Source organism: Siphateles boraxobius, unplaced genomic scaffold (assembly GCF_051911475.1).
Source record: "Siphateles boraxobius isolate OS27281-9 unplaced genomic scaffold, OSU_SipBor_1 53, whole genome shotgun sequence".
NCBI lineage: Eukaryota > Metazoa > Chordata > Actinopteri > Cypriniformes > Leuciscidae > Siphateles > Siphateles boraxobius.
This window is the reverse complement of record NW_027509175.1, coordinates 8,906,022-8,964,769: the sequence shown is the minus strand read 5'-3', so window position 1 is coordinate 8,964,769 and position 58,748 is coordinate 8,906,022. Positions and strand designations below refer to the sequence as shown.

General features: G+C 41.6%; 1 protein-coding gene across 1 annotated transcript; it reads right to left on the bottom strand.

The window, feature by feature from the left end:
* Nucleotides 1–8,391: 8,391 nt before the first annotated feature.
* Nucleotides 8,392–35,993, bottom strand: LOC143714242 (interferon-induced protein 44-like). The gene is made up of 7 exons (XM_077205328.1): nucleotides 35,862–35,993; nucleotides 35,728–35,761; nucleotides 9,809–10,013; nucleotides 9,517–9,663; nucleotides 9,257–9,428; nucleotides 8,825–8,925; nucleotides 8,392–8,701 (listed from the first exon to the last, which is right to left on the bottom strand). Exons 1-7 carry the CDS (start codon nucleotides 35,926–35,928, stop codon nucleotides 8,534–8,536), a joined length of 894 nt encoding a protein of 297 aa, XP_077061443.1. The 5' UTR covers nucleotides 35,929–35,993; the 3' UTR covers nucleotides 8,392–8,533.
* Nucleotides 35,994–58,748: the final 22,755 nt, after the last annotated feature.

The following is a 58,748-nucleotide window of genomic DNA, read 5'->3' as shown; positions in this document are numbered from 1 at the left end:
TAACATTATAAACATATCAATTTTAAATATTGTTAATGGAGCGTCTGTTGTCCTGGCTAAGCAGTGTGTTCGCACATGTCTCTCAGTTGCTTAGCTTGTGTGTTTAAGAGAATGTGTGTATTTCTAATAATAATCTCAATTTATATAGTGCTTTTCTTAACATAGTTGTCTTTACAGTCCTGGCTGAGAGTTGTGTTGGCACATATGATGTAAGTGAACGTTATATTTGTTTCTTGAAGGAGGCTTAAAGAAAAACACCATGACCAGCCAAATCACCCGTAAAGATGCCGAGAAGGCGGTCTCCAAGTGGCTCATTGGTGCTAGGGACCGGGGGGGTAATAGACAGGCCCGACAGGCAACCCCTCAACAAGGACTTCAGGCTTCAAGCTCATTTGAGGTGGAAAGAAACTAATTCTGTCTGTGAAACTGAGGGAACATTGCAAAAGCATGTTGTCATAAATTTTACTTAAATAAAAACGTAATTAATTGGATTACTGGTCTCTTTGTTATTGTAGCTTGTTGTGTTCTGGTCTGTGGGACCTGTTTTCAATGTTTGCTAAAAGAAAAAGTTATGCTATTTATTATTTCTTCTAACTCAAACTCATTGGCCATGGCTCATTTTCTGTGAAGAACATAAAAAATAACTTATTTTCAATGACTGCACATGCTACACCCTCCTACACATACAGTAACTATTACATATGAGGTGTTCGGCTCTACTGAACCCGAGAGTAATAATTGTAGGTGCTATGAAACTTAACTGTGTCCTCCTCCTAACTGGGCCTGCTGTGTGTGTGTGTGTGTATGTGTATTGTCTGTGTGCGCGAATGTTTTTTTTCTTCTGCAACTGCTATTCCCACACAAAGTTACAAAATTGTTACATTTCAAGCACTTTCACCTGTTCTGATTAAGTTCTAAGAAATGAGCACCAATAATGATCAAATTTTGTTGCTATTTTTTTAAAAACATTTTTTATAATTGAATTTCCTTGTTTTCTCACAAAAAAAAACTATCATATGATCATAATTGTGATCTCACAGGGGTAAATGGCGAATAAGTAAATACCATTGGTAATATTGAGCTAAAGTAAACATCTGTTACGTATTTTTATATAAATTGTTATGGCTGTATTGATTTAAAAGCCTAATAGTGTGGTGGGTCCACCAGACCCGTGAATATTGGCTGTGTAACAAAGATATTAACATCTTACAATTGTTAAAGAACTGTATGGGCTGACTGTAAAATAAGCCCCAAAAATGAATTTTTTAGCCCATAATAATAATGGTTATTACCCATATGGGTAGAATAGCAGGGACCCATAATCAGCCCACATGGGGCCCAGCTAGTGTGGGCCCCAGATGGGAGAAACCTGGGTTGCCCATGTGGGTTTTAGCTAGGGCCCATGTAAAGCCCACCTTCAGCCCATCTGGGCTTGCCCACATGGGGCCACCATGGAACCCCCGGACAAAATTAACTGGGCCCCATCTGGGCAGCCCACATGGGGCCCACTCACCAGCCCATATCCATCCCTTATGGGCCCCACATGGGTGTGTTGACAGGGATGTGCTCAGGATTAAAAAAAACGGGTAGAGTATTTGTAAGTCAGGCGAAAAGCGTTTGGTTAATGGTAAATATTGACCTATTGTGCGTACCGTTCTGGCTCCGCTGGCTTCAGGGGATATGCGCTGCATTTGGTTTAAAAACATATATTACATATTGTGTGAGTTCGAGTGGCAGGCGCATATATCCGTCACTGGTCGAGTGGCAGGCACATATAACGCAGTGGCAGGCGCATATATCCGTGACTGGTCGAGTGGCAGGCGCATATATCCGTGACTGGTCGAGTGGAAGGCGCATATAATGTAGTGGCAGGCGCATATATCCGTGGCTGGTCGAGTGGCAGCTCCCTCTGCCACGCAAAGATTTTACCCCCTCTGGGGCAGCTCAGTCTCTCCAGGGCCACCGCACCGCAGCAGACTCGCTGTGTGTGTGTGTATGAGAGAGCCAGACTGAGCGTACGCCGCTCTGCACGTTTGAATCAGGAACGTACTAAGTATTTGAGGGATAGGGGGAGGGGCTTTAATAAAAATTAAATTGTTCAATTTTGGTAAATGTATCGTTTAGTTCACTGTTTTGAGAAGCTTGCGAGTTGTTTTTACAAGTACATTTTTTGGATCATCAAAGTTAGGGGGGCAGCTGGGGGGGCACCTGCCCCCCCTTGCCCCCCTGTAGATCCGCCCCTGTCCAATAATGTTTTTGTTGGAGTCGTAAAGACAATGAGAAGAGAGGGTCGTGTTAAAACGGAGCATCACACACCGATTTCTACTAAAGATTTCGGCACCATAAAACTGTCCGATGCGCTTAATCCTAACACACCTGAAAGACTCAAAGTCTGGTTTGACGTGCAGTTACACTTCGGACGTAACGTTAGAGCGAAAGAGGGGAACCGAGAACCCATTCCAGACTCATTCCGCATTTTAACAAACGGAAATGGTCTAAAGTATGGCACAATGAGCTTCAATGAAGACACAAAAAACCATAAGGACCCACATGACAGAAATAAGGAGAGCAGGCGTGGCTTCATGTTCCAACAAACTGGGAACCCGCTTTGTCCCGTTGCCTCTCTAGAGAAGTACGTTTCTCTTCTGCCATCTAACCCCCCTCTTTTTTACCTTCACCCCAAAAAGCAAAACCTCTCTAAATGTGTTTGGTACGTAGATCACGCAGCGGCACATAAATCATATTAGCTATTTATAATTTGTGTTAAATCTTGTCGTGTTAAATTTTTTTCTCGTTTTTGACTGTTGCAGGTACACAAGAGAGCCTATGGGTGTGAACTACCTCGCAACAATGTTGCAGAGAATTTGTAAAGCAGCAGGCACCTCCGAGGTTTACACAAATCACTGCCTTCGCAGCACCATGGTGCAGAGATTGTCCGATGCTGGTCTCGAATAGAGGGAAATTATGTCTGTGAGTGGACATAAGTGTGAAAGTTCACTACAGAGCTACTGGAGGCCAAACTTAAAACAAAGAAAGCACTGGAGCGACATTCTTGCTGCAACAGAAAACACTGCTGACAGTGCTGAGCCCCAACTAAAGAGAACCGCGTTAAATATTACCACAGTGGAGCCGATTGAAATGAGACAAATATTTAATGCGTGCACAATAAACGGAGATGTTCAAATAAATTTAATTAAACAACCATAAAAAAGTATCTTTAGCAACTAAATTAATAACATTAATAAAATAGATTAAAGACCTAACTGTTATCTATCAAAATGTGCCCTTGTGTTTTTATTTATATGCTATGTAAATATTTAGTTTAGTGCAGAGAGAAAATAACGGAATAAACAAAAAAATAAACGTTTTCTCATGCTGAGAGATAAGCTGTGCCTATATTTGTGTGAGGAAATTTCACAAATATTTTGTTGTAAAAATTAAAAGAATGAGACAAAGTTTGAGAACGGTTTGTTGTTTTTAATTGAGCTTTCATGCATATACATATTGGAACGTTGTTGTTCACGGTCAGGGACTATTTTTTTCTAGCGGAAGGAATGCTTTTATTGATTTAACTTCAAGAAATTAACACTAATACATTTTTTTTTCTTTAATATTGTGTGGTAACCGTTTTATAAAAGCAATAAGGTACTCGAGGCAAGTGCTGTAACGTGAATAAGTAAAGGCTGAAGGGGTTGCAACAACGCCCTTATTCACGATACAGCACAGCCTCTCGTACCTTATTGCTTACATATATAATGTTGTATTTATGTAAATTAATTTCGCTAAAACTATGTTTAAATTGTTTGAATACATTTCAGTAACATATTTGTTATTATTCATTAAATTATATATTTTATTTATAATCATTTTATTTAAAAATAGAGATTAGTTAATTTTATGGAACCAACTCTGTGTTTGTAAGTGTGTGTGCAAAAGAGCATAGAAATTGTATTAAATTATTTATTTTTATTTATTTATTTTTGAAAATGTAAAAATGCCGTTTTCTGTGATGGTCGTGTTTAGGTACCTTATAAGCATCCCGTCAACGGGGGGCGGCCTGAGGCATCACAGGTTCTAAATGTTTTCATTGTTGCTCTCTCTCTCTCTCTCTCTCTCTCTCTCTCTCTTTGAAAATAGGCCTATATTTAAATGCACCCTTATTAATAAAAAATATACTTCAAGTTTAAGTCAAGTTTTTTTAAGTCAAGTCCAAAACAAGCTCGAAATCTTCAAAAATGAATCAAAGGGCATACTCTCCCCTGGAGGTCATATAGGCAGCATTGGCATTCCAATTTTCCAATGGTCATAGGTCATTTTCATCCCCGGAGGATAATCAGGGTCAAAGGTAACACTGGCCTGGGTGGTCAAGGTCACCGGTAAGGCACAACTTGGGTGATCCGGTGGGGGAGGGGAGTTGGGCGTGGCAAGGTCAAGAGGTCACATTTTTGCATTCTGTGGACCTTGATAACTATGCTTATTCTGTGCAATATATAGTTTGTGTCAACTCAATCTTTTGTCAAATCGTCAGCAAAAAATAGACTAGATGCCAAAACAGACAACACTGAAACGCTTTAATAATATTTGTTTTATGCACAACCGACAAACTTCACATAGGCTGAAAGTAGCAAGCTAACGTCAACTGTGGGGTTGCTGCTCTGTATAATAGTTTTCAAGAACATTATGTAAATTGGTAAACTATTTAGCCTAGGCTACTAAAACGAACACCAAAACTTAACATGAACTGTTATAAACTTATAGCAATTTATGCAAAAATATATGGAAAGCTTGTAGCCTGCACATTTTTTACCTTGACCGCCTTCTTCTATATGGATCAATTTTCTGTTCTGATCTTAACAAGTCTGGGGAAACTAGTGTAACAGACACCAGCCCGTTACTTAGTTTAAACTGCAAGTACACTCCTCACCACTAGGGGTAGTAGGTAACCTCTGTGCTTAGATAAAGAAGCAGGTGAGTAGTAGAAGAAATTAGAAAATTAAAAATGATCGGAATAGCAGGTAGGACATATAATTGGATTAAGGAATTCTTGTTTAAGAGAATTATACATTGGGACAGCTGTATCAGGAAGATATGGTAGAGAATGGTACTCCTCAGGGCAGTGTCATTAGTGCCCTACTCTTTTCCATTATGATTAATGATGTTTTTTCTCAAGTTCAGAGGGATATCAGACAGTCACTGTTTGCTGATGACGGAGCCTTGTGGAAAAGGGGAAAGAACATTAATCATATTAAAGGTAAAATACAAGAGGCAATTAATGTGGTGGAAAGATGGTCAGTTGCTTGGGGATTCAAGTTTGCAATTGAAAAAACTAAGACAGTAGTCTTCACTAAAAAGAGAGGGGTCAATGCTCAGGTAAAGATGTATGGACAAAAGATAGAGCAAGTAAAAGTCTTTAGGTTTTTGGGTATGTGGTTTGATGAAAAGTTAACATGGAACGAACATATCAGTAAGATAAATACCAAGTGTAAAAAGATACTGAATGTGATGAGATGCTTAACAGGGAAAGAATGGGGGGCAAGTAGGGCTGCTATTAAAAATTTGTATACAGCACTGATTAGATCAGTATTAGATTATGGGTGTATTGCTTATGGATCGGCAGCAAAAACTTCATTAAAGAAGTTGGAGGTGGTGCAAGCTCAAGCTCTTGAGACTCTGCTGTGGGGCTGCAAAAACAACTCCTGTGTCTGCTCTTCAGGTTGAGGTGGGGGAAATGCACCAACAGTTAATGATGCACTACTGGGTAAATCTACAAGGGCATTCTGAGGATCGACATCACAACAAAGATACTTCTGCAATGTTGGGAGAGTGAAAGGGCCAAACGGGGGTGCTTTGCATGGAAATGTGAGGAAATAGCTGGAGACATGACATTAAGGCAAGGAAGATATATCCCTGCAGTGGCATTATCAGTAACACCACCCTGGATGTTTCCTTCAGTGTCAGTTGACTTATATTTCCTGGGAAAAATGCAGGGTCAAAAAGGTTGTGGAAATATTGCAATATTGGTTGAAGATAGGTTACAAACACTATATCAAACATTAGTTCATTAGTAAGTATGTACAGATGGATCCAAGGATCCTAATACAGGGAGAACAGGTTTTGCTTTCAGTATTCCTGCCTTACATGTTTCTGTTAAAAGAAGGACTTCAGATCATTTATCCGTATATACAGTTGCGATGTTGGCAATTGTAACAGCATTACAGCGGATAGAAGAATTACAAATTAAAAAAGTTATTCTTTGTACAGACTCATGCTCTGCATTGATGTCACTGCAGTCATTTACATCTCACAGCAGGCAACATTTTGTTAATGAGCTTTATGAAATGTTGTACAGAATTAAAAATATGAACATGCTGATAACATTTATGTGGACCCCAGCTCGCACAGGGATTAAGGGAAATGAAGGTGTGGATGCATTAGCAAAACAGGCTCTGAAACATGAGGAGATCTTGTGCGTGCCACTTAGTAAATCTGAAGCCAAAGGAATAATCAAAAGAAACATCAAGGAGTGGCAGAACAGTTGGGGTACAGGAAATACAGGGCGACATCTCTTATTAAGGAGGGAAATAAGAAAGCTTGGACAGGAAGAATTAAGTCTAAAAAATGTATTTGACATTGAGGTAGGGAAACTATTCCATTATTTGAAAGAAACTGGATTGATCAATAGAGTTCAGGGAAATAGTTAGTTATTTAGTAGTAAGTTATTATATAGGGAGTTATTTATCAAGGGATAGAAAACTCTGGTCCACACTCCAACATAGTAGGTGGCAGTAATGCACCATAACACTGGTTGCCACCCGCCATAAAACATAACGAAGAAGAAGAAGAAGAAGAAGAAGAAGAAGAAGAAGAAGAAGAAGAAGAAGAAGAAGAAATTAGCATGACTACTGATATGGAAGCATGGCTGACCTCCTTGGTTAAACAAAGTCCTGGTTGGGAAACATTCTGTTTCCTGCTGAACTGTTTTCCATTTCAAATAAATGCTGTTCTTTTGAATTTTCTATTCATCAAAGAATCCTGAAAAAATGCATCAGTTTCCACAAAAAATATTAAGCAGCACAACTGTTTTTAACATTGATAATAATAAGAAATGTTTCTTGAGCATCAAATCATCATATTAGAATGATTTCTGAAGGATCATGTGACACTGAAGACTGGAGTAATGATGCTGAAATTCAGCTTTGCCATCACAGAAATAAATCACATTTTACAATATATTCAAATAGAAACAAGTTCTTTTAAGTTGTTATATTTCGCCATATTCCTATTTTACTGTTTGCCATGAAGAGCATGCCATACATATATAAAAAATATTTCAAAATATAACCAACCGCAGTAGTATACTTAATAATTTCTGCATGAATATGCTGCTTTTTTTATACTATTTTGAAAATCTTCCCTAATACATAAATCAGTAATTGAATTACATTGAATAAACTTCAAGTTAGGCTAAGTTTTTCACTGAAGAATGACTTAAAAGCTATCTTACAGCTTTAGTGGACTTGGAATATATAGCACACAAGTTGTCATTCTACTCTAATTAGAAGAGCAGCCAAATATTTCTCGTCATGTATCTTAAAAAAAACATAATTTGGAACAAAATGAAGTAAATATTTATTCCCTAAGAAAAGAAAAAAAAACGATGGAGGAAGTCCATTGGCTCAGAGTCTCTCCAACACTAGAGAGCAGAAAAAAAGAATTTGCTCCAATTCATCAGTGTCTCCATTCTGATATCTTGTATCATTCTTTGTATATCCCTTTTTTCTTCTGCCTGCAATTGCTGACACACTACCTGTGTCCTGTTGTTGCCATAGCAGCACTGGCTGCTTAATGAAAATATATCAAAGGGTGTGTGTGTGTGTGTGTGTGTCTCACCCTTATCGATGAGTTGATTGAAGAGTGAGACATTGGTGAAAAAGAAAAGGTATGCAAACATTTGACTCTGAATCTCTGCATGAACCTGGTACTGATGTCTATGTTCATGTTGATGTTTATTTATTTGTAAAAGATTATCTTTGTGCTTCTTGAATATATTAGATTTATTGCAGATAAATAAGATAAATGGCGCCGGGCCTGCCTGGAAACATTTCTGTTGTGGTCTGTACTGTTTGCAGCGAGTTTCTGCATTTGGTTGTGTTGTGAGTATTTGGAGCGCACATGTGTTGTAAAACTGATGAAGATGTTTTCTTAATTTGCGGGTGTTTTTTTTCTATTCGCATGTTTTCTTCAGTTGCAGTGCGTTGAGCTCTCTCGGCCACCGTAAAAATGAACAATTCAAGATTATAGGATTTATTTAATAGATCTCAAGGCAAAAGTTATTTTGTTCATAAATGTTTTAAAGAATCTAAAATACAAGTGTCACTGCATTATTCCCACATTACTTATTTAATGTTAAATGTAGAAAGATTTTACATAACTTTTCTTTTTTTAAAAAAAAAAACAATTTCTGAATATTTCTATTCATTTTCAAAGAATCAAAGAATGACCCACATTTCAAATGCAATATATGTGATTTTTATCAGCTTTTAATGTCCACCAATACATCATCAGCAATCTGAACAATCTGTTCAAGTGCCTTTAGTATCAGAGCATCAATGTCATCCTCTGTGTCAATCTCATCATGGTAGTTCTTCACTGGGAAGATGTTTGACAATGGCACACCAATTTTGTCACTGCACATCTGAATCTGGACAGGAACAGAATGTTAGGTCAGAAAATTAGATTTGGCTATTAGACAGAATCAGATCAACATGGGCAAGTTGCAATATATAAAATTGAAATGTGTATGTCTTTGGATGATATCACATACCTTCTCTTTGATCTTCTTGCTAGTGTAGATCTTCCTTAGATCCTTGTTGACCAGCGGACATGCTTCATCCACTTTGGTCATGACAATCACTTGAGGAATCCCTACAGCAAATGCAGAGGCAATACAGGTTCTAAAACAAGATTTTGTCCTAAAAAAATTGAGTACATGGCAATTTGTTGTACATATCTACATAAATGACCCACATACATTGTCTGGGTCATAAAAATAATTAAGCAGCAAAGTTGAGCCTTGTAACATGTCGTGTTTGCACTTGGCATTAAAATGCAGCCTGTATCTGGATTTTGTCCACCTACGCATTGAAAAAAACACACACACCCCAACCCACTTTATGCCCACTTCTCTCTCATGTAATGTAATGTATGTGAACTCATGAATGAAAATCAAAATCGAACATTCAGGGGGCAGATTTACCCTTATCACTGATTGTCTGGCGGATGATCTTCAACTTGTCAATAAGTTTATCATCTGTGAAGTGGACTGTATCTGCGGCTACGATGTACACCAGGCAGAAAGCCTGATCGGAGAGGGTAGGGTCACTGGTGTAATGTTGATCCTTATGAGTGAGAGCCTGCTCCACATTGAACTAAGATTGGAAATTCAGCAAAATATGTTAAACGTCAAACCTACTGCACACACAAATTTAGTTAAAATGTTAATGTAGTGTTTATTACTTTATAGCCATCCTTCACGTGGCCAAATACAGCATTGATGATGTCATCTGTTTGTGACCCAGCCAATGCATCAGCTTCTAAGCCCATTATGTCCTTGAAGACGAACGGCAAAGATTTTTTCCCATTTCTGATGGTGAATCCTTTGAGCTAGTGAAGACCAAAAATATAGAGACATAAATATTTGTAAACAATTTCCAAGAAATCCTAATTGATTAAAATGTTCAATGCTCAAGAGTAGGTCAAATTACATTTTTAGATCTTTTAGAAAACTGTATAGGTGACAAATACCTACATTTCTTGTGAAACTACGACTGCCACCACCAGCTGCATCAACTAGTGCTCTAGCGGAGATCCGTCCTTGAAAGGCACTATTGATGGAGTTAATAAAGCTGGACTTTCCTGCTCCAATTTGTCCAGCTACCAGGATCTTGATGTCCTTTACATCTTGAAAACTCAGTGAGAAGTTTTCCAGCTTTTCTTTTAGGGCTTCTTTTTGTCTGTCAAATCAAAACAAAAATTTACAGAACTTCACATAAAGCTTCTGTCACCCCATGTTATTTTGCCATAGTTATGGACACCATTCCCAGTGGAGCTATTGCACTTCTAAATATCTCAGTTAAGTTTTCCCTAGTAAAAAAAAGTATACTTTATTGTATTTGAAATATATTTCCTTTTTCAATAGTACATTGCACTATACTACCAATTTGTTTTTTACTATCTTTAAATATATTAAAAGTATATTGGCATCATGCTTTTACCTATTTTCACAATACAACTTTTAACACACTTTAAAATAATTGTACTTCAGTATATTTTCTAAAAATATACTTGAAGTGAAAATAGTTTATTTATTAGAAAAAGTTTATTTTCACTTTATTAAAAATATATTTTAGGTATATTTTAACTGTGTTCTGGACATGATCATTGTAACAATGCGTTGAAAGTATACTTTCAAAATACATTATAGTATACAATAGTGTTTTGTACAAAGTATAGCTAAGTATTATTTGTTTATTAATGTGCAAAAATAAGATCTGTGTTCAACAAAGAGTTGTGACCCTTACACGTTTTGTCTATCAAGATAATCTTTACAAGTTAATCCAAAATGTATACATTTTGAAGCCTATATAAAGTTTAAAAAACCACAAGCAGACACAATAAAGTTTAAAAAACCACAAGCAGGTTATAACTGGTGTGTTTTATGTCATAGATCAAAACGTGAAAATATTTAGAGGCTTTGTTAACCACAGAACTTATTTCAGGCGATTTAGCAAAAACCCATTAAAAAAACCCATAGACTTTAGGGCGAGGGAACCGGAGGGAACTCACTTCCGCGTTTTGGCCTACAAAGTGACGTCATAACTTCGGCACTCTATATTCTAATAAAAGGCAAAACGCCAAAAATAAATCTTTTAAAAATAAAAATATACATAAATACACTTATGGTATTTAGTATTAAATTTAAATTCACTTACACGTGCTAATTTTTAACACAGTTACCTGAAAAGGGCCAAAGCCAAGAGAAGAAAATGGCTACACCACCCATGCGCTGCTAGCCACAGAGGAATGTGCGTTATGCACTGGTGTAGGACAGAGACGTGAATTATACATTGATTGTCTTTTTATATATTGTTTGTTATATTGCTTGTTAGGGATGTTAACGATTAATCGTCGATCAAATAATTTTCGATAATACATTTAATCGATAAAATGTATCGATCATCGATTAAGCAGGTTCATGGACGTGCGTGCTGCTCAACCGCGAAACATGGAAAGCGAGCGTGCCGGAGTTATGTTTGGGACCATTTTACACCATCATGACTATAAGTTTGCGTGTGCATTCGCAGCCTTTTGTTTTGTTCAAATGTAAGTTGTAATATTGTGTTTATTTTGTGTAGGCCTATCTATATCTGATTAATCTCATATAGGATGCATTTGGTTAAAAATGTATGTAGTAAAGTGTACAGTGATCCTCTTCAGCTTCAACGCGCGCAGCTCAAATGGCAATGCACGACTAATAATGACTATTGGGACTGTCATATTACATAACATTATAAATAGAACAATATTGTAATAAAACACTGAATTATTTTGGTTTAGTTGCTGTGTCGCGTTGCTCCAGGAAGAGCGCATCCACAACATGAGTCTTTCCGGCACGTAACTTAGTTCAAATTCACTTATGCATTATCGTAATTTTGTGCAGATATAATTTGTAATATTATGTTTACTTTGTTTTTTATTTATTAATCTCACATAGGATGGGTTTCTTTGAGTTCAATAACGTGCTACTAGTGCTCCAGTTTACCGGTATTCATTCAGCATATGCAGCTCAAACAGCAATGCACGGCTAATAATAACAATGATTGGGACTGTCATATTATTACAAAACATGAGAACACCATTTTATTAAATCGTTGTGAATTCATTGGGTTTAGTTGCTGTTTTCAGCGCGTTGCTCCAGCGCGTTGATGTTAAAGGACATCAAGAGCGTGTCCATGACAGTCACACATTCTGACAAGCACGCATCTGAGACGCCGTGGGTGACGCATTGTATTAGTCGTTATTTGATAATTAACATATAGTTTTGAGCAGCATTTGCAGACCCTGTCATGCAGTATTAAGGCTAATGATTAATCGATTAATTGATCGTTAATTTAAACGACAATCGATCATGGGAATTTGTTAAAATTGACATCCCTATTGCTTGTTAAATTGTATTTTTTTTTTGTTTTTTTGATTGAATGAATGAAGGTTGTGTATGCTCTTGGTCTGGGGTTGTTTGATTTTGTTGAATAGGAACAGGACAACGGCGACACTCCATGGCTAGCACCGCTTGGGTGGTGTAGCCATTTTCTTCTCTTGGCTTTGGCCCTTTTCAGGTAACTGTGTTAAACATCAGCAAGGGCGTTTGTAGCCCAGCTGTGGACTGACAATGAGCGGTTGCGTAGGGAGTCGCCAGCTGTGCTGCAGGCTTGTAGTGCAGACCCATTTATTGCCAAGACTCATCCAGCCGCTGGTCCCTCATTTTCTGGTGCCGGTCCTCCTGATCGACTTGTGTTTATTCCGAGGGATCGTAAGTGCCCAAAATTTAATGGCAGGACTGGCATTGATAATAATGAATGGGTAGAGGAGGCACGTGCTTGTATGCAAGTACACCATATGTCTACCGCGGACCAAGCCTTTTTTTAATCCATCATTTAGAGGGTGAGGCCTGTGAAGAGCTTCGTTATCGTTCGGGGGTAGAGCGGGGGGACCAAGACCAAATAATTGCAGCACTACACGAATTATACGGTTGTACACGATCGTATGTAGCCTTACAAGAACTGTTCTCAAGGTGGCAGCAGGAAGGGGAGACCCTTGTGGAATTCTCACTATCCCTGATGAGCCTATGGGAGAAAGTTAAAGATGAGGCGCCACATGAAATGCCCAATGCTGGTGCCCTTTTACAAGATCAGTTCATTGAAAATGAGCGACAATACACTTCGGCGCGAATTAAAACAGTTAGTGCGGCGTAGGCCTGATAGTACAGTGCTAGAAATACGCTGTGAGGCAATTCATTGAGAGCAGGAGGGGACCCCTGGGCGTGCCAGGGGACATAGCCATTCCGTTCCAACTGCACACTGTATACAATATGGGGTGCATGGACTTTCGCAGCCTGGTGGTAACACTCCAGGAGGGTCATCTGAGTTGCCCGAAGTAAAAGAGATGCAACAACAACAACTAAATCAACTTACTCAGTTTAGTCCATATTCAGAGAACCCAAATGGGGGGCAGAGTACAGCGATTTAGTCAAGTGATTTGTAGGCGGTGTAAACAAACGGGACATTTCGCAAGGGAGTGTGAGTGGGGAGCATAGAGCTACTCTGTTCCAGTCTACAATGTTGGCAGGTCCTCCACAAGGAGAGAGGTCGGCTCCATCATGCCAGCCGCCAGAAAACTGATCCCCACCAGTTGGGGAAGGGATTAGCACAATTAACTTGATTAGCCCAGACTCACTTGCTCGCCTTGTGTTGACGTGTCTGCATCTTGTTGTTCACATGGGGCGTGTTCCTGTGTCTTGTTTAGTGGACACCGGCTCTATGGTGACACCTGTCACAGAAAGCTGTTTTTCAACTTATTTTAAGCCCTGGGGATTAGATCGTCGTCTTTCTTTCCAGTGGTTGCAACTGCAAGTGGCGAACGGTTTGTCAATCCCGTATATTGGGTACCTAGAGTTAGATATCGAACTCTGCGGTCGGTTGCTCTCTTGGTGCGGGGTGTTGGTGATCCGGGATCCACCTGGTGGTTTGGCGGGTCGGGTCCCTGGGGATGAATGTTTTGGGCCGCTGCTACCAGGAGCTCTTTGGCCAGCATGACCCAACTCTCTTTAAGCTACCGGCTGTGTCACAGGCTCCCTCATTCGTTACGCAGCTACTGCAACACTGTCATCAGGCAGGCACTAAGCCTGTCTTAACTGTCGGTGGTCAAGTTAGGGTTTGGGGTCGTCAGGTGAACCTCCGGGGGTACCTTAAATTAGAGGTCTACACGGTTCCAAAAATTCATACCCGAACCCGAAGAGACCCGTAATGTGCTACACGGAACCGACACGGACCCGTATATTATTTCAAAACCTGGACCCGGACCTGTGCAGATCCGAGAAATGCCATAAATGTACTACCCCGACCCGACCTAGACCAGTCTATTATTTGAAAGCTGGACCCAAGCCCAGCGGGAAGACACAGACCCGACTGGACCCGATTGTCACATATTCCACACTAAATTGCTATTAACAAGTCAATAAACATGTTGCGAAAAATAAAACTTTTTGTCTTACCTAATTTTAGTAACTTTAGTCGTCGTCTCCCTTCCTTGTACCCGACTAACTGTGATGCATTACAATCCTCCGACAAGAAAGTTCTATCTGTTATTCCTCTCATTATTCCAAGCTTAATCCAGGCATTATTTCAGCTTCAAAGGTCCACCTGATGTCACGATGACGGATGACAAATGCGACTTTGCAGATCTGCATTTCGACTCGAGTTAGTTCGCATAATAACTTTGACTGTTTGCCCTTTTGAACTATAAAAACGATTGCTCGTTCGCTCGTAAATGTCAGGACAACTGATATCCTTCTTTATTCACGAGTGATTATTGGCACTTTAAGACACGTGGATGTGGTAAGTTTGCCTTCCAGGGTTAGTGAGATTCAGCCGGTGGCAGTGTCAGCGAGTGTTCAGGTCGCTTATTTTCCTCCAGTGCGGGACCAGATTGACTCTCTGGATCTGTCTGTACTGCCAATGGCTGACCAAGTTAAAATTCGGGCCTTGCTGTTGACGTACAAGTCTGTATTTTCCATTTATGAGGGTGACCTTGGGTGCACAGGCCTTATCGCTCACGACATACCCCTTGTAGACGACACTCCCATTAGGCATCAGCATCGGCGGATACCTCCGTCCGAATACGAGGTTGTGTAAGAGCACATAAACCAGCTACTCAAGGTGCAAATAATTAGGGAGAGCAGTTGTCTTTTTGCATCACCAATTGTGCTCGTGAGGAAGAAGGATGGGAGTCTGCTCTTATGCGTAGAGTACCGCTGTCTGAATGCAAGCACAAGGAAGGATACCTTTCCGTTGCCTCACATCGAGGAGACCCTAGACTCACTGACGGGTGCCCAATGGTTTTCGACCTTGGATCTTGCCAGTGGGTACGACCTTTTACAGAGGCTACATAGCTACATAACAGCTTTCTGTACTCCCTTTGGCTTATTTGAGTGGAACAGGATGCCCTTTGGGCTGTGTAACACTCCTAGCACCTTCCAGCGGTTGATGCAAAGGCTGTTTGGTGACCAACAGGGACAGTCTCTCCTTTTGTACCTTGACAATATCGTTGTGTTTTCGACCTCAGTAGATCAACATCTGGCTCGGTGGTCCTGAGGTGGTCCTGAGTCGGCTGCAAAGTGAGGGGTTAAAAGCTAAGTTGGGGAAATGTACATTTTTCCAAAGTGAGGTAAGATATTTGGGTCACGTGGTCTCATCTGAAGGGGTTGCTATTGACTCAAGTAATATTGAGGCAGTGACTCAATGGCGTTGTCCCACTACTGTGGGTGAGATGCATTCCTTCCTTGGATTTGCCAGCTACTACCGTTGGTTCGTTGAGGGGTTTGCTAAATTAGCTGCTCCTCTGCACGTGCTGGTGGTGGGGCGGACAAACCCAAAGCGTTGGTGGTGTTCGGAGCATGACTTTGCTGAGGCCTGGTCTATGCAATGCCAACAAAGCTGTGAGGAGTTGAAGCTGCAACTTTCTGTGGCCCCTGTGCTAGCATATGCAGATTTCTCCTTACCTTTCATCCTGGAGGTGGACACCAGCTATGGGGGATTGGGAGCGGTCCTGTCCCAGGAGCATGGAGGTAAGGTGTGACCTATAGCCTATGTTGGTCACGGTCTTCGGCCCACTGAGCCCCATATGGACAATTATATCTCTATGAAACTAGATGTTTGTGACGCTCAAGTGGGTCATGACGGAAACATTTAGGGAGTACCTGTTGGGCCATAAATGTGTAGTATTCACCGACAACAACCCTCTCAGCCATATCTTTTCAGCCAAGCTGGGCGCCACCGAACTACATTGGGCTGCCCAGTTGGCTGCTTTTGATTTTGAGATCAGGTATAGGTCAGGTCACAGCAATAAGAACGCGAATGCCTTGTCTAGACAGAATCCACCTACAAGGGAGGACATTCATATCCTGGTTCCGGGACTGGCTGTCCAAGAAAGGATAGCTCAAGTAGCCCGGAGGGGACAGGTGGCCCAGGTGAGTCAGGTGTGTTCCCAGGTCTGTCCTTGGGAGTTTAGGTCAGGAGACTGATCCACATATTGGAGAACTCTTAAAGGGTTAGTTCACCCAAAAATGAAAATTCTGTCAGTAATTACTCACCCTCATGTTGTTCCAACCCCGTAAGACTTTCATTCATCTTTGGAACACAAATTAAGATGTTTTTGATGAAATCTGAAATCTGTCTCACTCATTCATAGGCTGCTAGGTAATTTCATCTGCCGGCCCAGAAAAGTTAGTAAAGACATCGTTAAAATAGTCCAAGTGACTACAGTGGCTCAACCTTAAGTTTATCAAGTGTCAAGAATACATTTTGAGCGCAAAAACAAACAAAAATAATGACTTTATTCAACTATCCATTTTCTTCGGTGTGGGCCTCTGACGTGAGTTCACGAGAGCGTCACAACGCATGCGCGAGAACTGAGAAGATGGAAGGTGGAGGTTTGTGCCATTAGTCGAGCTCTCATTAGGGTCCTCGGAAGGGGAACGGGCCCATGTGGATGGAGTTCCAGTAGAAGGAGAGGATGTGGGAGTTGTAGAGCCCACCACAGGTAATGTGATGTTGGAAGTGGGGTCACCAGAACTTACTGAGGATGTTAGATTGGTACAAGGAGGGTGAGGGCGGGAGACCATTCAAATACACATCACCTCCCCAAACTGTAGGAAGGGTAAGGTACGAAGCGGGCACAGGCAATAGCCCGGTATCTAGTGCTGTGGTTGCCTGGTTCCGACCTTGGCGGTAAAATCCTAGAGGGATATTAAAGTACTCATCGTCGGGTTGACGATGAAAAATGTCGGGGGTAGATTGTGACCGGATGCTCCACTCCCATGTTTTGATTCAATAGAATTTGGTTAATTGAAAGGGCATACTGCCTATAAATAACCTCTTTTCGTTCCTGTTGAGGCGCGTCACTTCCGATCAACCCAGGGGTTCCCCTTTCTGCTACTAACTTGCAAGTGATTTGAGTGATGCTCTACTCCTGTTTTGTGCGTTCCCTTAAATGGCGATTCCCTTCGGTAAGTTTTTATTCAAAAAGCTCAATATTTATAACTTACTAGTCGTTAATCACAAAGGTGGATATGATTTTAGCATGTTTCAGGCATATGCAATCCAGTTAACGTGGGGCTTCACGATCAAAACGAAACCAAACAATAGACGTGTTACTGTTCAGAGCGTTTGACTTCATCGTCGAGTAAGTCGTTTCTTGCTGGGGGGGGGGGGGGGGGGGGCATAACATTTGGCATTCGTGCGGTCGTTTAATCAGTTTGTCTCTTTAAAGTGTTTGGGATTTGTCCCCTCTGCCCTGTTCAGTATCGAGTGTGTTTAAGGAATCATTGTTGTCCGGCGACTCACACGGCGACTCACACGTGTGTTTGGGATTTCTCCCCTCTGCCCTGTTTCAGTATCAAGTGTTTGATCGGTGTCGAGGAATCACCGTAGTCCTGTGACTTATGTTGTTTGTTTACGTTTACTTTGTTTCATCACCAAGTTTTATTTTGTGTTGTAATCGATCCCTGCTGATAATTGCTCAGAGCACAGTTGGGCCTTGTTTTCGTTCTTTTATTTGTAAGGATTTTTCTTATGATTGGTAATATGTGGTTTTGATTAGATTGTAATTTGTTTTCCGTGTATTGATACTATCCGTTAGTGGGATATGTAACCTCTTATTCCTAATTTTGCCAATGAAACAGGGGGTATTGGTTGTTTGTATAATAATGATTTTTTATTTTTTTATTATTTTTTATTTTTTATTTAATTTGATAATTTTTGTACAAGTTAATGTTACTGTGTCTTTATGTGCTTGTGCAGAGTTGTGCATTTTTTTTGAGTAATTTTTGTTAATCGTGATCCCTGATCTTGAGTGTTCAGTGTGTGTGCGTATTTGTGAAGTTTTTCTTTTGTTAGGTGCCGAGGGCTTCATGCCGGGATTCTCCCTTGTTTCCTCTGTGTGCTGGTGGTGGGTTGCGCACTGTGTGTTTTGTGTGCAGTGAGGAGCACTGATTTTGTGTGAGTGATCAGAGCTTTCTTTTGTGGTTTCGAGCTTTCTTTTGTATTTCGAGTGTTTATTTCATTGTATTGTTGTTGGTTTTTGTTGATTTATTCTTGTTGATTAATTGTGATTTTCTTTTTTTTTTATGTGAAACAACATTTCAGACTTTGGGGGCGCGGCTTTCCTGGTACGCTCACTGTCTATTTTAATGGGATTGGAATTAATAAAGAACCTTTTTTGTATGGTATTCATCTCTGTTCCTTACTAGTGCAACGAACCTGTGTGCCTTAAATTAGGATTTACTTTTCATTTATTCTCTGTGTAATCTCAGAGTGGCGTAGACGGTTCTCTTAAAGCTGAATTGTACTTCTAGTAGTTTGGCTGTAGTGGCCTTTTATGTCTGAAAACGTTCAGTATTGTGTCCTATTGGACTCTGTTATGTTATGCACTGCGAGTGACAGGTTACTGTGCCTTTAAGGCTTACAGCAGTGATTTACGGCAAAAGGTGAAAATGTAAGGTTTGCAGCAGTTGAGTAAATGCAACAGAACGAAGCTACATGGTGTGGTTATTGAGTCCTACACAAACACCATAGATATATACACTAGATGTCGCATTGGCTACGGCAGTTCATTGGAACGAATGCGTCAATGGAGCCGCCATCATGGAACAGGGGAGCCCCTCCTCTTTAATGCATCAGCGTCAATGTAAGAAAAGGTCTAACGGAAATAATATCACCATAAATCGTCATGAATGCGATTTTCTAGTTGTTTTGGTTCGTTCCAACGGTCAGACATGTATTTATCATGTCCAGAGCAATTTAAAAAAATGTCACATTCTTGTGAAATGTAATCCCTTGCTGTCTGGTTTTTAGATTCCGTTCGTGTGAACATCCATACGCAGCACAAAAGTCCGGCATCATCCATGAATTCAGCGTTACCTAACTACTTTCTATGACAAGACCCCTGTTCCAAGATGGCGGCGGTTTTAATGCATGCTTAGAACCCCAATGCGACATCTAGTGTTTATATCTATACACAAACACAACATGGCCTCTCTGCATTGGCTCATGCTACAAAACACCGTGTCCTAACTACACGCGACGTGAGGTGCGCTTAAAGGTATCTTTTCCATGTTAATCAGAGTTTTTTTTCCTAACCAGCCGCGTCGGCGACACGACACTATTCTATTTTAGAAACGGTTTCTATTTTTCTGAGATGCCGCGGCTGTAACAACTAACAAAAAGTGTGACAATGATAATCTCATGTACTGTTTATGTGCTTTATTTAATGTTAAAATCATGTAATGTGACTTTGAATATCATTTAGTGCTCCTTTGTAGCTGTAAAAGCAACAATGGATAATTCACCTCAGATCTTGAAATAAAAAAAAATGGAAACAAGAACGTTCAAACTGTGAACAAACAAGTGTATTCTTTGTCAAAGATTGTTTTAGTAACTCAGTAGCCTATGTATTTTTAATAATGTTTTAATGGTGTAATATTTGTGAATTTGATTATGTAGGGCTTATCCATTTTCTTGCAATTGACGTCAAGATTACTCTCTGTTGCTGTGCACTTGTCGCGAGACTCTGGCCACATGCTGTTCTGATTGGCTGTGGATTTTGATTGATTTTCGACGCATCTCGCAGTCAGGTCGCCTCGCGTCTAGTGTCAAGAAGTCCTCGCTGCAGCTGTAGCACAATGTCGTAGCTGATGCACAGTGGTGTGTTTTGGTGACGTCATATATGCATGCGCACTAGTAGAGAGTTGGTGATCAATCGCATGTGCTCTGATCTTCCAAGAAGAATACATTTAAATATAAATGGTCACTTGAGTGACAACTGCGTGATCTGACTGCTGTACTTTTTTTGTGTGTGTGTCTTGCAGACACTGAACAGCAAATTAAGAGGAACCTTATGTACAGATCACTGTGGAAAAATAAGTATAGCCATTAAAGAAGGAGCTCTTACCAGGCAAAATATTATTAAGCACTTTTTTTCTGACAAGATTTGTTTTCTTGATGCTGTTATTATTTTTGCATTTTCCCTTGAATGTGTACTGGAATTTTAAGTTGTTTACAGACCTTGTATTGTACCTTTAGGATTACAATTACAGAGACAATTACTTGACTAATTTTTGCATCCACTCAACAGAAAATATGACCTGAATAAAATAAAATGTTCTCCTGGGACCCAGGAATAGACATTATATTTTGGTGAATTTCTCTAAAACCATGCATGTCACAGTTTTATTCTGGATGTCATGTAAAGAGGACATTCAGAGCTTTTCAGACATGTAGCACACTTATGGAAATATGATAATATATTGTAATTATAATTTAAATCGAACTACTTTTCAAATTGTATTTCATAAACCAACATCTCAGGAAAACATTATGGGGTTCAGATCAAAAAATTACTTTATGTTACAGAACAGGACATTGATTTCATACATGTCCACTGTAGAGGACATCAGGACTTAGGCCTATATGTTTATCAGGCATTCTGGGAGACACAACAAGTGAATATGGAAATAAATTATACATCAAAATTCCTATGAAATATTAGATATTATTATTAAAATGTTGCTAATTATTACTCCAATTAGTACACTTATTTTTTTATTAAATGTTGCTCCAAGAACACATTAATGTGCAAATTAGATATAGATACATTGTATTGAATGGGAATATTAATTTATGGCCATTTTAACCACATATTGCATAAAGTAAAATGGTGTATCAATTCATTCCATTATATCTTTCATAACAATCCTGAAACCGCAAAATGTATTGGTGATTGAAAAAAAAATCCATTGTTTTTGCCTATACATTTAATTTCATGTCATTTTATTTTTTAAACTGAGTCCTGGTGTCCACTAAAAAAGGACATAGCATAACATATGAATAAAATATACATTTTCCAAAATGTTTTCTTTTTACCATTTGTTTCTTATGCTCTAAACCAGTGGTTCTCAAACCTGTACTGGAGGAGCACCAACACTCCACGTTTTCTTTGTCTCCCTAATCAAACACACCTGATTCAACTCATCAGCTCATTATCACATGGGTTAATGAGCTGATGAGTTGAATCAGGTGTGTTTGATTAGGGAGACAAAGAAAACGTGCAGTGTTGGTGGTCCTCCAGGACAGGTTTGAGAACCACTTCTCTAAACAATGTGATGACATGAAAAAAAAAAAAACTAAATAAAAAAAATTCTGGGTCTCAGGAGGATATACACGCATTAAAATATATATATACTTGCGGTGAGGACATGCTATTAATCCATCAAATTTAGGTTTAAAATCATGTGATTTAAAATGTTGTACAATTAACTCTTTTGCATGTAGGCTAGAGATAAACATCACATAAAGGAAATAATTTATGTAAATAATTACTTATTCATCAATAATTACTTATTACTATTTATAAGTACTACTACTACACAGGTTAGAACATCATCTCAATACCATATTGAGCATACACATAAGGCCAGCGCATGCGAATTATAAGCCAGAGATCGGTACTGCGCATGCGTCTATGAGGTTGCCAAAACACACCTCCATCGAGTAGGCTATGTATTGGATCTGATCCAGCTACATCATCGTGCTACAGGCTGCAGCGAGGGGTGTCTATCTAGTGTGGACAGACAAATCATTTGTTGCTGGAATCTTATCGCGTCTGGTTAGGAGCATCTCTATTTATAACGCAAGGGTAACTAAAGGACTGGTTCTTTGAATAAGTAGGCTACAGCAGTTTCTTTAATTTTTTTCTTATTACGTAAGAAACATTTTAGCCAATATATAAAGGGTAATCTTTTATGTATTTGAGGAATGGAAAAGAGCGTCTTGTATTTGTTGTCGAGTCACAGCCAAAATAGCCTGGGCGTAAGCTCTTCATTATAATCTGAGATTTTGGACAAATTACAGAAATTACAGACTCTGGTCCCGCGTTCATTACTGTGCAAAAGCAGGTCCCAGTGGAAGAGAGTGAAGGGGCGTCATCCATCTTTTTTTATACAAAATATATACATTTTATTCAACATATATTTAAAAAAGTCCTCTGCATTAACTTTTTCATTTTATGTGGTTGGTCAACTTTGACTGCGAACAGCCAAGAAGTGACTTTAATGACCACTTAGATATATACCATCCAGTTTTCATTTTTCAGATTGCATATATAAAATATTATTGAGTCACTCAAAATGAGGAAACCATTTTTTATAAGAACATTCATTATTTATTAGGCAAGTATGTTTGAGTATTACTCTGTTAAAAAAAAAAAAAATCAACTGTTAAATCAACATTAGGCATGGCCAAACTGAATTAAGGGATTGATATCAGGTATTGTTACCAAATAACTTATCTGACAGTTTCAATGGCAATATTGCCATTAATGATATAAACTTCTGAGGATAAAAGGGGTAATTTTTCTACATTTTGTCATTTTACCAAGTAAACTGTTGGATATGTTGCGCCCCTGTAAAAAGGGAAATAGAAAGTACGACACGGACACAATGTGGCTTCAGTCAAGTCCAATGTTGTAATGCATTTACCATGAACAGCATAATAACATGTTTACTCAGTATCACAATTGAACATGTTATTTTCCCTTTACATGACATAATAATGTCCCTCTAAAACTACACAATTAGGAAAAATATCAGCTAGTCAGTTATAACTCCATATTACAAAATATCTGAGTTAACTTTTAAAGTGAGTTACCAAAAATATATATCAAAATATATTTACTGCATCTTAAAACAACACTGGCAAATAACCTTGAAAATGTACATTAATAAAACAGACTATTTAAACAAAAGAGATTTAACTTTACCCTGTAAATTGTTTAGAAAAATATAAACAGCACAATATAGAATATTCTGTAATGCTAAATACTGCTGTTTTATAGTTATTCATTCAGAATACACTTAACATTTTAACCTCAGTAGTAGCGTTGCACTTAAACAGAAAGTACATTGCCTCTTCACATTAAACACTATTTTTTTTTAATAAACTTTAACAATAGCGCTTTTACCTTTTCCCTACGATATAAAACAAATACACAGAGAAAACGGCCGCGCCGGCGGTATTACATTACCACCACGCTTTAACCTCGTTCCACATGACATAGCTAGCATACAGGCTACACTGGAGCAACACTTCACGGTTAGCCTACTAAATGTGCATATATCAATTACTATAATCACTAACATTTACTCCCTGCATGTTCCTTATGGTATTAAACACATATATAAATAGTTCAAACATACTACAGCCCACTTTCTTACCTGTAAAAAGGGAAATAGAAAGTACGACACGGACACAATGTGGCTTCAGTCAAGTCCAATGTTGTAATGGACGAACGTAAGCCGCACGTTCCGTACACAGGCTGAACGAGGCATTAGCAATCGTTAGTAGATCCTCCGATCACAAACCGGTATTTAAAGTTGCGGCAAAAGAAAGTGAAACTTATATAAACAAGCAAACACTGCATATTGTAATTTAAGGTGCATTTCCCCAAAATGTTATAGAAGTTAAATAAGACAGCATTTTAAACGCATATCATCTTTTTATCCTATTAATCTCTTTAGCCTCCTTTACCCAAAAAGCAATGGATTACTGATCTACCGACCATAAGTGTATTTTCTTTCTCCTGTTTTATAAAGAAATGAATTAAATATTTCTTAACCAAACAGTGCAGCAATGCAATGACTTTTGAAGCATTTTAACTTTTTAAAATTAAGATATAAAATAAAGATTATTAACTTACCCCTTTTTATGAACCACATTAAGTATCTTTTAACTTGTATCAGTATTTAAGTATCTTTTAACTTGTATCAACCCATTCAATGTATAAGTATTACATCATATTTATCATCCTTACATACTCCCCTTCAACACAGATGTCGTCCTCGACATCCCAACCAACAGATGGGTAATGATGAATGCAGTTAAACAGTACATATGATGTCACCAGATAACCTTTGCAACAGTTCGTATACAAGCGCTTAGCTTATTCAAAAGTCCAGGAGTGTGTGTAGTGTATATGTTAGCACTCGGCTTGTCCATCAGTCCATCATTGAGTAATGAATGAATGTGTGTGTGTATTGTTAACACTCAGTTCATTCAACAGTCCATCCGTGAGTGAAAAATGAATGTGTGTATGTTCAACAGTCCATCCGTGAGTGTATGATGTATGTGCATAAGTGTGTTAACAGTCAGATTGTCCAAAAGTCCACCAATGAGTGTATAATGAGTGTGTGGGTGAGTGCGTTAACACTCAGATTGTCCAAAGTCCACCAATGAATGTATAGTGAATGTGTGTGTGTGTGTGTGTTCCACATTCAGTACCCTGGTACAACAACAGGCTGGTAGTCAAAGCGCTGTACTGGAACCATCCATGCACTTGCCGCTTGCATGGCTCTATAAGGTGCTGGTGGGTACCACTGCATGGTGTCACTTGTGAGTCCAGTGCTGTAACAACAAGGATTGCCCAACTGATCATATGTGAAGACTCTTGGAGGTCGTCTCTCTCTTACTGGTCGCTGGTATCGCTGTTCATGTCCACCGTGGGTTCCACTCTGAACAGGTGACTGCACTACAAACGTTCTCTCCTCCAGAGCAATGTCCTCTTGAGCAGTAATCTCCTGTTGTCCTGATGTGTCCCTCTCTGTCAGTGTGTCTCCACTATCCTGCTCGAGCTGGCAAATGTCCTGTTGCTGAGGCTCAGAATCCTGTGACAGTTGTTCAACTTCCCTGTCGGCATTTTGACTGTCTGTGTCTACTTCGGGCTGTATCACAGAGAGAGGCTGATCCCTGGGCGGATAGTATCCATAGTCATCTTCATCACTATCCTCAACGTCTGCTTCTTTGTGTTGTTGCTCCCTTCCTTTGCGGGTCCATGCTGTGATTTGTCTTTTTGGTTTAGCTGATTTCAATTGTATTTCCAGTGGCAAATGGTCACACGGCAACAGCAGGTTACGATGCAGTATCCTACGTCCTCTCGCTTTGCCTTGTTCTGGTATCACTTCATATATAGGCATGTCTTTTCCCACCCGACGGATAACTTTGTGAATGCAATCTTCCCAGTGGTTTCGGAGCTTCCCTGTTCCACCCCTGGGAGTCAAATTCCTGACGAGAACCCGGTCACCCTCGTGCAATACAGAACTCCTCACATTGCTGTCATAATTTCTCTTACTCTTTTCAGCACTTTTTTTTGCGTTTGCCGTTGTGATCTCATATGCCTCTTGCATCTGTTCTTTCCACCTTCTCATATACTCCTGATGATCAGCAGTCCCAGCCTCTGGTGTCAAGCCAAACAATAAATCCACCGGTAATCTCGGTGATCTTCCAAACAGGAGGTAGAAGGGGGAGAAACCTGTGACCTCACATCGAGTGCTGTTGTATGCGTAGATAAGCTTGGGCAACGACTCTCTCCAATCTGACTTCTGCCTCTCTGTGAGCGTTCTCAGCATTTGCAGTAGTGTTCTGTTTAGGCGCTCCACCTGCCCGTTACCTTGGGGGTGGTACGGCGTTGTTCTGGAACCCATCACTCCACAGTTCTTCTTCAGCTGTGCAAACAACTGGTTTTCGAATTCCCCTCCCTGATCATGATGGATCCTCAGGGGGAACCCAAATTTCAGCGCATAATCATTAAATATCTTATCAGCTACAGTTTTGGCAGATTTCGATGTGGTGGGGTAGGCTTGTGCAAAGCGTGTGTAATGATCTACGATTACCAATATGTATTCATATCCCCCTTTACACTTGTCTAGATGCAGGAAGTCAATGGATACAAGCTCGAATGGCTGAGTGGTGACAATCGATGTAAGTGGAGCTTTTGTTTCTCGACAGGGTTTTTTCTGTTTAAGGCAGGTACAGGTCTGAGTGACATAGTGTTCAATCTCTCTCTGCATGTGTGGCCAGAAGAAGCGATCCCGAACAAGTGATGTTGTGCGTTCCACACCTTGGTGTCCCATGTCATTGTGGAGCTGTCTCATAACTGTTGACTTGTATATTTCAGGGAGAACAAGTTGTGTCCTAGTTGCAGTCTTCCTGTGAAGTATCCCATCTCCATCAAAGCTGAGCTTCTCCCAGTCACGGAGGAGACACCTGCTTCGTGCACCGAATGATTTTAACTGCTGTCCTACAGGTCTCTCATTTGACTGTTTACCGGTAAAGATGGGGCCAATATCTTGATCATCTTTTTGAGCTTGACGGAGAGCTGCTCTTGAAAGGGGTGTAGGCATGTCCTCATCCGTTTCCGCACATCCAGTAGCCATAATGGACCACACAGTGGGTGAAACAATTTCCACAGCTTGTACTGTAGTTTGCACAGAAGGGGAGGACATTTCCTCTGAACATTCTTCAATCATGGTCTCTATGTCACAGGGTATTCTTGAAAGGCCATCAGCATCACAGTTCTCTCTGCCCGGGCGATATTTTATTGTTATGTCGAAGTCTGCTAATTCAGCAACCCACCTATGTCCTGTTGCGTTCAGCTTGGCCGTCGACAACACGTAGGTCAGTGGATTATTGTCCGTATATACAGTACAGGATGAGCTAATTAGATAGTCTCGAAAGCGCTCGGTAACGGCCCACTTCAAAGCCAGAAATTCAAGTTTCCCTGAATGCAGATGGTAGTTTTTTTCTGCTTTGGTCAGTGTGCGGGATGCATAGGCTATTACACGAGGCTTCCCCTCCTGCTCTTGATATAGCACTGCACCCAGGCCTTGCTGTGAAGCGTCTGTGTGTAGGATGAACGATTTGTTGAAATCTGGGAATCCAAGTATTGGCGGCTCAACCAGACAGTCAATCAATCCCTCCAATATGTGTTGATGTTTTTCAGCCCACTTGATTGGCTTGTTTGATGGTGTCCCTTTATACTTCCCTTTCACTCCTTTTGTCCTTACATTCCGGTCCTTCTGCTTATCTGGGCCAGGGTCTAATTCCATTAGGGCATAAAGAGGGTTGGCAATGCGGGAGAAGTCCCTAATGTACTGTCGGTAATAGCTCAGTAGCCCCATCACTGCTCTCAATTCTCCCACAGTCCGTGGCCTCTTCTCCTTTAAAGCCCTAACAGCCGCAGTATCAGCTGGATCCATCTTGCTGCCCTCAGCAGACACGATGCGCCCCAAGTAGCGAACCTCACGTTTGAACACTTCACACTTACTTGGTTTCAACTTTATCCCGTACTGCCGTAGCCGCTGTAGCACTGTCCTCACATTCTCAACGTGATCCTCGAAGGTTCTACTAAAGACCAGGGTGTCGTCTAAATATGGGATACAGATCTCATCCCTCAGCCCCTCCAAGCATTCTTCCATACAGCGCTGGAAGGCGGCTGGAGCGTTCATCAGGCCAAAGGGGATTCTGATCCACTCGTAGAGGCCCCATGGTGTGACGAAAGCGGTTATGGGTCTGCTCTCCTTCGCCATAAAACCCTGATGGTACGCTTTCCCTTGATCCAAAAGAGAGAACCACGAATTTCCTCCTAGGCCATCCATTATCTCTTGCACTCTGGGGATAGGCTGGCGGTCAGGGAGGGTCTTTCTGTTCACTTCACGAAAATCTATACAGAGTCGGAGACTCCCATCTTTTTTTCGAACGCACACGACTGGTGATGCGTACGGTGAGTTAGACTTCTCCACCCAACCCTGAGCAATGAGGTCACTCAAGTAGTCCTTCATTTCCCGATAAAGTGGCTTAGGCACAGAGAGGTATGCTTTTGCTACAGGCTCGGTGTCTTTCAAGGAGATGCTGAGTTGAAGTTTTTCTATACAACCAATATCATCATCTGTTCTTGAAAAGGAGGCACACTCCTCTCGTAACATCTTATGAACTACCTCTCGTTCTGGCTCATTGAGGTGGCCCAGATCCACAGGTGGATCCCAAACATTTCCTGTAGTCTGATCCTTTACCGCCCTGATGTGATTTGTTGTAGCTGAAGGTGGAGGGCGGGACCCCTCTAGCATGGAGGCTGGGTAGACTGCTTGGATCTGCTGAACAGTTCCCATTACAGTTTTTCTTGCTAACACTATGTCATGATCTGTAATATTCTCCACGCTTACAGTAATGGAGGGTTTTTTTCTGCCCTTATTTACTTTTACGAGCATGTCACATAGTTCAAGTCCCTCTGTCCAGCGGGGGTTCACATCCGGCTCAAAGAGAAGTGTGTTGTCTTCATGTGGGGAATCCATATTTACATAACACTCAACTCTGACTGATGTACGTTTTGGTATGTTAACCCTCTCCCTTTTTGTCTTGACTATATACTCATCCACTGGTGTGGTGCCAACTTGCTCTACCACAGCCGTTACCTGCTCTACAAAAGCCGCCGCTTGGCCTGGAAATGCTGCCCTTACTGTTCTACTTAACTCTTCCCTGTCAGTAGTGTTTGACTGTTTCAGTTCATTGTCTATAATAATCCCAATCACATTAGACCCAATGATAGGTTGAACAAGCTTACCACCCTTCATCACAAGTGTGGGGACAATTACTTCGGTGTTGGATGCAGCCCCTGAAGCTAATCTAAAAGTTACCTCGACCCAACCTGTGTATGGCATGCTCTCCCCATTTGCTGCCTGTATGTCAAAAGTCTGTGTTATATCCAGAAGTTCTATTATGTCTCTTAGTTTTGCGTCTGGCAGGTTTTCTTCTTTCCATAGTTCATCAATTATGGTCACTTGGGAGCCTGAGTCCCACAAAGCCCGAACACTTTGGCCTTGGATGAAGCAATCAACCATGTGCTTTTCCCCTACCAATGGCGCCCTTCTAGCCCTTTTTGGAGTGGTGTTTGTAGTCATACACGAGAGTGCTTCACATTCTCTTTTGTGTGCTGCCCAATTATCAACTTGACATGCTCTAGAACAGTAAAACGCTTTCTTACAGGATGCACATTGCTTCAGGATTGGTCCTTTACCATTCTGTCCACAATGCACACATTTCTGGGACATTGCTGTGTTACTAGTCACTCCCTGTCCCGTGCGAGTGACCTTCCCCCGTTTAAAGACTCGCCTCCAAACTGTCTCTGTCCTCTTGCTCGACAACCCGCCAGAAAGTGCTCGCTACTGCCACACCTATAACAGTGTGTGCAATAATCTTCAGCTCCACTCTGTTGACAACCAAAACATTTTCTTCTTTGGCCACGATTTGATTGGGGGAAGCTGTACTGTGGGACAAACCTTTGCTGATACTGAGCAGTTCCCCCTCTGGGTCTGGGGTCCGTATTAAACCAGTATCCCTGTGCCGGATCCTGCACCTGCTGACCTGAGAATTGCAATGCTGATGCGCCATCGCCCCCCCCTGCTGGCAGTGGCTGTCTAGGCATGTGCTGGGGCTGTTGCATGGACTCCCTAATGTGAGACACTTCTGCTTTAAGATCTTTCAACAGAGCCATCTCAGATTTAATTTCCTCAAGCTGGGAAAGAACAGCTGGGGCAACTTTAGACTTTTGTTGAGTCGGTGGGTTTTCATTCTTTTCGGTAGGAGCATCGTTGGACTGGGCTGAATGGATGGTAACAGGTCTTTGTTGTCCTGACAATTTTTTCTTGTTCTGCCTCTCTGTCTCATAAGCAAATGCTGTATTCATTCGCTCAAGCAACAATTCATCAGAGATGTCAGCTTGCTCCAGATAAGGCTGAAGATCCCGCCTGATGTTGTCATTCTGCAGGCCAGTCAACACAGTATGTAGAAACATCCTCTGCACCAATCCAGGGTCATATTGGAGACCTGAATCCGATTCCTGCGAAGCGAACAAAATCTTTTGTCTCAGGTCAAAAGTGCGAATAAGGAAGTTCTGTGGGGTTTCTTTGATGCCTTGCACCTCTGATGTCAACTGCTTATACAGTTCGGTAGCACTTTTCTCTTGATAATGACATCGGAGTATTCGCCTCAGTGTCGGTAAGGTCAAGTTGGTCTTGCCCTCTAAATAGCTGCGAAGTTGCATGCCTGGGGATATCGCTCTTACCACTGCGTCTACTATCTCAAGTTCAGGAAACCCCTTGCTTAAGCCATGTTCAATTTGACGTGCTAAACTTGAAAAAGTCAGCTTGTCTTTCTGACCAAGCTCACCGATTTGGCCAGCTATCTTAAAGTCCTTGTGCCATGGGTGAGGTGCAAGACTGTGAACTACACTCTGTGGTGACTGCCTGGTGGTTTTAGTTTCTCTTCTCTCTGGCTTACTGTTCTCATTCTGTTTCTGTGCGCTTGCTACCTGAAGCTGCAAGGCCTCAATTCCCTCCAGTATTTTTTTTTCCTCCCCGTCTTGATGTTCGCCTACTTGTATTGATGTGCCAGCTTTACCAGCTATCTGGAGCTCAGACATTTTGTCTTGAAGATGGAGTAAGTCCGCCATACCTTTATCCTCAAGCTCTTCTAGCTCCTCTCTCTGTATGTGATTTGAAATTAGTGTGATGAGAGCAGTTCGGCCCTTGTTGATAACATGTTCAAACTCTGCTCCGGCTATGATTAGATAGTCACACAACTCCACCAAACTTTCTCGGGGCAACAGACACAATGCCCTTATTATTTCAAGCTGTAACTCCTCTAACCCTGTCGACTCCATCTTTCCAGCTGAGTGTGTGGGCTAGCAGTGAAGTGGTACCTTTCAATCTTTGGGTAGTAGTAGCAGCTCCCCTGGTATGCAGAAATACCTCAGATCACATGCAAGCTGCCCAAGACGATCGGAATCCCACTGTCGCTGATTCGCCACCTGCTTCTGATGTTCTGGGTTATTTAAAAGGGATGTGTGACGGCTGGGGACATCTCTTGTAGACGCTGAACCACGCTGCACACTATCCCAGCGGTGCCTCCAAATGTTGCGCCCCTGTAAAAAGGGAAATAGAAAGTACGACACGGACACAATGTGGCTTCAGTCAAGTCCAATGTTGTAATGCATTTACCATGAACAGCATAATAACATGTTTACTCAGTATCACAATTGAACATGTTATTTTCCCTTTACATGACATAATAATGTCCCTCTAAAACTACACAATTAGGAAAAATATCAGCTAGTCAGTTATAACTCCATATTACAAAATATCTGAGTTAACTTTTAAAGTGAGTTACCAAAAATATATATCAAAATATATTTACTGCATCTTAAAACAACACTGGCAAATAACCTTGAAAATGTACATTAATAAAACAGACTATTTAAACAAAAGAGATTTAACTTTACCCTGTAAATTGTTTAGAAAAATATAAACAGCACAATATAGAATATTCTGTAATGCTAAATACTGCTGTTTTATAGTTATTCATTCAGAATACACTTAACATTTTAACCTCAGTAGTAGCGTTGCACTTAAACAGAAAGTACATTGCCTCTTCACATTAAACACTATTTTTTTTAATAAACTTTAACAATAGCGCTTTTACCTTTTCCCTACGATATAAAACAAATACACAGAGAAAACGGCCGCGCCGGCGGTATTACATTACCACCACGCTTTAACCTCGTTCCACATGACATAGCTAGCATACAGGCTACACTGGAGCAACACTTCACGGTTAGCCTACTAAATGTGCATATATCAATTACTATAATCACTAACATTTACTCCCTGCATGTTCCTTATGGTATTAAACACATATATAAATAGTTCAAACATACTACAGCCCACTTTCTTACCTGTAAAAAGGGAAATAGAAAGTACGACACGGACACAATGTGGCTTCAGTCAAGTCCAATGTTGTAATGGACGAACGTAAGCCGCACGTTCCGTACACAGGCTGAACGAGGCATTAGCAATCGTTAGTAGATCCTCCGATCACAAACCGGTATTTAAAGTTGCGGCAAAAGAAAGTGAAACTTATATAAACAAGCAAACACTGCATATTGTAATTTAAGGTGCATTTCCCCAAAATGTTATAGAAGTTAAATAAGACAGCATTTTAAACGCATATCATCTTTTTATCCTATTAATCTCTTTAGCCTCCTTTACCCAAAAAGCAATGGATTACTGATCTACCGACCATAAGTGTATTTTCTTTCTCCTGTTTTATAAAGAAATGAATTAAATATTTCTTAACCAAACAGTGCAGCAATGCAATGACTTTTGAAGCATTTTAACTTTTTAAAATTAAGATATAAAATAAAGATTATTAACTTACCCCTTTTTATGAACCACATTAAGTATCTTTTAACTTGTATCAGTATTTAAGTATCTTTTAACTTGTATCAACCCATTCAATGTATAAGTATTACATCATATTTATCATCCTTACAGATACATTTCCTGTCATGAGGTTGGAGGAACGAACCCAAATGCAGACTAACAGGGATTTATTGAGGCACAAAACAGAAAACAAAAACCCACGAGGGGGCAAAACAGGACAGATGGGGCAGTACAACTAGACTAAGACAGGAAATAAACTAGGACTAGATACTGACTGTTAAAGACAAGATGAAGAAAACAAACAGCTACATAAACTCACAATTCTTAATACAATATTCAGACAAAGTACTCACAGGACTCTCACAAAGAGTAACACGCACAGGTTGACAATGTACCGACACAGGACAGCAAACACAAGGGGATTAAAAAGGGAGACACTAATGACAAAGACAGGTGAAGCTGACTAGACAAGGACAGGTGAAACTGAATAGACAATAATGACGAGACGAGGATAACAAGGGGGCGGGGTAACGTAACGAGACAACACAAGCACATGGCCCAAGCAATTGGCCATGCGCTTGTACACAAAACACAGGTCTGTCATGATCCAGGCTCAAGACCAGAGGAAATCAAGGACAAGAAGGCCGGATCATGACAGAACCCCCCACTTAAGGAGCGGCTACCAGACGCTCCTCAAGAGGACATCAGACGCGAGACAAGACTGATTGAGACATTGACACAAACCAACAAAACATGACAAACAACAGTAGTGGCAAACACGAAAACACAACAGCAGGGTTAGGATGAAACAATAAAAATAACAAACAAGGAAGAGGTGGCGGAGGAAACACAGAGTTCATGGGGGGTGGTCCAGGGTGGATGGGTGTGCTGGGGGTCTTCGGAAAATGGGCTGAGGGCTTAGGGCGAGGAATCCGGGCAGGTTTGGATCGGGACACAAGAGGGGTCTTGGAGGAAACAGTCCGGGGTTGATTAGGGACAGGAGGTACAGTGGACGACGGAGGGGGAAATCACGACAGGGGAAGCTGAGGGTGGCGAGACAAGACTCCTGACTGGGGAAACAGCGGGCAAAGGAACAGGACACATAACAGGGGACGTAGCAGACGGCTGTGGAGCGGGAACCGAACTCACAGAATCAGACTCCGCACACATGAAAACAGACTCAGATGAAGCGCTCAAATCAGAACCGGAAGAACCAGTGACTGCAGCGGGCTCTGTGACTGCAGCGGGCTCTGTGACTGCAGCGGGCTCTGTGACTGCAGCGGGCTCTGTGACTGCAGCGGGCTCTGTGACTGCAGCGGGCTCTGTGACTGCAGCGGGCTCTGTGACTGCAGCGGGCTCTGTGACTGCAGCGGGCTCTGTGACTGCAGCGGGCTCCGTGACTGCAGCGGGCTCCGTGACTGCAGCGGGCTCCGTGACTGCAGCCGGCTCCGTGACTGCAGCCGGCTCCGTGACTGCAGCCGGCTCCGTGACTGCAGCCGGCTCCGTGACTGCAGCCGGCTCCGTGACTGCAGCCGGCTCCGTGACTGCAGCCGGCTCCGTGACTGCAGCCGGCTCCGTGACTGCAGCCGGCTCCGTGACTGCAGCCGGCTCCGTGACTGCAGCCGGCTCCGTGACTGCAGCCGGCTCCGTGACTGCAGCCGGCTCCGTGACTGCAGCGGGCTCCGTGACTGCAGCCGGCTCCGTGACTGCAGCGGGCTCCGTGACTGCAGCGGGCTCCGTGACTGCAGCGGGCTCCGTGACTGCAGCGGGCTCCGTGACTGCAGCGGGCTCCGTGACTGCAGCGGGCTCCGTGACTGCAGCGGGCTCCGTGACTGCAGCGGGCTCTGTGACTGCAGCGGGCGAAGAACGGGAGGCTCCCCTCTTCCTCCTCTTTCTCCTAGGTCGAGAAGCAGTGACCATCACCGGAGCTGAGACAGGTTGGGGAAGCACGGCGGGAACTGTGTCGGGCGAAGAAGGGGTTATCTCTGGCAGGATAGACTCCGACGCGGAGGACTCTGAAGGAGAGTCCCACGAGGTTCGCCTCCCTCGAAGACCGAAGGGGGTAGATGAAGTGCCAGGAGTCATGAGGGCGCCAGGCTGGTCCCCAAGCGTCGCGACGCCTATCATTCGACCCTCGGGAATAGCTGGCAGGCAGGCAGAAGGTGGAAAGCCCGAGGAGGAAGCCTGCGGAACCTCCCGGGAAAAATGATCCCAGAGGCGGGCATAATCCCTCATGATCTGCTCACCCTGGGATGGGATAGGGCAAATGACCCGTTCTCCGTTGGTTAATACGGACAACCAGCATCGCTCACGGAACTCCGTCTGGAACTGGAGTTGAGAGGTCATACTTTCTGCTGGGTTCTTAGTTGGTCGGTACATTCTGTCATGAGGTTGGAGGAACGAACCCAAATGCAGACGATATGCAGACTAACAGGGATTTATTGAGGCACAAAACAGAAAACAAAAACCCACGAGGGGGCAAAACAGGACAGATGGGGCAGTACAACTAGACTATGACAGGAAATAAACTAGGACTAGATACTGACTGTTAAAGACAAGATGAAGAAAACAAACAGCTACATAAACTCACAATTCTTAATACAATATTCAGACAAAGTACTCACAGGACTCTCACAAAGAGTAACACGCACAGGTTGACAATGTACCGACACAGGACAGCAAACACAAGGGGATTAAAAAGGGAGACACTAATGACAAAGACAGGTGAAGCTGACTAGACAAGGACAGGTGAAACTGAATAGACAATAATGACGAGACGAGGATAACAAGGGGGCGGGGTAACGTAACGAGACAACACAAGCACATGGCCCAAGCAATTGGCCATGCGCTTGTACACAAAACACGGGTCTGTCATGATCCAGGCTCAAGACCAGAGGAAATCAAGGACAAGAAGGCCGGATCATGACATTTCCATGCTAAAATAATTAATACAATTATTAAAGTTATAATACCATGTTAAAATTTTACCAATCATAATTTTCCAATAATCAACAGTCCCATATAAAAAAGAGAACTTGAGCAGAATTATTTCAGATATGTTATGCACAAGATTGTGATCCTTCCTAAGACAACAAATAATTTTAGTTGGTAAAATGTTTGGGGGGAGATACCAATAACATTTGACAGAGAAATAAATTCTTACCTTACACAGTATTTGCAGTTTTATCTAAACAGATCAGTGTTTTGACTGCTTTGCACAAAAACATAGCCTGCACATAAAAACGAAATAAAGTACTGGTCTGCATACAGAATAGCTTATTTGTATGGCTTACCCCCAGTCAAATTTCCTCCATGGTTTATCCAGTTCTATGGAAAAACATATTGCAATTAAGTTTAACAATAATTTGGTAATATGTCTCTGAGAATGTATATGGTGTGTGGAATGATGGAAGAACGACCCTCTCACCTGGATTTGGTTTTGGTGTTGCTTGATGCACTTCTTGTTGCACTGGTTTTGAGTTTGATGATCCCATTTTGGTTTTCACCCCCTTCAATATATTTATATCTGCTCTCTCCTAGAGTTCAGTTGACTTGTATTAAGCAAGTGAAATCAGAACAGTTATATACTGTATATTTCAATTTCACTTTCATTTTTGCAAGCTTGCATGCATAATTAAAAATGCCCACACCCATATCAAATGAAACACTAAGAGCTTTGTCCTTTTGAAAGGTGAACATTCAGCCCTGTCTGAGCGTAATTAAAAAAGGAAAGGTAATGTGACAGTGATAATCATGCCTCTGTCCATCAAGTGTGCCATCAAAATCCAAATTTGTTTCAATCCAAAATTGAGTTAATTGGTCAGTGAAAACATTGGAAATCTTTTCTTTGTATTTTTGTCAGTTAAATAAAGGTTCAAGAGAACAAATCACAGAATATTGCAAAATGTCCCAACGTTTCTGGAAATGATGTTGTAGATAAGATCAGGCGGCATTAACGGATACAGAAACTGTCCATAGCAAGTTTACAAGATCAGGCAGCATTTACTGTAAATAGGAACTGAAAGTGATTTGGAAGTAAATCCTAAATTGGACATGACTTTACAAATTCATGTTCCTTTGCTGTTCATGAAATGTAGATGGGCTCATACAAGATAGTGTATATCACAATTCTGTAATTATTTTTATAGTTTAAAATTTTAAACTATATAAACTTTTTCCCCCTCAGAATTGTGATATGAACTTGCAATTGTGAGTTATAAAGTCCAAATTGTGAGATATGGTAGAGGTTTAAATGTTACCTATGTAAAATGTTACAGGTTTTTGAATATTATATCATGCAGTAACTATACAATATGTTTCCTTTGAACTGTAAATGTACAGTTCAAAAATGAAATAGTTCAGATCCACAAAGGTACACACACACACACACACACACACACACACACACACACACACACACACACACACACACACACACACACAAACAAATGTGCATATGATTGGTTTGTGCTGTTCACCCATAGCTTTCACCACTCAAAATGTAGACTGTTTGGCTGCATGCATAATATGGAAGCAAATAAGAGACATAACTATTTGAAATTTAACAGCCACTGAATACTTCGTTTTGAAATATTTTATTTTGAAAAACGTTTATCTGAATTTATTTGCTCTGAATTTACCCCTTTGAAATTATTTTACTTTGGAAACCATGTATCTGAATTTATTTGTTTCGAATTTACCTCTGAAATTTAAATATGAAAATTCTTGATTTCCATTTTAAAAACCTGAATTTCGATGAATGTTTTTCAATGCTCACAAATTCAGATACAAAAAAAAAAAAAATCAACTTACAGAATTTCAGATAAAATAGATTCAGATCTCAAATTCGACAGCTCAAATTCAGATCGAAAAATTTGACTGGTCAAATTCAGATTGAAAATTCGACTGCTCAAATTCAGATTGAAAATTCGACTGCTCAAATTCAGATCGAAAAATTCAAGTTAAATATTCACATGGTAACATCCGGGCTACCGGATAGATAGGTTGAGCCTGTAAGCAATTGACCCTTCGCTAAGCCACGCCCAAAAACCGCCACTGGCCAATCGTGTCTTAGCAATCGTAACTAGGCGCGGGAGGCCTGGCAAGCTTTCGAGTGAGGGAAACATGCCGAAGTGTTGTGCGTATGGATTGTGCAAATCTGATACCCGGTATCCTAAAAGTTTGGACATTTTTTCCTTCCCGAAAATCTAAAAGCCAAGGGGAGAAATGATGTGCGTGATCCAGCAGTGTGAGACCCCATTCACAACTACATGTCCACAGGATTAACAAAAACACCTAACGTTATTTCTTGGAGAAATTGACGGTTCTTTGTTCATAATGCATATGTTTTAAAGTAAAATAAGACGATTAAAGACAAGACGGAGGCTCACTGACATACTTTAAAATATATTTCAGCATTTTGTTCATCGACGGCCTACTACCCCTGACTGAGTAACGTTAGTAACTTTAACCCAATCCGATCGCGGCTCTCCCGGTGTTAGTGTTATTCCTCAAGATTTATGGATAAACTGTTTGATTTATAATTATTAGATTATTTTCACATTTCACTTACCCTGCTGTGCACGAACATAGCTGTTCCTCAATGTGTGTGTTTCCCATTTGAATGGTCAGTGAATGAGGCGCTGCTGCTTGCGCTGGGACTAGGCTTTTAGCTTCAATTTTTATGAAATTATTCTCTAATCGGTTGCATATTATGTCGTGGATATATCCCTCGAATGCATACTGCAGTCACTTTTGTCTTGCTCTCTCAGATATTTCACGTTCGCCAAAAAATACTAATTATCTCATTTGGAATGCCTGACACCGCTGCATACACACTGTAATAGACGTGCCAGGGCCAAAGCTTGACAGGCGTAGCAACAGTAACTAGGGAGGGCGGGGCTTAGCAAAGGGTAGCCCGGATGTTACCATGTGAATAATTTAACTTGAATTTGAGCAGTCGAATTTGAGATCTGAATCTATTTTATCTGAAATTCTGTAAGTTGATTTTTTTTTTGTATCTGAATTTGTGAGCATTGAAAAATATTCATCGAAATTCAGGTTTTTAAAATGGAAATCAAGAATTTTCATATTTAAATTTCAGAGGTAAATTCGAAACAAATAAATTCAGATAGTACATGGTTTCCAAAGTAAAATAATTTCAAAGGGGTAAATTCAGAGCAAATAAATTCAGATAAATGTTTTTCAAAATAAAATATTTCAAAACGAAGTATTCAGTGGTTGTTAAATTTCAAATAGTTATGACTCTTATTTGCTTCCATACATTATCTACCACAAGCCTCCTTGAAGCCATTTTGCTTCAAATGGCGTCCTCGACGATGGTGTTCTTTAAAAATGAAGACCATCTTTTTTGCATTCTGATTCTGACATCCAAAGGCAAAATAATATTTTTCTCTTATTCTGCGGATCTCCGGTTTCCTCCACTTGTTACCTCTGTTTTTCTGCCATCACAATGCCGCTGCAAGTGACGTAACTGTGACGCCTGATCCAAAATGGTCTAGTAGAATTTGCTATGCACCTGATCTGCCCCAGGAGAGGTTATTTTTTTAAATAACAATTAATAATAAAGTAAATCATGTAGGCCAGTCAATTGGTGTTTATGTGCTGTCCTAATGTTTCTAAGTTCATTCACCAATTTACTTATGCACCCTGTAATGATAGCTTGAGAATCCTTTGTAATATACCTGTTTGTGACATGCATAGCTGATAAGGAAAATACGGTAGACAGAGTTTATAGACACATAATGCATTTATGCTGTTAACTGTTGCGCAGTTGTTTAAAAAGAACAGAAACGGAGCAACTCTTGTATTGCCTCATCTATACATCCCATCCTAACATTAGTTATTAACGAATGTAAATAAAAAAGAGATAAGCAGAATTCAGTAAGTCTATTTGAAAGAAATGGAAAGTCAGTGCTCTTAAATGGTGTGAAGGTAAGGACAGTAAGTTAATAATCAAATAACTGAGAAACACAAAACAAGTCCAAATTCTCAAGCGCTTTCAACCAACCAACCAACCAACCAACCAACCAACCAACCAACCAACCAACCAACCAACCAACCAAACAATCACTGGCTTTCAATCTGCAATGCTACCAATCAGTCAACTGTAGCCTACATTAATATCAAATGAAACACTGAGAGCTTTGTCCTGTTGAAAGGTGAACTGTAACGAGTAGTCAGAGGCGTTCAGATCCATTTGCATCACTTTATTTAAACACACAAGAAAACAGAGGTGATCAGACATAAATCTCAGGCAGACAATGAATTAAAGGGACAATCCTGAACTCGTAGTCGTTAACAGGCAGAGGTCGAGGCAGGCAGCAGACGTTAGTACACAGAGTCCAGGGAACGGGCAAAGATCAGGGAGCCAGGGAAATCACAGATACTTGGAAACGCTCAGGAATGCTTGGAAATGTCTGCGTGGCAAAACAAGACTTCGCAATGACAATAGGGAGAGGGGGCCAGATAAAGGAGGCTGAGTGTGCACATGTGACAGTGATGAGGATGAGGCAGGGCTGGAAGGTGATCAGAAGGTGAAGAGGGTGATGGGAAGTGCAGTCCAGGGGACAGTGATCCGCCAGAGGGAAGTGTCCTAGAGCGCTCCGTGACATGAACATTCAGCCCTGTCTGATCGTAATTAAAAAAGAAAGGTGATGTGACATTGATAATCATGCCTCTGTCCATCAAGTGTGCCATCAAAATCCAAATTTGTTTATATTTACAAAATGCAATTAAGTTGGTCAGTGAAAACATTGGAAATCTTTTCTTTGTATTTTTGTCAGTTAAATAAAGGTTCAAGAGAAAATACAAATCACAAAATATTGCAAAATGTCCCAACGTTTCTGGAAATTATGTTGTAGATAAGATCAGGCAGCATTAACAGAAACAGACAATGTCCATAATAAGTTTACAAGATCAGGCAGCATTTACCGTAAATAGAAACTGAAAGTGATTTGGAAGTAAATCCTAAATTGGACAGGAATTTGTAAAGTCATGTCCAATTTAGGATTTACTTCCAAATCACTTTCAGTTTCTATTTACGGTAAATGCTGCCTAATCTTGTAAACTTATTATGGACATTGTCTGTTTCACGACGATGGTAATCTATAAAAATGAAGACCATTTTTTTCCATTTTAATTCTGACATCCAAAGGCAAAATTATTTTTTTATCTTATTCTGCAGATCTCCGTTTTCCTCCACTTGTTACCACTGTTTTTCTGCCATCACAATGCCGCTGCAAGTGATGTAACTGTGATGCCTGCTCCAAAATGGTCTATAGTAGCATTTGCTATGCACCTGATGTGCCCCAGGAGAGGTTGTTTTTTAAATAGCAATTAATAATCAAAGCTGCAAGCAGCATTTGATCGGGGTTCAAGCGTTTAAGGCCTTTAGACACACATGCATAAAAATACATTAAGTTTTATTTAGCAAGCATTTAACCTGACATCATAGATAGAAAAGACAATTTACAGCCAATACAGGCAATTTACCATAGGAAATATGTTTTTTAAAGCTTTTTGATAGTTATAGCGGCACCTATGGTCCGGTCTCCTTAAAATTTATGTCACTTATGCTCAGCAATTTTCATGAAGCACTGAGTTTTCAATTGATTTATAGGCTTTTGAGTGTATTTTGCCACACCCATTTTATAAATGACCCTGTTATAGCCATCAAAATGCTAAAGTTCAACTTCTTTTTGATAATTATTGATCTAGACTCTAGAGAGTCCAGAGAATTGTACTGCACTGGTTTAGTTTCGATTGGGCGAAAAACCTAGGACTACCTTTCAAAAGTATGTTTTTAACATAATCGTAAATATTTAATGAACGATTTGACTGACAGCAGGGGTTCTTGACTGACGGCAAAGTTGTTCAGCATGAGGAGATCTATCAAATGATATGCATATTGTGTGGATGTGTGAAACACCACATGATTACAGAGGGCGTAAATCTCATTAGCACCAACTAGTGGCCGATTTCTTAAAAAAAATTCGTACAGACCGTTAGGGCCATGAGTCGAACATGCCCGCCGAGTTTCATTCTGATCGACCTCCGTTAAACTTGTCTAACTTCATTGGCCGATGGCGGCCATGTTCTTCGAGATACACCAAACGTACATGGCACCTTGCGCCAAGACACTGTATACCAATTTTCAAGTCAATTTGACTAACGGTGAGGTGGTTATAGCCCTTTTTATGTTTTTTTAATGTTATAGCGCCACCAAGTGGCCAATCGCTGCAGTTTTTTTTTTTACTGTGACCTCAAATTGAACTCGTACACAGGTGTACCAAGTTTGGTGAAAATATCCAATTTCGTTCACGAGTTATAACCATTTTAGTAAAAGTCGCTTTGCCTACTATGAACATTTTGGCGCCCCTTAGCGACCCTGAATCGAAATTTCAACTTTTTTCGATAATTATTGATAATCAGACAGAGAACATTTCTGCATCTTGGAAATGTAAAATGTAAAATACATTAAACAAAACATGGTACCAGGGGCCTGTGCCATGAAGCCAGTTTCAGTTCCTTCAATGTTCCTTCATTCCTTAATGTCACAGTTCGTGAATTTACTGTTTTTCTTGTCTCGTGTCTTTGTTATTGTGCTTGTGTGTGGGTGTGGTCACCGATCACTACCGCTGATCAGCAGCGCCAGCTGCATCTCATCTACGGCGCCAGCTGTTGCTGATCAGCGGTGCCTATATATACTCACAGTTTTGTCTTGTCTTGTCAGATCGTTGTGGTATGTTCCTGATTGTGTTCCTGTTACGTTTGGCGTCTTCCTGTGATCTTCGTTACCAGTGGCGCCTCCAGAAATTTTTCATAGGGGTGGCCAGATGGGGCCACTTAAAATCTTGGGGTGGCACACCAAAACTCAACCATAATTTCAGAATTTTATTCTACTGTTGTAGTAAACCAGCCTGTACAAAACTATCAGAAAGACTTAAGGAAACTCCTACTGATATACTTTGGTTTATTGTGTTATATTTAATGTTACTAATGATATTAGTAGGGCCCTACTAATATATATTATATTATATAGATATGATATAGGCCTATATAAGGGCCCTCGCCCCGTGGCAAATTTCCAGATACTTACATAATTGTTATGAGTTTAATCCTTTTTAAGTTATTATTTTGCAGTGTAAGATTACAGTTAACACCTTTAAATATTACATAAATGTATTATGAATTTTTAATAAACCTAATGAGTGTATAAATTAGCAGCAAAAAGTAATTCTTGAAAAAATCTGCACAGTAATTTTATAAAATCTAAATATGTTAATAAAAACAAATTACTATTAGTTCTCTTATAAAATTCAATCAGGCAACCATACATTTCACAATTTTATATTTATATAGCCTGTTAATGTCAAGAATTCAGAAGTGCATATAGCCTACTTTACAAAGAAATAATATACAATTAAATTATGCTTATTTTAAATGTATTGAGCAGGCTAGGTATAACAAAATATATTGGCTTTTAATAATATTTCAGTGCGCAAACCCATGATAACATGAAAAACAGAGCGCACACAGCGTGTATGCGCATCGCGGGATTCGCGGGTGCAGAAATGATGGGTAACACTTTACAATAATAGTAGGCTACATTACTTCAGCGCTGCGCTGCATAAGTGCGCATTTAAAAGTTCACGTCAGAAAGCGAAGAAATGTCGAGCGCACAAATCCTAGTGCGATTTGTTTCTTTGTTTCACAGTTTTAAATTCCAGTTATTGTGCGTTTGATGCCGATTCATAGTCCTTGTGATGTGTGTGATCTAACAAGCACACGGTAATGAGTCGTTTAAAAACAGCAACAAACTCCACCAAAATAAAGTAATTTTATGAAAATATACAGCCTTTTATCTACAGATCATGCATTATAATGTGAATATATCATATTGGAGAGAGTTCAATATCCAAGAGGCGCGCGCGCTGTTTGAATATGAATGGAGAATGATTGACAGCCGCAGAGGAGGGGAAACGAGTTTCCGTATACTTTAATGATGTAAATAGACTTCTGTGCCTCACATTAAGCTATGACTTCAGATGACTTTCTCACCCAAACTGACGTGAAAAAAGCGGGAGGCGCCGAAAAGCGCGCTGTTTGCATCCCTGCTTGTCAAAACGTGGCAAAGACACATCAAAAAGCTGCTGTAACAGTATACTGTAACCATTTGGCACTTAAAAAGCACGACACATACAGTTTTCTCAATTGCTAAGACACATTTCTTGAAAGCTGCTCTCCTTTTCTCTAAACTGTGAACACAAAGCCCATTTTTCAAGCTACATTCACAAAACCTCAGACTCTTCTTGCAAAACCAAACTTTCACCTCTAAACAGTTCAATCTGTGCTCAAAACTGAACTATGTTGTCAAATCGTGCCCCGAGTCAATCAAAATTAAAAACACTACTGAACAGTCACTAAATACTACGTAGAAAAATAGAAAACACAATGCTCAGGACATGAGGCTGGGGAAATAAATGTTTATTGTTCACTGTAGGCTAAATGCATGTTGCAAAACAAAACAAAAAATCTGTGCATTTACTGGAGCACTTGTAAAAACAAACAGAAATCTTACAGTATGTGTTTGCCACTTGTGTACAGTAAGCCCATGTAAAAATAAAGTACAAAAATATACAAATAAGTGCATTACTCAGCCACAGCATCATGTCTCCGTACTGGGTCAGGCCACAGGACTTCATCCACATCACAGGCCACATTTTGTCTGGCCAGGCAACGGGGGAAAAACCCCCTGGCATGCCGTATCCAGGCTTGGCATGCCTCCACACCTATGTCACCACAGGCAAGTCCCATGGCTTGCAGGAGATTTACCCTGGTGTAAGGTTGGCGTTCATATACCTTCCACCGCCATGAGGAGAAGAATTCCTCAATGGGGTTTAGGAAAGGGGAGTACGGTGGAAGGCAAAGATTGATAAATCCTTGGTTCATATTGAAACACTCTCTAACCTGGAGGGCTCTGTGAAAACTCACATTGTCCCAAACAACAACATAGATGGGATGCTCATCCTGCTGCCCTAACAGAGCATCTCGCATGTGATTGAGGAAAATGAGGAGCTGGTGAGTGTTGTAGGGCCCCAGGTTGGCATGATGGTGGACAACCCCATGATTGCTGATGGCAGCACATAATGTGACATTGCCACCACGCTGCCCAGGAACACCAACAATGGCCCGATGGCCAATCACATTACGGCCTCTCCTTCTCCTTTTGGTGAGATTAAACCCAGCTTCATCCATGTAGATATATTCATGGGGTCTTTCCATTGCATCCAGTTGAAAAACCCTCTGTAGAAATAGATATATTTGTAAGTGATACAGAAAAAGTGATTTAGGCCACTACAGTAAATCACTACCTAGAGTAATCAACATTGAATGTGTCTGGATATATGCCAACCTGTACATACTGGAACCTTTGCTCTTTGACTCGGTCTGAGTTGCGATCAAAGGGCACTCTGTATAGCTGTTTCATGCGCAGTCTGTTGCGCTTGAGGACACGATCAACAGTAGAGAGGCTGACACTGTTGATACTAGTGGGGCAACGGATCATCATTGATCCGTGATCCGTTCGGATCAATATCTTCGGTTCGGCACACACGTGATCCGCAGATTGATTTATGAAAAAAAAAAAAAAGTTGTGCGCATGTTCAGTCCACACACAGCGTGGTCATGGCGAGCGGAGGAACGGAGGAGCTTGAACGCCCCGCGTCATTTAAATCCCCTGTATGGGAGCATTTTGGCTTCCCTGTCAAATATAATGATGAAGGAAAGAGGTTAGTGGATAAAACCGTGACAATGTGTAGGCACTGTGGCAGCATGGCCACGCATTTGAAGCGACATCACCCCGATGTTTCACTGACAGGAGTGAAAACTAAGGCTGCTCAACAACCGCTTATCACTGCAGCATTTAAGCAGCCCCTTGTTGCACAATCAGACTGGGCTAAAGCCATCACAAACGGCATTCGCGCAGCACTACCCCTCGCTCGTCCCTCTCTCTCTCTCTCTCTCTCGCGAGCGCTCTCTCTCTCCCTCATATAAGGTGCCATCTAGGGCTTAAATGAAACTTCATTCACGCACACATATATGAAACACTTGCATACACATACTAAGTAGTCAAACATACATGTATACTGCTGAATGCTCAAACAACATATGAAATGCACAAAGACACACCTAAAGTCGCTCACGCACATACACGCAAACTCTACACACGCGAGATGCGCGCACACAAACTCTCCTCGCACATAATCATATGAGAGACGCACGCACACACACAAACTCGCGCACATACTCATATGAGACGCGCGCGCGCACACACAAACTCTCCACGCACATACTCATATGAGACGCGAGCACACACACACACAGAAACTCGCGCACAAACTCAATGAGACGCGAGCGCACACACTCACAAACTCTCCGCGCACATACTCATATGAGACGCGAGCACACACACAAACTAGCGCACATACTCATATGAGACGCATGCTCACACAGTACATGATGCATATGATTCTCAGTGTGAACGTAAGTCACACATTGGTAAGACAAGACATGCATTTTTTGTTAACAGAGAATGAGAGTCCCTTGCTTTTATTGTTTTTGGTTGTTTTGTTCATTTATTGCGGATATTTAAAATGTTTTCAGTGTTAAATAGTCTTTAGAAATAAAAGTTTATTGATCTTTGAAAAGCTATACCTGCATTATTATGCCATTATCATTATTTTAGATGAAAATGGTCTCAGAACGACAATATTATCGTTTATTATCAATATTATCGTTTATCGCAATAATTTCTTGGACAATTTACCATCCAGCAAAATTTGTAATCGTGACAGGCCTAACTATCGGTGTGTTTATAGGTGCAGACATGAGGCCATTTTTTTTTTTTTTTTTTTGCTGATCCGAAAAATGATCCGATCCGTTACTCTGATCCGAGAAACGATCCGAACCGTGAGTTTTTTGATCCGTTGCACCCCTAGTTGATACCCTCAAAATTTACATGGTCCTCAATGATCTTCTGCTGAATTTCACTCAGTTTAATGGCATTGTTCTCACGGACCATATCAACAATTAGGGTCTCTTGGTGTGGGGAGAACATACCTGTCCTACCACCCCCATGTGGCAGTCTTTCAATTCTACATAAAGAGAACATGGAGTTACAAAAAAATATACATGGAATACTAGGCCTACAAACAGTTAGACCAACCCTCCATTACAATACTACAGTACATTGGTACAGTGATGTACTGAAACATACATTTACTTACAGTATACTGTGGTACAGTATATAGTGTCATACAGTAATTGCTGTCAACATTTACATACTGTACTATAATGTCAAAAAAAGGTAATTACCGGTTCTCTTCTCTAAATCTTCGGATTATGGTGGACACAGTGAATCTACTGATGTTTGGTTGTACCCTTTGTCCAGCCTCCCTCATGCTCATACCATGGACAAGAACATGGTCAATCACAGTAGCTCTGATTTCATCAGATATTACTGTTCTTTGTCTTCGCTAACCACCTCGACCACCTTGACCACCTTGACCACCTCGACCACCTCTCACACGAACTCTTCCTCTCAGATTTCTATCCATTGTAGAGCCTCACAAACCAGTGCTCTCTGAACTGGCTTACTGTATATGTTCCCTCACATCATTAGCCACAAGTGTGTTCAATTTTGAGTTGTTGTGTTCAAGCGGTGACACCTGTGCTTTAATTGTGTTTGACTTTTGTCACCTGTGCTCACCATTATGCAGCACAGGTGCATCACAATGAAAATGTGTTGACAAGTTGTGTCTAAACAGGTGAAAAGTGCTTATGGTTTTGCCAAAAGAGTGATTGATTCAATCAGTGGGTTCAGGCAACTGAGCATTTGGTTCAGACAATAGGGTTTAGTGTTTTAGCAATTGAGAAAAACTGTAATTCCCCTTCTTTTACTAAAGAATATTTTTGACATATTTATGAAATGCATAACTGATACTACTAAAATTAATACTGGTCGTTGGGGTGGCCAGTGGGGTGGCCAGGAGTCAGCCAGGGGTGGCCACGGCCACCCCTGGCCACCCCCTGGTGGCGCCACTGTTGGATGTGTCTCGTCGTGTCTGTCACAAACGCGCTGTCACAAACCACAGACAGAGGCGCGATCGAACTGTGTGTGTGTGTGAGAGAGAGTGTGAGAGAGTGTGTGTGAGAGAGAGAGAGAGTGTGAGAGAGAGTGAGTGAGTGTGAGAGAGAGTGAGTGAGTGAGAGAGAGAGTGTGAGAGAGAGAGAGAGAGTGAGAGAGAGAGAGTGTGTGTGAGAGAGAGAGAGAGAAAGAGAAACAAAGAGAAACAAACAGTGGAAACATAAAAACATAGGCTACTCTGTCATTTTGTTCACAACAGGGCATCATTCAAAGGCCTTTTACAGCGCAAGCGCCGATCTGAACGGTGTCTAGCATGCCGTCTTTCTGTGCAAAAGCTGGTGTAAGCATGGCAGGACAGAGTCGTGCCTTCTGTCAGCTCAGACCGCCAAGTTGCCCGGGCTTCCGCAAGGTGATGCCATTGGTCAGGGTTGATGTTAAAGACATTCATGTCCCGCTTGACGACATCCTTAAAGCGGAGCTTGGGTCGGCCACGAGGGCGGTGTCCCACAGCTAACTCCCCATGGAAGATGGACTTTGGGAGATGTTCATCTGGCATACGACGTACATGGCCGATCCATCTGAGTCGCCTCCTCCGGAACATGGTGTACATGTCACTGCTGTTAGTGAGCTTCAGCACGGTGGTGTTCGGGACCCGATCCTGCCATGACAGGCCAAGGATCTGTCGTAGGCAACGGAAGTGAAAAGCATTAAGCTTGTGCTCCTGCCGCTGGTATGTAGGCCACGTTTCGCTTCCATATAGCAGAACGGAGAGCACACAGGACTCATATACGTGCACCTTTATTTTGAGAGAAAGGTGGCTGTTGTTCCAGACGTGAGACCAGTGGCGGTTCTAGAGGGGGGGCCAGGGGGGCCCGTGCCCCTGTGACAACAAGCTCGGCCCCCCTTGTGGCCCCCCTAAATGTGGAGTGTGAAATAATTTTTACAAAACTGTTTTTTTTGCTATCGTTGTTCGTTGTATGCGTATTATTTTTTTTATTATTCTATCTTTGTGGATTTGCTTGTTCACGTGACAATTCGCATCACATTCGCGGGAATCGCGGCAGAATAACATCTGTCTCCTGCACGCGAGAGAGGAGAGAAGGAGAAAGCTGGTAAATGTCAGTTCAGTTGCAAGTTCATTCTTTATGTGCGTATCGGGTGTGCGATGTGTATTGTCTATTATGATATTGTAATCACTGTTTTAACTGTATACGAGGCACTGTGAGCTGACATCGCATTTGTCTCTCGTCCTTTCACTGCTGTGTGCGGTTCATAGGTAGGCTATGTCCCCAAATTAGTTTATGTCTTATATTTATATCATATTATGTTCTTAGATTAGAATATCAAATCAGCAAGAGGGCCGTTTTCCCGTGCACAATTGCAACTGTGATATTGATGTTATACAACAGTTAAATTAACAATAAGTGAACATTGGGCGTTACTTTTTAGACACAATATCGTCAATATTGTTTGTTTTCCCTTTATTTCGCCGACTAGAATTTCAAAATGAAACCGTAGCAGAGTCTCAATGCAACAGACAGCGATGATTTATTGACTGAAATCCGCATTTTGAAGGAATCACTTGCTCCTTTCCCGAATGAATCAGCCGTTTGAACAAATCCGTTGAATGAATGAATCCCTCAACTCACTTCTGTGACTTTCCGCCGCCTACTGGCGGTTTTAGTTTTATATTTAATGTACCCTTTAATTAGAAAATTACAATTAGAAATCATTTCATATTTAAATATTGATTTTAAAAAAAATCTCATAGCTTTATTTATGCAATTATAAATGGAGTGTAAATATATTAATCCCATTTCTGTGTCACCTCTAGACTGCACTGCAAAGATGGATTTTGATTAAATTATTTAATTTGACTGGTAACAGTGGTACTGTATAATTATTGTATAATTAAGTATTATTATATAAATAAGTATAATTACTGTATAATTTGAATGTTAGTATTTGACATAAAAGGTGATTCATAACTCTAAATAAGTTTAGAAAGAATGTCCATATATAGGTGAAAATGCCCCTGGAAATCAATTTAAGGTGGCAAATTAAATTAATAAAAAATTAATGAAAAAATTAATTTCGGTCCCTGCTGTTAACTGATACTGCATAGAATATTAAAAAATATGAATATCTTTGTGAGTCTGCTATCAACAACAGGCCTAAACCAGCCATGTCACCAGCACAAAAACACAATCAGTAAAATATCATCTAATTATCAACAAAACATTGAAAATATTGAGATATATTTTTGTCGATATTGCACACCCCTAATGTACGGTATGAATTTTGATTTCTTCAGGTCTTAAAAAGCCTTAAATTTGACTTTAAAAAGTGTGCAGGAACCCTGTAAACGGTTAGACATAGTTACCTAGCAAGTCAGTTATTTTCAGTAAATTAATTAATAAGCTGCTTGGTCCCCATTGCTTTTGCTCTATAGTTCTCACCAAAATGAAGAGAAAGAAGGACATCATGTCAATTACAGTTACTGTGACTAATACTGAATATGTAATGCAAATGTAAAAATATAATGGAAATGCAAATGCATTGTTGAATGATTATAAACATGGTGTTTTGCCTGTAATGCCTGCAGTGCAGTGCAGAAAATGATATGACAACAATAAGGTCTAAATGTAACTGGCCCCTCTAACAGTACAACTGGCCCCAGCTTGGCCCCCCCAGTTGAAATGGTCTAGAACCGCCACTGCGTGAGACTGAAGCCACCCAAAGGTTGTTGAGGCACGACCGATCCTGGTATTCAGTTCAGCATCAAGGGTGTTGTTTGCTGTCAAGGTTGAGCCGAGGTAGATGAATTTCTCGACAGCCGACAGCACTGTGCCATTGATGGTGACGTGAGGGGAAGAAGGAACGTTCTGAGCCATCACCACTGTCTTCTTGAGGCTTATGGTAAGTCCGAACTCTGTACAGGCTACAGCAAAAGAATTGCACATCTCCTGAATTTCTTGTTCAGTGTGAGCCACGAAAGCAGCGTCATCTGCGTAAAGCAACTCACGCACAAGGACGCATTTCACCCTGGTTCTGGCCCTCAGACGAGCCAAGCTGAAGAAGTTGCCATCATACCTAGTGTGCAGCAGAACCCCAACCGGATCAGGAAACGCCCGTCGCAGCACAGCCGAGAAATAGATGCCAAACAAGGTGGGAGCGAGGACACACCCCTGCTTTACTCCACAGCAGACATCAAACTCATTTGAGCGGGCACCGTTGAACTGTACGGTTGCCCGCATCCCATCATGGAAGCCTTGGAGTATTGCCAAAAGAGTTGCCGGACAACCGAGTCGCTGCAGAACATGGAAGAGACCAGAGCGACTCACATAATCGAAAGCCTTAGTCAGATCGACAAACACCATGTACAATGGGCGTTGTTGTTCTGCACACTTTTCCTGAAGCTGGCGTACCGAGAAAATCATGTCCAAGGTCGAACGACCAGCGCGGAAGCCGCACTGACTCTCCGGCAGCACCTGGTCAGCAATGCGCTGCAGCCTTGGAAGGATTACGCGGGCAAGACATTTTCCCGGAAGGCTAAGGAGCGAAATGCCTCGGTAGTTGTTGCAGTCCTGCCTGTCGCCCTTATTTTTATAAAGAGTGACGATGTTGGCATTCTTGAGTTCTCTAGGGATGCATTTGTTCTGCCAACAGCATCGAAACAGGCAGTGAAACCGCCTGACCAGCACTGGCCCACCACACTGCAGCAGCTCCGCTGGAATTCCATCGCTGCCCGGTGACTTGTTGTTCTTCAGAGCTGCAATCGCATGCTCTATTTCCATTGCTGAGATCTCCGTATCCAGGTCGTTGAGGACAGGTAGTTGAGGTACAGCAGCAGAAACAGCGTTCAAGTTGGCGTCCACAGAAGTGCCATACAGCAAGCTGTAGTGCTCGACCCATCTACCAAGCTGGCCTGGGAGGTCGTTGACAACGGAGCCATCAGTGGCTCGCAAAGAAGTTGTTTTTTTCGCTCTAGGACCCAGAGCCTCATTGATGCCGCTGTACATGCAGCGTATGTCCCCAGTACTTGCACACCGTTCTACCTTCTCACTGAGGTCCTGCCAGTACTGCTCGTAGGCCTGGCGTGTAAGATGCTTGACGTCATTCCTGGCCTTACGATAGTGAGCAATGGTGGAGTCATTACTGTCTTGGAGAGCACTGAGACGGGCAGCACGCTTGTCAGCTAGGGCCGGGAGCAGAATAGCAGAGCTTGCAAGGAACCAATCCGGCTGTTTCCTTCTACAAAGGCCGAAGACCTCAGATGCAGCCTCCGTCATGGAAGCTCTTAGCTCGGCCCAGGTGTTTTCAGGAGTGCCGTCAACCCTGAAGGGAAGGCCCTCCATACGCGCACGAAAACTTGCCACGTATTCAATCACGCATGAGCTCAATGTTTAGCTTTGGAGTGGGCTTTGGAGTGGCACTGTGAATCTTCTTTGGGGTGAGTTTTAGAGTGCAGCGGACAAGGGCGTGGTCGGTGTCACAGTCTGCAGAGTGCATACTCCTGTACCTCTTGACAGCGTTGAGTTGGCTCCTCCTGACAATAATGTGATCAAGTTGGTGCCAGTGTTTGGACCGGGGATGCATCCAGGTAACCTTGGATCTGATAGTTCCAGATGAGAAGGATCCCGGTAAGCATAGACCATAAGCAGCGCACAACTCAAGGAGACGTTGGCCATTGTCATTGATGCTACCAATCCCAAAATGACCCAAGATTGGCCTCCAGGCAGTGACATCCCCTCCAACTCTGGCATTGAAGTCCCCAAGCAGAGCTAAATCCTCCCCGGCCGGGACGGAACGAATGACCTCGCTAACGTGGGCATAAAAGGCTTCCTTGTCCTCAAGGGTCGTGCCAAGAGTGGGTGCATAGGCAGAGAGGAGAGTGAGAAAGCCAGCTGAGTGTGACATCCGCATGGACATTAGGCGTGGAGAGCAAGCAGTTGGTTGAAAGACGGTGGACAGCGGGGTGTTCCGCACAGCAAAGCCGACTCCATGCATCGGACGATGGTCGTCTGGATGACCACACCAGAAAATGGTGTAGTTCCTCTCGCGCACAGAGCCACTACCCAACAGCCAAGTCTCGCTTATAGCAGCAATATCCACTCTGAGGCGGAATAGTTCGCAATCAATGACGGCTGATTTCCGAGGAGCACTGTTGAGGTCGGAGTGCACCCCAAGACTTCTGATGTTCCAGCACGCCAAATTCAGAGAAGAGGAGGCAGTTGCAGAATGTCAACCTGACCGCGCCTGCCTTGCACGCGTGTCCTGCCGAGCAACGACAGCCCTTGAGGACAAGGGCTCCCGATTTGCCAGTCGTTGAATATGTGTATGACTTTCCATGCATGCTATAGCACCGAGTGCCAGGGCAGAATACAGAAGACGGATGTTTGCCCAGGACAAACGCCTCCCTCTGGGTCCTACGCCACTGAATCTGACGGAGTGCAAGCACGACAGTCAAGAGCAACGCAGGATCGCCCCGCAGTAGCCTGCTAACTTGGCCTTATACTCGCTGACCGTTGTCCCGTAAAGGATCATCCGCCCACCGAGAAAGCTGTGGTAGACCAACCAGGAAAACGTTCCAATGCTCTACAACAGCTGCCAACTCCTGCTGCCGAATTGACATCTACTGTTTGACCCATAGTTGGGAGGCAAAAGGGGTACTATCACTTGCCTAAGGTGAGCCCCTATGACTTGTGGTAGGGCGGGGTCGTCTTACTCTCCCGTACAGGTCCATTAGACCTGCCCACTGCCCTGAAATACTAAGTAAGAAAAGTGTAGAAGACGAGAGTTTTTCAGAACAACACGTTCATTACGTCCACTTCCTTTTTATTTTAAGCCAAATTTTTAACAATTTATTTGTTTACACTCGCAATAAAACACAACATTGTGCTTTTGTAACAGTCTAAACCAGTGTTAGGCTCATTGCGCGGCTCGCCAAGCTTTCATTTGTGGCTCGCATGGCGGTAAATAATACAGTGATATGATCAAGCAGTCACTACAGATATTTCATAAAAACATTTAAAAAGAAGTAGGACTATAACATAACCCATTAAGAACTCAAAGTGTCAGCTCTATTTTCAAATAATTTTGATCGGATTGAAAGGGGTGCACTGAAAAAAATGAGTCATTGGATCAAAGTAAAAAAATTACTTCAACTTGTTACAAGTAATCGGTTTACTTTTTCTCAACTTAAAAAAATGTAATTTACACAAATCACATTTCTATAACCAGTTGACAGTAAAAATACTCTTTCAACCAAAGAGATTTTTTTAATTAGCATTAAAAATATAAATAATAATTTGGATTTACTTAATTTTTCAAACTTTTAGATATTAAATATCAAAATAAATACAAAACAAAATAACACAATATAACTGAAATTTTGTCTGAAAAAATAAGTCTTTTACACTCTGGAATCAAACATTTAACTGTTTATTTAATGCAATCTTACAACAAACCAGAATATGCACTTGTTCTATAAAAATTTGAGGAAGAATTCATTTGATTTACAAAAGTCAATACTGAAACTGTTTTAGTTCATGACTTAAAAAAAACATCCATCAATAAATGTATACCTCAATTCCATTTGTTGCAGTAAACTTGTCACTCAGACATTTAAGATTATCTTGTATTAAATTTAGGAATGTAACAGAAAACATTAAAAAGCCCTTAATATCGTATTGATAAATCATCCAGTAACATCAATTCATTGAAAAGTTTAACATCAGCATTGATAGTTCATTAAAAGACATGAAAGAAAATTAAACATCCATTTGCAACAGTAAATCAACCCCCCTTACTTTCTTTCTTCAGTGGAAAAGAAATTAAGTTTTTTGAGGAAAACATTTCAGGATTTTTCTCCACACAATAGACTTCAATGCAAATCAATGCAGTTTCAAAGGTCTCTGCACGATCCCAGCTGAGAAATAGTGTCTTATCTAATGAAACGATCGTCATTTTCTAAAAAAAATAATTTATATACTTTTTAACCACAATTGTTCGTCTTGTGCTGGTCTGCGACGCGCCAGGCATTACGTCATCACGTTGGAAAGGTCAAGTGGAAGTACCTCCCCATTTGTTTGCAAGTGTGGAGAATCGTTTCAAATTTTATTTTGAATGACATATTTATGTCTTTGTGTCAGTTTATGGTTTAAAATGGCCCTTTTGTGTGCGTATCCTGGATGTTTAAAACAATGGGGCGGTACTTCCACTTGACCTTTCCAACGTGAGGACGTAATGCCTGGCGCGTCGCAGACCAGCACAAGATGAACAATTGTGGTTAAAAAGTACATCAATTTTTATTAAAAAAAAAAAAAATAACATCGTTTCGCATGATAAACATGATAAGACACTATTCCTCAGCTGGGATCATGCAGAGACCTTTGAAACTGCATTGATTTGAACTTCAACAATTTGGTTACCGTTGAAGTCCATTGTGTGGAGAATAATCCTGAAATGTTTCCCTCAAAAAACGTAATTTCTTTTCCACTAAAGAAAGAAAGACATGAACATCTTGGATGGCATTGGGGTGAGTAAATTATCAGGAAATTTCAGGAATCAGGAAAAAGAGGTCCATCAAGAAAATTGAACATCAATTACTAGAACAAAAACAACAACAAAAAATTGTCACGCAAACATTTCATATTAATTGATTTCATTAAATTGAACAGTAACGGTTAACACTGAAAACTTCATGTGTGCTTGGCACAAAAAAGCAAGCATTACACAGTAGCCATTTGTTTAGACATTTTTGTGGAAAAGTCCTTGTGGCCAATTGTCATTTCGTACAAGCATTTAGGTGTGTAAAATGCACTTAGCTTATTTCTGAGTCTGGAATGTTAATTCAAATCGTCCAATAGATCAAACAAAATCACTAACATTTCTCCTATTTGATAATCAAGGACTACTTGTTCAGGATTGCAAAATAACAGTTTGCTTATTAAGAAACCATATATATATAAAAAATAAACATGCTGCTTCATACTGCTGGGTCTTATTGGAAGATTTTACTCCTGCAGCTCTGAGAAGAGGTTTTGCACTTTCCGTGACATCTGTCTGCTTTCTATGTCCATGACAATTTTTTGAAAGGCCTCAAATGTATTTTTAAGTACTTCGGGATATCTCAAGTTCAGTACATAAGTGATGCCAAACATCATGGCACAAGCAGATGCAACTGAGGACAACTCATGTAAAACCTCAATACCATCAATGACAATGCTGATGTCCCAAACCCAAGAGGTTTTTTATCCTAAATTATAGAAAGCAATGAAATTACCAAATTCAAGGTCCAGAAAAGTAGTAAAGTTTAAGTTTAACATTGTTAAAATAGTCACCGTGACTATAGTGGTTCAACCTAAAATGTTATGAAGTGACAAGAATACTTTTTGTGTGCAAAAAAAAGTAAATGTCTCTCCCAGTCATTCTCCTATGCTATTTTAGTTGCAGTGCTTACATGTTCTACGTCAAAACGGCGACTCAGTATTGGCCGACACTGTTGTGTGATGTTGACACAGGAGTCGGCGTTTGGACGTTAGCAAGGAAGCTCTGAACTGCATTCACTGCGTTAACTACATACGAGACTGATGGAAAAGTTGTTGAATATAGTAGTTATTTTTGTTTTGTCACACAAAAGAGTCATTCAACGTTTCTGGACCTTGAATGTGGTCATTTTATTGCTTTCTATTAAGGATAAAAAAAACTTATTGGATTTCATCAAAATATCTTAAAGAATTAGTTAACTTTAAAATGAAAATTAGCCCAAGCTTTACTCATCCACAACCCATCCTAGGTGGACATCTATCCATTATAAAAGTGTTCCATACGGCTCTGCAAGGGTTAATAAATGCCTTCTGAAGTGAAGCTATGCATTTGTGTAAGAAAAATATGCATATTTAAAACTCAATAAAGTTAAATATCTAGCTTCCGCCAGACAGCCTTCTGTAACATACGAAAAAGTGACGTCAGTTACGCTTTTTAGCGCAAGTTGAATACGGAAGGCGCAGGACGTAGCGCAAGCATTTTGAACTGCAAAAGTTTTACACTCTTAATACGCTGAATACGGAAGGCGGTATTGGCGTGAGCTAGATATTTTACTTTTAAATATGGATATTTTTCTTACACAAACGCATTACTTAGCTTCAGAAGTCCTTTATTAACCCCCCGGAGGCATGTGGAGTACGTTTATGATGGATGGATGCGGTTGGTTGAGTTTCAAACAGGTGGTTTCTGTGCACTGCCATTATAAAACTAAGGAGCAACAGGGTGTTTATTAATACAAGTATGATTGTATTCGTCTGAAAGAAGAATGTCATATACAGCTACGGTGGCTTGAGGGTGAGTAAATCATGGGCTAATTTTTATTTTAAAGTGAACTAATCCTTTAATTTTTGTTCCGAAGATGATCGAAGGTCTTACGGGTTTGGAATGACACAAGGGTGAGTAATGAATGACAGAAATTTCATTTTTGGGTGAACTAAAGCAGGTTTCCCTTTCAAGGCGGTCACTTCGACATTTACGTCGATGACGTAGTATGGGAACTCCTCCCCTTCTTCACTTCTGCTGAAATCTTATGGGCTAACGCCAGCTGGAGACAGCTGGCCAATTGACGCAAAATATGCAAATACTGACACGCCTGCTGGCAGTATAATTGCATACGCACGTCAATTGCATCAGAATCCTTTTCTTCACGCTCAAATCGACGTGTGCTTCGAATTGGAAGATATTCTACAAATCTCGCCATCGTCGAAGGTGCATCTAAAGATACCTCACTGTCTTTGGCATCCGATGGCATCCATCTGTAACTTGTGCTCGGAGCCTATTGTGGCGCCCGACACCCATTTGTTCTGCGTTACTTGCATGGGCCTGGCCCACGCCGAGACGGCCCTGTCGGACGACCTCGGGTGCGCCCACTGCGCGGACATGCCAGTCGGAGAAGGACTGGGGATCCCAGCAGGCCACACCTCCCGAGCAAGGGAGCCCTGACCTCCAGGAGGAGCTCTTTAGGGTCCTTACTAAGGCCGTCGCCGAGTTGGACCTTTCGTGGGACGCACCGGATGAGCCAGCTAAGAGCAAGTTGGACACGTGGTTCCCTCAGTCGAGCCGCCGCCAGGCCGCGTCGAAGAGGGGAACCCCGTTTTTCCCAGACGTCCACGAACACGTGGTTAAGGCGTGGGCTGCGCCCCAGTCGGCGCGCACCCACTCTGCCACTCAGTCCTTGTTCGCACATGTAGACGAGGCGGTAGCCCACGGTTACGTGCGCATGCCCCCCGTCGAGGAGACCGTCGCCACTCACCTGTGCCCATCGACGTCTGCACTGGGCGCGGACCGCAGCCAGCCGTCCAAGCCCTGCAGGTTCACGGCCCACCAAGCGGATAAGGCGTACGGAGCGGCGGGAGAGGCAGTATCAGCTCTCCACGCCATGGCTATTCTACAGGTGTTCCAGGCGAAGTTGCTTAAGTCCCTGGATGGCGTTGCCTCTGTTGACGCTGACGTCATCCGGGATCTCCGCTCAGCTACGGACCTTGCACTGATGGCCACTAAACGCTCAGCGCAAGCCATCGGTCGCTCCATGGGTCTTCTGGTCGTCCTCCACAGGCACCTGTGGCTGACACTGTCTGATGTCAAGGATTCCGACCGGAAAACCCTGCTTAATGCTCCCATCACCCCAGCCGGTCTCTTTGGGAACGCGGTGGAGGCTGTCACGGAGCGTTTCTCGGAGACCCAGAAACGCGCTAAAGCTATGAGCCACGTGATCCCGCGTCGAGCGCCTCCAGCTCGTCAGCGTTCGCGCTCGTCATCGGCTAGCCGGGGCCAGCCCCAGAGCTCGGTGAGACAATCGGCTGCGCCGCGCACCGAGCCGGATGCTCGCGCTTCCCGGGGCAGGCAGTGGCAGGGACCCGGGAGAAAGAGCCAGGGCCAGAGAAGGAGCCCGCGCCGAGGGAAGGTCAGCGCGCCCCCCTCCGCGTCAAAGCCTTCTTCCTGACGGAGCGGCCAAGAGGAAGAGAGAGCGCAAAGGAGGACCGGACTCCAAGCGCCGTGTTCTTATGCATAGTGTCCCTCATGTTCAGTCGAGCGACGACGGCATATGTGTGAATGTTGTTTGTTCAAACAAAAAATTAATAAAAGCATGTATCC

Bases quoted from the DNA above. Each gene is read 5' to 3' on its own strand.
- LOC143714242 (XM_077205328.1), bottom strand. From the start codon at position 35,928: ATGGGATCATCAAACTCAAAACCAGTGCAACAAGAAGTGCATCAAGCA. The intron at 35,762-35,861 runs GTGAGAGGGTCG...GTTTTTCCATAG, and splicing joins AACACCAAAACCAAATCCAG to AACTGGATAAACCATGGAGG. The intron at 8,926-9,256 runs GTAAATCTGCCC...CATTTGCTGTAG, and splicing joins CCAGACAATCAGTGATAAGG to GGATTCCTCAAGTGATTGTC.